The 67,310-nt window shown below is 49.9% G+C and overlaps 3 protein-coding genes across 5 annotated transcripts; 1 reads left to right on the top strand and 2 right to left on the bottom strand.

Moving 5' to 3' along the window:
* Positions 1–4,716: 4,716 nt before the first annotated feature.
* On the bottom strand, positions 4,717–18,192 carry LOC104343621 (protein argonaute-1). 3 transcript variants are annotated; one of them, XM_086479699.1, is made up of 17 exons: positions 18,073–18,192; positions 17,757–17,938; positions 17,308–17,444; positions 17,068–17,202; positions 16,689–16,776; positions 14,775–14,922; positions 14,296–14,444; positions 13,398–13,506; positions 12,786–12,919; positions 11,319–11,503; positions 10,992–11,151; positions 10,618–10,708; positions 8,244–8,438; positions 7,983–8,117; positions 6,993–7,094; positions 5,943–6,142; positions 4,717–4,849 (listed from the first exon to the last, which is right to left on the bottom strand). In XM_086479699.1, exons 1-17 carry the CDS (start codon positions 18,175–18,177, stop codon positions 4,741–4,743), a joined length of 2,364 nt encoding a protein of 787 aa, XP_086335825.1. In that variant the 5' UTR covers positions 18,178–18,192; the 3' UTR covers positions 4,717–4,740. The 3 variants fall into 3 exon arrangements, with proteins under 3 accessions (XP_086335825.1, XP_086335824.1, XP_086335826.1); XM_086479698.1 differs by having other exon boundaries at positions 13,398–13,520; positions 14,325–14,444; XM_086479700.1 differs by lacking the exon at positions 6,993–7,094 and having other exon boundaries at positions 13,398–13,520; positions 14,325–14,444.
* An 11,235-nt stretch (positions 18,193–29,427) lies between these two features.
* Positions 29,428–45,260, bottom strand: LOC104340825 (argonaute RISC component 4). Its single transcript, XM_086479844.1, has 18 exons — positions 45,236–45,260; positions 41,967–42,132; positions 41,101–41,221; positions 39,879–40,060; positions 39,341–39,477; positions 39,117–39,251; positions 38,852–38,939; positions 38,279–38,426; positions 38,079–38,198; positions 37,722–37,850; positions 37,443–37,576; positions 36,466–36,650; positions 36,004–36,163; positions 35,094–35,409; positions 34,713–34,847; positions 33,814–33,915; positions 33,392–33,591; positions 29,428–33,285 (listed from the first exon to the last, which is right to left on the bottom strand). The coding sequence occupies exons 1-18, from the start codon at positions 45,252–45,254 to the stop codon at positions 33,177–33,179; spliced, it is 2,586 nt and encodes an 861-aa protein (XP_086335970.1). The 5' UTR covers positions 45,255–45,260; the 3' UTR covers positions 29,428–33,176.
* A 4,011-nt stretch (positions 45,261–49,271) lies between these two features.
* Positions 49,272–64,721, top strand: CLSPN (claspin). Its single transcript, XM_086480017.1, has 25 exons — positions 49,272–49,565; positions 50,345–50,474; positions 51,021–51,484; positions 52,188–52,355; positions 52,704–52,793; positions 53,032–53,104; positions 53,493–53,601; positions 54,255–54,805; positions 55,823–56,014; positions 56,882–57,069; positions 57,594–57,796; positions 58,102–58,166; positions 58,591–58,796; positions 59,281–59,441; positions 59,540–59,766; positions 60,003–60,117; positions 60,842–60,923; positions 61,239–61,333; positions 61,915–62,079; positions 62,174–62,295; positions 62,547–62,674; positions 63,174–63,276; positions 63,944–64,026; positions 64,214–64,381; positions 64,591–64,721. The coding sequence occupies exons 1-25, from the start codon at positions 49,272–49,274 to the stop codon at positions 64,696–64,698; spliced, it is 4,290 nt and encodes a 1,429-aa protein (XP_086336143.1). The 3' UTR covers positions 64,699–64,721.
* Positions 64,722–67,310: the final 2,589 nt, after the last annotated feature.

Raw genomic sequence — 67,310 nt, 5'->3', positions numbered from 1 at the left:
CGCTGAATAATTCATCGCCTGAAGGTGTGTCAACACACGTTTGCAAGGTAAAGCACAAGCAGATCCAAAGAATCCGGCGGATGGCAAACAGCCCCCAGTCTGGGACCCTAAGACACGACCGTAAGCCGTTGTTGGCACTGGAGAGGACCAGGATGTTTGCAAGGAGTTCCAAAGCTGGGAAATGTAAAACATGACGCAGTACAGAAGCCCAGAGGATCAAGTCTAACCCCAACCCAAAAGGAGTCCGAAACCTGTCCTCAAAGTACCTTGGCACCAAGGGCCCTTTGCAGCCCCCGACGCACACCACGGAGCTGGGGGAGCAGCACGTTTTGATGGACGCTTCTGGTATCCAACAACCCAGGAGCTCAAATTAAGTCAGTTCTTGGCTGACATTTTAATAAAAAGTGGAATTGTTTCCCATATTCCAAGAAGTTTAAAGCACGTATGTGTTCTCTTCAGTGTTTCCCTCACTAAATTGCAATCTGGAAGGCGAGGGGTTTGGATCCTCCACAGCATCTGATGCAATTCAGCTACAGTCAGCACTTTGCCACTCGCCCCAAAGCCTTTCTCGAGTGAACGGCCAGGACTGTGCATGTCCCTCCCCCCCACCCCGCGATCTGACTCAGGAGTGTCACCCCAGCATATTCACATTGCTTTTATTTAGGTCTTCTGCCAACAGTTACAGGGTAACAGACACTTGGGACTGCAAAGTCAAAGTTGCAAGCAAAAATCAGGACCAAGGCAACGAAAAAAAAAAAATCCACAAAGGCAATCAAATCAAATCAAATCAAATATAAATACAATGTTCTGGAGCTCTTTAATCATACCGTTTTCTTTAATAAAGAGGTGGTTATGATCTTACAGTATTTCCTTTTGGCCTAATCCAAGGATTTTGTTAACCTTTACCAGTCTTAATTCCACGCATACAAAAAAAAAAATTGATATTCAACCTTTAAAATATAAGCCATATTTTCTTAATAAAATAAGTTTTGTGCTGCTGCTTGTTTAGTAAGTACTGTACATCAACTGTTCACGTCTATTTAACAAATGGACCATACAGAGTTCAAGCTAAAGCAAAGAAAAAAAAAAACCCACAAGAAAAATAACACCCCAAACAGAGTGTCCTGTGAACACCCTATGTACAGTTCCACACTTGCTCGTATAAAGGAGGTACGAAAGGGGCTAGAAATTGAACACAAAAGCACTGGAGTCCCGTAAATTCTTTCACAACTATTGAAGTGCAAATCACTCAGGCAAGATATGAATTTCACTTGTTTATTGCTGTCCTGCTGTCTGGCTTCCCTTCCTGAAAGAATCACATTCTTTTATTTCACACTAATTTTCCAAGAAGAAAACCTTCCGCGAGGCAACGTTGAATGCTTGGGCTTTCGGACACTAAGCCGTCAGGCCGTACGCTTGCGATCATCAGATCACCCCAACCGCCCCTGGAAGCTCTGGGGCGAGGGCTGCTCCGCCCCCCTCTACGTTCAGATAAGGGAAACAAACAGCATTCAACAACTGACAGGTAAACAAAAGTTACTCCTCTTCCCACAAACGGCATGCACCCGGCGATGTTTCCAGTTGCAGAAGGAACACGTGCGCACGGCGAAGGCAGAGACTCGGGAGCCATTCGGGATGTCGGTGTGGGGGTCGTGGCTAACTACAAATCCTGATCTGTACCTGGGCTAACACCTATCCGCTACGGGGAGCACAACGCACAGCACCGCAACATGCAGTTATTCGCTTGCATCTCGGACAAGGAAAGGGCAGGAATGCCGAACGCTGGAGCCGCGTAGAAGGTACAGTGCATAGTCCATTATACAAAACATGCGGGTAACTCAAACCCCTTCTAAATTTCTTCAAAATGGAAATAGGGTTTAAAGGGCACAGCAGCTACTGAGTTTGGCTTTTTTATTTATTCGAAACCATGAAAACCCAACGCAGAGGGTGAAATAAGGGCAGAACACGATCTGCAAGTCAACAGCTGAGAGTTTCAGAAGCTGTGAAGCTTTTGTGTAGTTAAAATTGCTGTTAAAAGTAGGTGCTACATCAGCAAGTCTTCATTCATAGTTTTCTATGAACAGCCACCTTACAAATGAGTGCAAATCTTAAAGGTCCATTTTACATTTCAAGTCTCAAGGTTAAAAAAAATTGTTACAGAGCAACAAGCTGTTTCTGTAAATGCCCACACTGTCTCTTTTCAAATGGTTAAAAATGGCATGTGCTATGCCACAGCTACTAAAAGACATTTCAGGATTCTAGACCCAACTAAAACACTAAAATAAAAACTAGAAACCAAAATACCTTTGCCCCCCGCTGCAGAACAGCAGCCAGGCGCTTTCTGTTGTAATGCTGGTGAACAAACGGATTTGCAGAGAGAACCTTGACCTTAACCCCAATTTTATTCTTACCGAGGGGCTTTCTAACGCAAGGTGAGCGGGTAGAGCCCCTCTGAGATCATTTTGCTTTCAATGAACACAAGCCAGAGTTCTGAGGATGAGATGGAGAGGTGCTGAATTTGTGTCACTATGCAGGCACTTGTGTACAGGAATGTAGGCTTCTCATGTTGACACTTAGTGTTGATGCATTCCCTACTCGCTAAAAGCCTTCCTAAGAGTTCGCTACCCTACTGACCACGAATAGTTCCTGGTCTCCTCCCCGTCACCTTGCAGATATACAGCAGTGGAGGTTGACACAAGGTGCAAAGGAGAATATGAACCAAACACTGTAGTCTTGAGGAAAAACAGGACTGTGCTAAACGTAGGATCTTCACAACACGTGACATCAGTGGGCTCAGCACTTAGTTTGCATAGCATAGTGATGTCTTCGTTTTTCACAAACATGTTGCCCAAAAAGAAAACGGGTAGAGTGAATTCCCGGCGTCAGGACAGATCAGTGGGCCAACATGACCGGTGTGGTTCTCATGAAGGCAAGGCAAGTTTAAACATCAGAAAGTACAAAACAAAAGGTGTGCTTCTATCCACGCGTACTGGGAAGGGGCAGTGCTGGGGGTGGATCTGCCTTGGAAACGCGTTCACGTTTGGCAGTAAAATGATAACAGAGCTCTTCCCTTTAAGAGACTGGCAGGAGTGCGCGCGTCATCTTTTCTCCTGAAGGAAGCGCTGTGCACACTTTCAGATCAAAAAACCCAGATAATCTGCCCACATGACACTGGTAATGAGTTGCTACCACTGCCCTGCTGTGCACAACGGTCATTCCGCACAGCAAAAGGAGTCTGAAAAGCAGTCGCTATGTTACTGGTGGGAAAGAGGCTTTTTTCCCCGTTACAAACACAAACCAGTAGGAGTTTCCCCCATGAACAACAAGGATTTCATCATTCTGACTAAGGAACAAATCTGATGTGCTTTCAGAATAAAAAACCCTGTGCATGAGATCAGTGATACCATGACACGAAGAGCAGCAAAACCTAGCAGCAGAGAGGGTGACAGTGTGGAGGTGCTGGAGTCGGGGTACGCGGTACTTCGGAAAGCAGCCGACCCGGGCAGACATGTGCCAAACGCACACGGGAGACGGGTGCTGAGGAGTACCCGGCGCTGCACGGGCTGCAGTTGGTAACACTCATCGGACAGGAAACGTAAGAAATCTCTGGCGTGAGCGCACAGCCTCAGGAAGTGCGGTGATGTAAACTCTGAGAACGTTAATGACTTGTGTATTTTGGCAACAGACTCAGTATCGTATAAAAATAATGTTTAGTAAAAAAATCCTGGCGTCCATCATAAAAATTCAGGAAAAAAAAAAAAAAGGAAAAAAATCGATAGCGATTTCTGTCCTCATGGGATGAAGATGCCCCCATTTGTCAGAAACAGTTTTAAATAACAAGTAGTACATTGGAAACAAAAACGGGTCAGCAGCCATTAAACGTGTCCTATATGAAAGTGCACATCTTTCAATGGAGTTTAACCACCATGAGGTCGTGATCTAACACAAACTGCAACTTAGGACCATAGAAATTAACTCCTTCCGATGGAAATATGGACCACCATCAAGACAAGGTTACTATTTTCCTTACAAGATTAAAAACATTGAAATTTTGCAGCATCGTAGTAAGGCACTCACCCATGGAAAAGTCTGTGACTGTTGCTTCAAATGGCAGCAGCTAACTAGCTTTTAACACAAGGAAGACAGTTTTCTGTTCTGAGCTAAGTGCTAGGGTGCCTTACATTATATGGGGGGAATTATTTGGGGGCGGGGAACTGTTAGTGTTAGAATTCTCCTATAAACTAGTTGTTTTTCCCCTTAACCCATTAAAGCATCTCATATTCTAAAATATTAGTTTTATAAATCTAGTCTTCTGTTTTAAGGCTCTAAAAATCCCCTCCCCCCAACCCCCACAAAAAATACCTACCAGCGCCTGGTGGGCAACGGAGGACCAAATCCGCCATTTCACAGTCAGGAGTCTATAGTATTGCATCTTAAAAATGAAAACCTGCTTCCGCCTCCTGGGAGTTTTATCCCTTCCTTGAATGCCTTCATGTGTTTGGTCAGGTCAAAATTTTGCAAAGCCAGAAAAATTAAAAAAATAATCATCAGTCTCTTCCAATCCTACAAAGGTGTTGGATCTTTCTGTCCCGTGGTGCTGGTCTCCTGCCTCGAATCGACGCTGCCTGCCCTGCAGTGATTTCTCATTGGAAAAAAACCAAGGTGTCCCAATGCTTCCTTTTTTGTATGGCTCCTACAAATCTGAAAGCTTTCTTGAGTGAGGTAACAAAAGTTAGGCTTTCAAGCAAAGTACATGGTACGTAAAGTGTCCTGATGAACCTGCACAGCCTTCGCCAAGGCCTGGGGGTCTCTGCCGTTGCTCTGTCCAGATATATGGCTGCCCTCGCCACTGAAAATCAAGGAAATCACTGCATAATTATTTCGTATTTTTCACCCCAGGAACACTGAGAACCCCCCTTCGAGATCAGCGCCCCTGAGCGCCGGCAGCACAGGAAGGCATCTCACTGCAGCGTACGGAGACGCCGCGTGTGCCAGTGACCGTGCCTGGCACCGCAGAGATTCCGGCACCTCGAGGTGGCTGGTAAGGCTCAGACACCCCAGGGATGTCCCTCCAGGCCCGGGATGAGCTCAGGATGGGATTTAACCCCCCTTTACCCCCTCCCTCCCCCTAGGCTGGGGCCCAAGAGGACGCAGCTACATGAGGGTCTCCCCCCAACAAAGGGTTGGCTGCAGCGCCGCTCCGGCACTGGCACTTCCAAACACCAAGGCAGGGTGCTTGTGCCCCCGGGGATGTACAGGAAGGGGGACCTGGGCGTGATGTAAACGGTATAGAGCAAAGGGTGGTCACTGTCCTGGCTTCAGCTTCTCCTCCCGGCAGCTGGTATAGTGCTGGTTTGGATCTAGTACGAGAGTAACGTTGATGACACACTGATGTTTTCAGCTGTTGTTAAGCGGGGTTTATACCAAGTCAAGGATTCTTCAGCTTCTTATGCCCTGCCAGTGAGAAGGTTGGAGGGGCACAAGCAGCTGGGAGGGGACGCAGCCAGGACAGCTGACCCAAACTGGCCAAAGGAATATTCCATATCATATGACGTCATGCCCAGTATATAAACCAGGGGGGAGTTGGCCGGTAGGGGTGGATCACTGCTCAGGGACTGGCTGAGCATCAGTCAGCAGGTGGTGAGCAACTGCATTGTGCGTGGCTTGTCTGTCTTGGGTTTTATTTCACTCTCTTTTTGTTATCTTCCCTTTCATTACAATGATTATTACTATTATTATTGTATATTTATTTCAATTATTAAACTGTTCTTATCTCAACCCATGAGTTTTATACTCCCACTGCAGGGGTGGGGGGGGAGTCAGCAAGTGGCTGCGCGGTGCTTAGTTGCCGGCTGGGCTCAAATCACAACAGTCTGGGGTGCTCCTGCCCCCCGCCCATCCCAGGGCCTGCCCTCCCAGGGCCGCAGGCAGAGCCCCCTCACCTGTCGTGCTCCTTGTCCACGAGATGGTACCGCGCTCTGAACGCCACCAGTCGGGCGTAGTACGCCGGGGCCGGGATGGAGACCGAGCGGGTGCAGCGCACGTAGGTATGGCACAGCTGGTACGTGAGGATCTGCAGCTCATCCGCCGTGAACCGGTTGTCATCCCAGAGCACGTAGTAATGGGATGGCCGGCTCGTACCCTGGGAAGCAGAAGGGGCAACGTGAGAGGTGCTGCCTGCACCCATAGGCAGCTGCTTCGCAGCCTGGTCACCCCCTCCCCAATCAGAAGGACCTGGCAGACAGCCTGGGCAGGAGAGGTGCCCGTGCTTCCCTAACCTGAGAACCCCACACGTGCACAGGCACCGCGAGGCAGAAAGCCCTCAGCACCGAGGCGCAAACCAGCATTAAAGCCGCTGCCCCGTGCCCAGGCACCCCGCTGCCTCTGCGCTGCTGCCCCCGGCTCCTAACGCCACGCAGCCCACGGCATCGGGTACCGCAGGGCTCCCCAGTGAACCGGGCCAGCTCCCCTCTGTCCTTGCAGGGGCATAGGAAGCCAAAAAGCCTCCCTTGTGGAAGCAGCTGTAGATTAAACGAGCGCAATTTTTTCAGTACGGTTTCTGACTAATCTTGGCTGCCTGAAGAAAGGCAGCTGCAAAGCAAACCGCCTGCCCGAGGGACGGCTGGCCCCAGCAATCCTGCCCACAGCCAGACAACAGGTCCCTGCTGACGACCAGGCGCCCCAGAGAGCCCGGCACGCTCAGACACCAGCTGACAAGCTGCTGAATTGGCCGCTCTGAAGAAGAAAAATCTCACAGGAGAGATCCTTGGCTCCAGGAAAGAAATTGAGTACGTGCCACATAATGCAGCAGCAGCGCCGTCCCGGCACCTGCTCGCCAAACCACCGCAACGGCAGCTTGGATCAAACTGCCTGCGTCTCCGGTGCCGGAGGGAGGCTATGACAGAGCCAGGCCAGATGCACGAGAGCACAATCTGCAACAACAGCCGAAGAACAACAGCGGCAGCACAACAGCCAGCTCTGCAGCGCGGTACCTGAATGCCTGCATGACTGCACAGGTAGAAGTCGAACTCAAAGGGGTGGGTGATATTTGTATCCACTGTTGTTCCTGCTGGGATGTTCCCGCTCTTCCCAATCTACAGGGAATAGAAAGAGAAATCCAAGCGCTGCAGAGTTTGGTTATTTCCAGCTGTCCAGAGCACTGTCTGTAACACACCTGCCCTGCACCAGGGCCACGGTGCAGGGTCCTCATCTCAGTTTGAGGGCACCGTGCAGAGCTGCTCCCCCAGGGCCCGTTAAGGCGAGACAGAAGCAGCTTATCCTGCTCTGCCCCCTGCCTGAACAGGCTTACTGGCATTTTCCGCAAGCATTGACGCCAGGCATGACATGGAGCCAGAGCAAACAGCATGAGAAGGAAAGCAGGCAGGGTGAGGGCCGGGCACTGGCCCATCCTACTGTAGAAATGAGGATTAAGTGAGCAAAACTCCAGGGATCTCTGCAGTGTGTACGCTGGAGTCTCTGCCACGAGATACTGGGGCTTTTGCACCCTGATCAAAAACTGGCCTCAGCTCCCAACATTAAATCTTCATGCTCAGGTAGAGTCAGGGTCTGGGTAGACTAGACCGAACCGCTCCATTTAGATCCAGTCCAAGCTACAGCAATCAATGTTACTGCACAGCACACACGAACAAGCTGTGAGCAAGCAAGGGGATATTCATCCTGTCACGTCAGCGGCTGCAGCTATCACCAAAACAACAGATGTTTTCAAGCTGACAGAGGCTATTTCAAGAGAGTCACCAGGATCATCAGCACCCAGTAACTCATAATAACAGCAAACAGCTGTCTGGGTTTCTAGAAGCAGCCTAATCCGCACGGATGCGGGACTCAACTGAGCAGCACGTTTCATTCAAGAGCGAGCTCTCTGCCTGCCAGCGCTGAGCTTTCCCCTCAAAGTCAGGGCTGGCTCCTTCTTAAGGCCAGGGATGAATCAGCCGCCTCTGGCCCCGGCCCCCCATGGAGCTCACCCTCTCGTTCTTGTCTGCGCAGAAGAGACGGGTGTGGTGCCTTTTCTGGACGACGATGTAGGTGATGCCAGGCTGGTAATCCTTTTCCAGTTTGATGCAGGCGTCTCTGATTGCTAGGAGCTCATAGTGAAGGATCTGGAGAGACAAGGGCATGCAGAGCGAGGGGCCACACCGGCACCCAGCCATCCCCGTGCTCCCTTAGGGAACCCAGCGGGAGCAGGTGCAGCCCTGACGGCTGACAGGGATCCAAGGGGTCCTCACCTGCGGCAGCTGCCCCTCGGGTACGCCGTCGCGGTAGAAAATGATCCTGGTGGGTTTGAAGCGGGTGGATTTGTAGAACTGGATGAGCAGCTCCCTCACCATGTAGGACAAGTCCTCGATGATTTCCTGGCGAGGACGCTGCACGCGCACCGTGGCACAGTACCGGCTGGGGTGGGCGTCCATGCTGCCCACAACCTGCAGAGACGGAGACAGGCCAGGCCCACGCGTTACAACAGGAAGGACAGAGGGGACACACGCCATTGCAGGCCTCTGCCTGCTTCTGACCCCCACACCTGGCAGTGGGCAGAGCACCCAAGCTCACAGATCAGGGGATGGGACAATAAATGCTCTGCAGGCAACTCTAGCACCCAAACGAGACATCCCTGGTCGTGGCCACATCCTGGTTTCGCACTCTGCCATGCCCTTTGCAGTGCTTATGGGAATTTCCAGCGAGACAACTCGGCTGGTGCCACTGAGCAACGTGGCTGTGGTGGCTGTTGCTGCTCTGCTTCACTCCTCCTGCCCAACAGCTGAGGGGGGAGTGGGGCTGCGCTTTCCACCTGCCTAAGCCCTTCTCCCTCCCTCCCTCGAGAGGTTTCTGGCTTCCACAAAGGACTGTGTGACCCCAAATCCTGCTCTGCTGTTTTCGGCAGGGCAATGACACCCCCAGGGTATAAAACCCCCACCTGCAGTTGCAATGCCGCTGCTGTTACAGCTGCTGCCGAGCTGTCCATCACAGCAACCCCAGGGAGCTCTGTTATCCCAGTCCTTACCCCTCCGACGGCGGCACAACTGCCCTGCCCGCCCCGGGCTGCCCAGAGACCCTCTGCCCAAAAGGCAACTGAACCAGGTCAACGTTCGCGCAGAGCATCTGCCGGCACCACGTCCCTGCGCCTGCCCTCGCTCAGCCGCAGGCAGCGGAGCTGCCCCAGACGGCTGCGGGCTGCCCCGCCGGCGCTGCCACCTCCCGAGGACATGGGGAGGCCGAGTCACCGCGCGGCAGCCATCGAGCAGGGAGTTTCCATGGCAGCTGGGCGCTCTGGGGGAGAGACCTCAAAGACGTCAGGGCAAAGAGGCCCGAAAGCAGCCAGGCTCCGCAGTGATGCAGGGCTGGGGGTGCAGTGTGAGTCATGGGTGTCAGGGCAGGTGCTGGCCCACACCGGGAGACAAATGCCCAGCTGCTTCGCTGCACCGCGGCCAGTGGGGACATTGCTGTGCGGTGCACGTCCCCCCGAGCGGAGGGAAAGCACCACAGACCCCACATCTTCAGTGGCATCGAGGTGCTGCCCCCGTCCTCTGTGCCGGTTCCACTTTTGCTTTGCAAACAGAGCTCTGGGGTCTGGGCTGCACCACTGGGGCTGATGTACGTGACGGAAATGTTTCCTTTGGCTTCAGCCTTCTATTGTCTAATTAACAACGAACCAAGGACAAGATCAAGGCCATCTGAAGGCTCTACCCTTCTCCTCCCCTGCAGCTTCAAAAAAGCTTTCATAAAAATTCAGAAAAAACCCCACAGTGGTCCTGCACAAAAAACCACAGAAGATGTTTTCAGAGGGGAAGTGTTGCCGCCAGGAAACAGACTGTTCTGTCCCACCCACACCTACAGCAAACAGCCAAAAGCATTTCCCAACCCCTTCTAATTAAGAAAAAAACACTCCTCCAAAAACGCATTTGCATGCCAAGGAAAACCTGAGCTATGAGTCCTGGAAAGTTAAGAACTTAATAGGAAAATGCTGACAGGCTTAATTAAAACAGACGCTATGAGAACCTGACACTCTCCTTCACTGCAATGAGCACAAGGCAATGTCTTACAGCCTGACGAAGGGCACGAGCTGCCACCCAGCCTCACTGGCACGCGAGCAGCGCTTTGCTCAATGGATGCCCCTTATTCATTTGAGGTGAAGGCAAATCCTCCTCCCCAAAAGGCTCAGAAGAAGCCCAGTCACACCAGTTTTCCACCCACCTCCAAAAGCCCAGTTCTCCCGCCTGTGGAAGATCGCTCCCAGGGCTGCACTGAAGGTCCAAAATGCCCAGGGATGACTCTGGCCAGCACAGCGGCCGCACCGAGCCCCCCACCTGCCCCGTCCCACCGCGCTCTGGGGTCTGGCACACCACGAGCCCCATCTGCTGGCAGCTGCCAGCTCTCCCCGCGGCTCCCCAAAACCGCAGCTCCTCTGCAGAGAGGCAGGAGGGAATCGGGGACCCACCGTCCTGCGAGGGGGAATCAAAACAGGGGCATGGAGCCTCCCTGAGAAGTGTCACAGAGGGGACAGCAGTGGCAGAGCCCCTTTATGGACACACTGAGTCCCGATCCAGCTCCTGCGTCCCTGCAGGGCTCTTGGGCACCAAGCCTGGCCCCGGACAGGGAACTCACAGCCGTTATGGAGGGTTTCTTCCCATCTCCTGCCGGTGGGTGAGTGACATCGGCCCCGAGGAAGATCACTGGCTGCTGAAAGACGGCAGAGCTGGTGGGAGAGAAGAGAAAGCAGCAGTCAGCCTTTCGGGGCCATCTCAGGGTGATGCACAGCTCAACACAGATGACCAGATCACACAGAGGACTTCTCCGGGCTCTGGCCTGGGCACATCAACAGCTCATTACAAGGCAAGACAGGCTGCAAACCCCATTTCAAAGAGCCACTTTATGCAGCCACCCACAGGCACCCCTTCCCCAGGTAAAGCCAGACAGGCAGCACTGCCAGGACGTGGGAAACAGGTCCCAAAAACGTGAGGGGCAGCGGCTGTACGAACCGCTGGTGAGGCACAAGGATGTTGTTGATCCCGCCAAGCTTGACGTTGATCTTGAGGCAGAGGTTGGAAAGGGTCTGCGGGGAGGTTTTCACCACATTCTTGACCTGGACGCACTGCGTGGCCATTCCCAGGAGGGTGTCCCCAACGCGCTTCACCTCGGCTGCGGACAGAGAACGCAGGTGAACAGACCGGCAGTCAGCACCGCACTACTTCCAGCGGCATCCCCGGGAACGGGGAGAGGATTCACCGTGAGAGGAGAGGAGCCAGCTCTGCCGAGCCAGAGCAAATCCCCTCTCCTCTCCCCACTCGCCCTTGCCCCAGACGCACCGTACACCGGCGTTTTCCCTGGCAGGATGACAATGATGAGCTGAAGCCCTGAATAGGTGTTCTTGAGGTGTCGAAACATGGGCTCCACGCTGTCTGCACCCTGGGCGTATTTGCAGAAACAGGGCTGGCCCTGGATCGGCATCCCTGCGTCCTTGGAGATCTTGCGCAGCTGGTCAGTGAAGTTCCTGTGCCCGGGAGGAGAAGCAGTCAGCCCCGAGCCCTTCCGCACGGCAGCTCTGCCGCACACCCCGGCCACTGAGCGTGAAGAGACCCGCGGCTGGAGCGCTGCGGCACAGGACGGAGACAGGGACATCACCACGCCTGCGGCTTTACAGCCGCATCCAGCAAGCACAAGGCACGGGAAACACAAGACCAACACGTGTTAGAGCTGAACCGTCCCCTCTTGCTGCCCTCTTACCCAAGTACTGACTCTTCTGAGGCGATGGAGCTGCGAGCTGTTCTCCGTTAGAAAGCTGGAGAAGGGGGGAGCAGACCCACTGCCTGGGACAGCTGATTTCCAGGTGATTTGCAAAGCGGACGCAAGCCTTCACTTACCAAACCGGACAAAGTGCTCAGCCACACACTCTGGATTTTTGGATTGCCAAGGACAAATTGGACGCAGTGAAAGCCAGAGGGAGCGTGGGGCTTCTAGCTCTGCCCCAAAGGGGTCACAGCTGCAGCACGGTGTCGTTCCCACCTCCACCCAGCTACTGCAGACAGACACTCTGAGCCGCTCCAAACCATCCCGAACATCAACCATGCCAAACACCCAGAAGAGGCACACAAAACGCTCGCCTCAGTGCACCCACTCTTGGTCGGGAGAGACCTGAGTCCCCTGCAGAATCCAAAACCAAGGTGACCATTTCCCTAAATCAAATAAACTGTCCCCGCTCTGTGTCACTTTGCTACTGAAGCAGAGAATCTCTACGCCCCAAAGCTTTTCAGAAAGCCTAAGACTTCTCTGTAATAAAAACCCACGGTGAGTTAGGATGCTTCCTACATTAATTATATTCTTTCAGAAAGGGTATTGGGGAAATTTTTAATTAGATATCCCTCACAACCCCATCTCTAAGGACACTCAGCTGAGAGGAGTTCAATACAGCTTTAGGGCTGGCAGCATCAGACCACGACACTGCAGCTACCTGATGCCAAGAGCAGATCGAGGAGAGCCTGACTGTCAGCTCACGTGTGCTGGAGTGCCGATGTGCTTACTCCAACCCGGCAGGCTTTGCGATGGCTCAGGGACTGTTTGCAGCCAGGATAAACAGTCAGGTACTCTGGATAAACTAACAGAAACAAGACTGAACACCCAGTCTGAACCCGGATCAAATCTGTACCATGAGCAATGGAGATCCAGCGCTAACGATGAAGGACGTGCAGCCCCAGGCTGGGAGCAGCAGGGCGGCCGCGCCACGAGCCACGGCTCCCCCACGTCATCCCACCCGCGCGGGCTGCCCCTTTCCTTACTTCAGCACCTCCTCTCGACACTGCTTCTGCGGGGCAAAGCAAGCAATCGCCCAGACTTTGATCTCAATGCCGTTGTAGAACTGCTTCCCTCGCATGTCCCACACGCCTTGGTTGGGAGTTGCAATGGCCCGGTTCTGCAAGGCAAACAGACGGTCAGAGCGCTGCCGCGTCCTGCCCGGCCCCACGCCGGCAGCCCCTGAGGAGCACCCGCACGTGCCGTGGGTGTGCTCCCCCGCCACACAGCTGCACGCCCTCGCCGGAGCCAGCTCCCTGCGCTGCCAGGGTCTGCCGTGGTGCTCAGCGAGGGGCGATTCACAATCTCAGCTCCTCAACAGGGATGGAAAATTCACCCGAGCTGCCTTACCCTGAGCATCCCTCTCCCCTTCAGCACTCCTTTTTGTCACCAAATGACTCTCAGCTACAACTTTCAGAACACTTATATTGCAAAAAACAAAACAAAACCCAAAACCCCAAACCCAAGGCACTCTGATAAAAAATTCCAGCTCTAACCTATAAACATGAACAAGTTTTGTTCAAAACCAGCGTTTTCTGGTGTGAAAGCATCTCTCTGCACAACGCAGCTCAACACCCAGGCAGTGCAGCCCTGCTTACCCTGCCTCCGTACTGCAGGATGGGTGCTGGCAGGACCCTCCCCGTCACCTCCGTCATGTCGTCTTTCACCTTGATCCCAAACTCCTGAATGTACGGATCCAGGTTGTAGCTGGCGTTCTTCATCTGCAGAGGGAAGGAAGGGCCATGGGAGGGAGGGAGGGAGACCAACTGCTGCATCCCACGCAGGTTCAGCCAGCCAGAAAACATGGGCCCCTCAAGCCCTGTTCTCTATGAGCGGCAGTCCTCTCTGCAAGGGCAGGGCAAGTGGTTTAACACAAAGGGCCAAGCCCTGTCCTCCAAACTGACCCTTGGGGGACCTGATTTTTGAATGCACTGACCAATGCAACTGAGAGCAGAGCCTGCTCCTGAGATTTAAGGCTTCAGTGGGAAGGTTCAGACTGGCAAGTGACCGTCATCCAGAGTCCCAGAAGGAATATCAAATGCCCCAGGCTTTGAAATCCCAGAGACATCGGTTTGGGGAACAACAGCATCACTAACCAGCTCCTGCCAGGCCGCCGGCAGAGATGGGTTCCCCTGGCTCACCCCAGGCACCAGTTCCTGCACCACAGCCCCACCACGCACAGTCCCCACGTACACCCAGCGCTGGGGTCATTTCTCTAATTTGTTTTCCTATTTTTAGTCTCAGCTCCCTCCGGGTCAGGTTCCATCACTGTCAGGACCTGAATTTGCTGCCTATGAGTTTCCACGGTCACTTTGAGCCGGGCTCCTCTACGCAAGTGTCCGTTACGCACACCCAGGCATTGCTGACCGGGGATTCAGTGAGAAGAGGCGGACAAAGCCAAGCCACTAATCCCACCAGCATCTTCCGAGCAGGTCACAGCTCTCCAGTGCAGAGCAGCTGAGGAGCAGGACCACACCAGAGCCGCAGCCCCAACACTGTCCCTCCCAGGGACTCGTGCCACGTACCAGGCGACTAATTTCCTCCTGCCTGTCTGGGGCAGACCTGGCCGTTGCTTTTATCATGGTTGACGTCTGATTGTCTGTGAGCTTCTTGATGCACCGCTGGCCTGCCACGATGTTGCACACCTGCACGGCAGGGGAGAGACAGCAGCCAGGCATTAGGGACAGGCGAGACACAGTGGACCACAGCTGAGCTGCCCTGTGGGCACAGCACTCAGGCCCTGCAGCCAGCCCCAAACCAGAGGTGCTGAGCCTGCAGCTGCAGGAAAATGGCGTTTTACAGCACCGTCTCCTCTCTCACTGACTAGAAGCAGCTCTTGCCAGGTCAACGCTGACGCAACTGCATGACACATGAGCTGCAGAATATCGTCATAATCTGCCAGCAAAGGCCACTTGCCTTTGCTTTGCTTGGTGCCCAAAAGCTGAGGCACCCAATGGTGCAGAGCCAACACTCACCTCCAAGGGCAGGTATGTGTGCTTCTGCTCCTGGCCAACCTGGAGACAGGGTAGGTGCGGGTATTTCAGCTGCAGGTTGTATTTCTGCTTAAAGTACTGAGCCACTGTGCACTCCACTGTCTGACCACTCTCCAGCTGCAGGGGAAACCTGGCAGAGGCAGGACACGAAGGATGCACCTACTCAAAACAGACACTTCCAGACCTCAAGCACTACTTACTCTGGCTGGGAAGAGAGGGAACTGGCAGGCTCCCACTCTGAGCTACCATAAAAGAAAATAAAAAGCACAACGGTGGTATTTTCATAAATCGAGTCAGGAATACTCTGATCCCAGTGTGGGACTGAGGTCCCTAAATAAAGCTCTCCCTCACTAATCCAGCTAATCAGGGCAAATGTTTATTGCAGGACATGCCACACATGCCACTGCCAGGTACAGAAATACAGCACACTGGCACTCAGGAGGACTTCTGTGCTTGGTGCCCTTCCTGTGAGCCGAGCTGAGCTCCACAGAAAGGTTAACCGGCCTCTCCCAGTATGGGGCAGCGGCTCCAGGCTGGGCAGAGCATGGAGGGGCAGGAGGGGTACATCTCCCTTCAAAACCACAGGAAAAAAATAATCAAACTTCCCGGTGGCAGGGCTGAGGGGTGCCGTGCCGTCCACAGCCGGAGCGCGTGACACCCAGCCTCACCCCCATCAGCTGTTCCCGGCTCCACAAAGAGCTCCGTGAAAACGAAGAATCGATCTGATATTCTTTATGGAGCCAAAATTAGACAGGAGAGCCAGCCCGACCACCCTGGCAAGGCGTCACATTCCTCCTGTGCTCACCAAGCCCCAGGGCTGGGACCCAAGGATGCCAGAGCCCAAGGGAAGGGGGTGCACGTGGTGACAGGAGCATGAACCCCAGTGAGACGCCCGGAGATGGGGCTGTGTGACAAGGAAATGTGGCTGCAGTGAGGGAGGTGTCCCCGCTTCGGCAGGGGCTCTGCAGCCTGACAGCGCCGGCCCGAGCGGGCAGTACTGGTTTGGTATCATGCAAGAACTGGGAGGAGAGGTTTTCTGCCAGCACTTGGGTTTGTACAGCATGAGCCAAAATTTCTTGTTTTGGGTTTTTTTTAACCATTGGCAAAGTTTCTGGAAACGTTGTTGGAATTTGGGGTGCGGACTGCCTGAAAAACACCCCCCCTCCTCCCCTCCAGCTCCACTCAGCGAGCACCCAGCAGACAGCACCCACCCAGCCCTGCTGCCCAGTGCTGTGCCCACCGCTGCCCACATGGCGGGCTCTGGAGGGTCCACCCGCTCTTCCCCTCCGCCTCAAACTCCGTTTTGCTTCCAAGCCTCCCCAGGGACAATTCCCAGGGCAAACCCCAGTGACGAGCCCTGGAAACACTGGTGGGCTGTGGCACCTGGCAGTTGGGTGCTGAGGGTAGCTCCGCAGTGCTGCAGCCCCTGTCTGCAGGAGGCTGCAGGGAGCAGGGCAGCCCCCCGACACAGAGGATTGCTCCCAAACAGGAGTTTGCTCCCAGGCACATGCAAATAATTTCAAGGCAGGGAATCGCTTTATCCCCTGACAAAGCTTCTGCTTTGGCAGTGTCTATTTTAAGAAAGAAGAAAACCAAACTCAGAGGTAAAAACTAGGACAATTCCTGGCACGTTAGCTCCCGCCCACCGCAGCATGCTGCCTGCCAGACGAAGCACCCCCTGCCCTCCCACCCTTCCCTGCATCCTGCTTGCCTGCACCGCACACGACACGGAGCTGCGCGAGCTGCTGCGCCCGAAACGGCTGCAGAGCCCCAACCACAGCTCCTTTTGCCATCGCAGGCTGGAGCTTCCCGTCCAGCTCTCCCTAACAACACCAGCAGCTGCTAACAAGGAGAACAGCTCAGATTTTTCCAAGGGCATCTTCCCACCCGCCTTACGTCTGGTGGCTGGCCGGCCGCCTGGTAACGTTACACACGCGGTATTTCCTCTTCATCTGCCCGCAGTGGGTGACCTCGACTTTCAGACCTGATGCAAGAAAGGGAGACACAGCAGAGTCACTGGTAAAGGCGGGAGCGATTCCCCTTTGCCCAGGCTCCCGGGGGCACCACCAGCACCCGCCTTAAATAATTAACCGTTTGCAGAGCAGGTATGCTGGCAGATGCGCTGTGCAGCGCACCAGGGAGGCAATGGAGCCCCAGGAGACATTTTAAATGTGCAACCCCCTCGCTGCAGGGGCTGAGCAGCAGACAAGCCACAGCTGGTGCCTGGGGCAGCCCCCAGCTGGGGACGGGTTCCCAGCGTCCCCGGAGGCTCTACCTTTGATCTCCTTGGTGAAACGCACTCTCTGCGAGTCCGTCAAGGGCTTCGGTTGCTCGTCGATGTTCCGGATGTCCAGCACCTCACACATGAACTCGATGACGGGCTGGGCTTTGTAGAAGGCAGTGGCTGACACTGTGGGACAGACACTACGGTGAGTCTCAGACCTGGCCCAGATCCAGCCTCCACACACATGCCCAGCCCCACCACTGCAGTTCCCCAGCATGAAAAATACGTCACCATCAATGTTGAGCATCATCTTCCACATGGCAGGCCTGACCGACTGGTGGAAACCGAACCAGACCTCCCTGCCGCCTCCCAAGGGGTGGTAGTAGCCTTCAGGTGGAGAGAAGAAGGAGCGGCCAACAGGAGTGTACCTGTGAACCAGGGCAAACCGTGTCAAACACCACATGCCAGCCCCACGGGCAGCGACCATGAAGCACCCACGGCCCCTTCAAGCCGCCGCTCACCCCACCAGCTGCATCACCCTGTTCACTCCTTTGGCAGGAGCATCCAGAGCAATTACACCCAGCGGTGCAGCAGGCACGGCCACCTCCTCCCAAAGACCGTCAAGGCCAGTTCCAGCCACAACAGCCTGCCAAGGGCAGCCAGTCCCCTCCTCGGCACACTCGGTGCTCACGGCACGGCCCCTGCCACCCCCCTGCCGGGCGGTCCCTTGGCGCAGGTACCTCATGGAAGCCAGGTGCCTCATGGCAACATCCAGCGCCTGGACGGACTCCAGGGGGACGGGGATCTGCCCGCTGACCAGGGCCTCGTGCAGCATGCGCCAGCTCACGATGGCCATCCATTTGATGGAGACCTTAAATATCCTGTCCTTGCCTTCCCCCGGGATCGTCACCTCAAAGTCAACCTGGGTGCAGAAGGGAAGGGGAAGCGATCACGGTGTCCCCACAGGCGCAAGGGGAGCAGGTCGTTTTGAGCCGGTCCTTCCCAGGCAGGAGACACATTGTGCTCGCCTGCACGGGGCTTGCTGCCCCCTCTTACCCGCTCGTTTCCAATGGGCAAGGCCGTGACCGTGTAGATGTTCTTCTTCCCATCGTAGACTGGCTTTCGGTCACCGAAGATTTGCGGTTTGAAGTGCTGCACCATGTACTCCACGACTTCCCTACGCAGGCGAGCGGGGCAAGAAAGAGGGGCAGGAGGAGAGAAGGGCGAGGTTTGTTTTGCTCGTTTCTTTACAGCCTGGCACCTTCTGCAACCTGCCCAGTCTCTACCCAGGGCACTTCAGAGCCACAGGGCACTGAGGAGCAGAGTGGGGTCCCCCCGACACAGCAGGGCCCCCGGACAAGCAGCCACGTGCCTTGCTCCGCAGCTCGGTGCATCGGCTTTGGCAGAACAAGTTTACACGGCATGCAGGAACGCGCACCCGCTGTGTGTGTCGAGAGGGAGCGACTCGCTGCCCGCGGCCACCGAAAGCACGTGCAGCATCTGCTCGCTGGCCTTCGGGGCGCAGAGCTACCCAGGCTGCCAGGGCAGGAGGGGACGGGCAGCAAACAGGACATCAAAAAGAAAAACAAAGAAAAGTACGCGATGGCCCGAGGTCTGGGGCTCGCTATTTTTAAATACGGGATTGTTGCCAAAATAGCGCAGCTGCTGTGAAGAAGCCGGGGACTGTTCTGAGGTTCAGGACCTCCAAGGCTGTCAGGGACAGGAACCAGCGCTGCTGCAGAAGCACGGCTGGTGGGTCCAGTCACCCGCGGGCGCTGGGCAGCGCTGCGACCCCCGCCACCATGTCACCCTGACGGCTTCCACCGGTGAAGACAGAGGCAGGCACTTCTGGAGCCTCCACAAGCAAACTGGAAGCGGGGAACGAGTGCCAAAACCTCTAATACTTGCCTTACCTGTTGACTCTGCGTGGGCATTTGTCGGGTTTGATATCCACTTCATAATGATACACATCAATCTTGGGAATGTCCACTTCAAAGTAGTTGGCCAAGAGCTTGATGGGCTTCCCAACGGTTCCTATCCCAGGCCGACGTGGCGCTTGAAACACCTGCTGCAATGGTGGCAGGTATGCGCCTGCAGCTGCGGGGAGCAAAAATGGGTCAGGAGGGCTGGGAGAAACGCTGTGCCCAGACGGACGAACAGACAACGCAGAGTCACAGCGCTCTCTATCACCGCACCCCGAACCAGGAGGTCTCCCACTACCCACGCTCCTGGCAGGAGGTGGCGGTGGCAGAATTCAGACCAGCACAGCTGGAAGCAACTTTCCTGGCAAGCGCCGGCGCCAGCCAAGCTGTCAAAGGGCAGTGCCAAGCCCCCCGCTCCGCTGTGCCGCCACCAGCTGTGCAGATGTCAAACCATCCACCAGCACATAAATAATCTCTGCTTTGCCTTACGGAAGGTAACTCATGAGGGGCCACGCGTGGCAGCAGTACAGACTGTGGACGGCCAAGGGACTCCCATAGCCTGTCCCAAGCACAGGTGCGCCCACGCCCTGGCATACTCCACGATACCCATAACTCAAATCCCTGACCAGATGCAAGGACAGAAGACCACGTTCACTTTTCCTGACACCAAAGGACAGGTTGCACCTCATGTCCACGTTAAAAGAGCTTTGCAAGTGCCCGGTACGCCACCGCAAAGCTCCATGTCAACTTCTGTTTCACACAAGAAATGTCGCAACATGCAAACAACCAGAACAGCGGCAAGAAACTCTCCAGCCCTGGTTTTAAAAAGCAAGTGGAGCCTCGTGTCTGCGCTGAGAGCTTGCCATGGGTCTGCAGCAGCAACCTTCGCCTGAAGCATTTGGGAGACATCGGCACATGGAATTAGTGAAGATACTCTCAGACCAAGGCCAGCCCTCCCAGAGCTGCGATGTGTTTTCATTGCCCATCCCTTCCCCGGCTCTCGCAGGAGAAAACCCTCCAGCAGGGTCTCTCTGGGCACCCCCAGCATCCCATCCTGCAGGATGGCGTTTGCCAGCCAACAAGTGCCGAGAAGGCTGAGCATCGCCTGCCCTGCTGCACAGCAGCGACATCAAACCCAACCCACGCTGGGCTCCAGCACGCAGAGCACTTTGTTGTAAGGGCAGCTCCAAAAATAGCCCAGGTCTGACAGCTCTCCTGCGCTGAGCAGGAGGCGGCACTGGACTTGCTGGGTTGTGGGGTGAGGAGAAATGGGATGCTGTTGTGAACCCCAAAGCAGAAAGCACCCATCTAATGCTGCCAAGGGGCTTTGCCACGGACAGAGCAGTCTCGCCCAGTTCCATCTGCCAGCTGCGGCTGGTGGATATGCTCTACCCCCCCCTCCAGGCATTTTCCTCCAAATAGATCCATTGCTCTTCAGCTCATGGAACGCCCGGGGTTGGTTTTAGCAGGGAAGGGGTTTGCAGGCACCCTCTGCCCCTGCGCCAGGGCTGGGGTGGTCCTGCCGTGGGGAGCTCAGCCAGGACTCCCCGGCAGCCTTTGTCCCGCGGCCAGGCCAGCCCCTGCCTCGCTGATTTACAAGCCAGCGCTGACACAATGGGGAGGTTCTGCCCAGCGGGAAGAGGCGAGGGACCACGTCTGCTCTGAGGAGAGAAATACGGCCCCTCCGAGACACCCAGGACTTCTGCCGGAGGCAAAGCAAAGGGCCGAGGAGCCAGCAGCAGCCCCACTGCCTCCCTCCCCGCCGGCTGGCGTGGCGCAGGCTACGGCATCTGCTGCCTCCGACGGGAGAGCAGCAACGGCGCCACCGGCACAGAGCTGCAGGTCTGCCCCTCTCCAAGGGGATGCAACTCCCTGGACGCTCCATCAGCAGGGACCTGCAGACGTGTGCGTTTTCCCCTCCACCCTGCAGCGAATTCCGACTCGCTGCCAGAGGGAGGATGCCACAAGAAAGAGGAAACAGGTTATTGCATCTGCACTACGTGATTATTTAACTGTTAGATTTTGCAGGATAACAGCTCACTTTCATTTTATATGGGTTATTAATGATGGCGCTTCGAACTCCAGGTCACCGATAGCTCAAGTCCCAGTACCCGAACTTTCCTTTTATCCCTAACCCCTCCCCAACGTAATTCTCTTCAGCAAAAAAACCTCAGGTTGATGAGGAAGGCTAACTCCAGGGAAGCTGCTGATAAAAAAACAGAGAAAATTAAAAAGCAATTTGATGAAAACCTCCTATGGATTATGGGAGGCAGTGAAAAATAAAAAAAATCAATCCCAAGCCCCCACTTCAAGCAGCGTGGGCCCTAAACCCGTAAAAAGGGAAGTACCAGTTTTTCCACAAAGCATCGTACAGATGTACCAGTGAAGTTCTGGAGATGCAGGACAGGTACCAGTGCACAGCCACGGGACTGAACTGTGTTTCTAAACTGCACTCAAAGGTGTCTTAAAATACTGCCAAAGAAGCCTTCAACACCACCACTCTCCAAGGCGAGATCTGCCCTTCCTGCCCCCTTCCCACTTTGCCCGTCTCCACCTATCCCAGTTTGCATCTTCTGCTTCTCCAACCCTGCGAGGTCTCGGCCAGCTGGGCTGGGTGCGGGGACCGTAGCGTACAGGATATTTGGAGCGCTCCATCTGGGTGCCCAACTGTCCAAGTCAGCCCCCAAACAGCGTCCCGGCTCCAATTTCGGCTCCTGAACACATGGCGCTCTTAGCACCCCTTGCTCCCATCCACTTTCTTTTTAAATCCACATTTTAATTCCAGGCTAAAAATATCAGAAGCAGGAAAATGATAGAGCGGCAGACTAAGCTCCAAATTTGCTTTTTACTTTCACACCCCATCTCTGCAAGACTTTTCCTGCCAATGGAAGGCCACTGCGCCACAGGACACCAAAGGGACGGGACGAGCATCCAGGGCCTTAACTGTGGCACTAACTTCTGCAAAGCCAGCCTCTGCTCTTGGTTCTGCCCTGTGGCAGGAGCCCAGGAGCTCCAAAATCTACTGGGAGCCCCAAGCCTGGGGCTAACCCAGCCCCAGCATCTCCTCGGACAAGGCAGTGTGGGACTCAGAGCAGCCTGATGAGTGAGACTGGGATCTCCGAGGCTGACACAGGGCTTGGACCCCCACAGGCACTTGCAGCTGCTCCGGGACAGGGTGGCCACCAGCACCCCCGAGACAAACGGCTGCGCCACGCTCCAGGGACAGCTCATTTTAAGAAGCTGATTTTCAGATGAGCTACTCGTGGTGTAATAATTCATGTCTCCACATGATGAACATTTCTTGGCAATCACCAGCTCCCTGGCTGCAAGCTGATGCATTTTTAAATCATGGTTCGCAATCAAAGAGGTATTTGCCAGCACTGCTGGAGCCTCCGGTCCCTGGTCTGCCTTTCGAGCGAGAAACCGCGCAGCCCACTTGCAAGACCTGCTGGAGGACAGCAGCTCTCCGCTGCCTTCCCTGCAACCACATCACACCAACACCCGCAGTTTCTCCTCTTCTGGATTTTCCCAGCCCCGAGATGATCCCAGCAGCCACGCGTGAGCACAGGGCAGCACCTCCACATGCCCATGATGTCCCCATGGACACAGGGCAGCAGCCACAGCTCGGCAGCCGCCCATCAGCAATTTGGTGCTGGAGAGGAGCTGAAGCAGGTTTGGGGACGGAAGGAGCCGTGCTGCAGAGGGACAAACAGTCCCACACCCATCCCGCAACCCCGGCGCTGCACCGGTCAGCCCCAAAATAATGCTTTTCCGTACAAACCCTCTTGCCGGAGGATCATCAGATGCTTTACGAATGTAAAGCCTCACAATCAGGATCACGAATCACAGATGAAGGAGTCAGCCTCCAGCAATGCACAAGTTGGCTCAGGAGTTTTATGCAAGCCACAAGATATGGCAAACGCAAAACAGTGTCACTGGGCAGCCCGGCTAGAGGGAGCAGCACCGCAATAGCAGGGAGATGCTCTGCAAAGACCAGGGCAGGACACAAGACCACTGTTGAGGATGGGAAAGTTCAAAAGTTCACCTCTAGGCTGACTCAGAGGTTTTCGTTTTGGTTTTATATTGGTGACAGTTCATTTTTCCCCAAGTCGAGTCTGTTTTGCCCATGATGGTACTTGGTGAGCGATCTCCCTGTCCTTATCTCGACCCACAAGCCTGTTTGTATTTTCTCCCTGCTGTCCAGCTGAGGAGGGCAATGATGAAGCAGCTTCGGTTGGCACCTGGCATCCAGCCAGGATCAACCCACCACAGGGTCCCCCCACTATTTGCCCCGGTGCAAATCCTCCCGAAAGCCGCCCTCCGCCCGGCTCGGAGGACACTGTGCCAGAGAACCCCGGGCAGCGTGACTTGACATCTGCGGGCACCTCATGCCTCCAGCCCCGGCTGCAGCGCCCAGCAGCAGCAAAGGGGCCAGCAGCAAAACATGCCGGTTCCCCTTCAGTAGAAGGAACCTCGTTAAAAAGCAAAGCACCCCAAACCGGCCGACCGGGGCTTCTGCATACCTCGACTCTCCATGGCGAAGCTGCACAGGCTCCCACTTTGTCATGTAAATGCGGGCGCCCGGGGCCGGGGGCTGGAGGGCGAGTGTTGTTCCTGCAGCACAATGCGGCCAGTGAGCGGGATGAAATCCGCCTGCCATTATAAATTCAGCGGCCCGGGAGGAATCACAGACTTTCGCACACAAAAGCCGCGCCCCGGGGACGCGCCGGCGGCGGGAGCGTTGCCGCCACCACCGTCCCTTCGCCGGGTGCGTGCGAAGCACCAGCGGGCAGAGACAGCAGCGAGGGCAGCACGGCCAAGGTGAGAGTCCGTTTGGGGTAATTAGCGCTGGAATACGCTTTGTTTCTATTATTTATTGTAACAGCTGGGGAACACGACCCGCTGCCCAACAGCTGCCTGTGCCCGGGCAAAGCCGCCGGTGGGACGGCATGAAATTACCATGTCATTTAAATCCTCTCCAGCGCCGCATTCAGCCGAGGGGCCGCGGGAACGGGCCGAAACAAAAGGGAGTTTTATTGCGGCGACTGCGGGTCCGTAACGGCCCCCTCCCCGCACACCCAGCCCCGCCAAAATACAGCCCGGAATCGGAGAGGAGCAAGTGGGGCCACGGCATGCCAAACACCACTGGACACACAGCGTGGTCCATCCTCGCCCTGAGACGTTTCCCACCCTAAACCAGCCCCCCCGGGGGTGAAACTCCCCCGCTGGGAGGCAGAGCAAGTGGCAGCACCAGCAGCAAAGGCAACTGCTGGCGGGACAAGCAATCAGCTTTCCCAATCTCCAGGCTCAACGTCTTCAAAACCATCAGCTCTAAGCAGTGACCGACGCCGTCCCACAAAGCCCAGACTTCAAAAAGCACCATCTCATCTCTGCCGACCCAGACGTCGCACCCACTGCCTGCTCCTTCCCGAGTCGCCGTGAGCACAGCCAGGTTCACGTGGCCACAGACGCTTTCAGTTCGACACTAAACTGAGTTTAAGCAGATCACACCCACGCAGGGCAGAGGGCTCCGGCTGCAGCCGTCAACACGCAGCATTAAACCCATCCTGTGCCCCAGAGCCCATCTTCCAAAGGGAAGCCTGAGCTGCCCAAGCACTGCTCCTGCCCCACGCTGTGGTGGCTGCATCCAAGAAATGCACCAAGACGGGCTCTCATCTGTTTTACTACGGTATTTACTTCTGAAAGCAGTTTAGTTCTTCGCATCCTCGACGCCGAGTGCTGCGAAAGGCATTGCTGTGCCATGTCAAACCTCAGGATTTCCACTTGGAAATCACAGGCAACGACTGCCAAAGCGTCAAGTTAAAAACCTGCTGTGACGCTGCGGCAGCCAAGGCCGGTGCCCCTGCTGGGGGGCTGGGCCAGAGGGCGAACCTGCAGATGCTGCAACGGAGCATAACAGCAGAAAGCGCATCGCCACCTCCATGGCACCCGTTCGCGGGGACTGCATACCCGCCGCTTTGGCTCCAGGGAGAGTGGCGCGGTGACGCCAGCGGCACGGACACAGCTGGACCCACGGTGGCACGAACCAACCCGTGAGGGTCTCGCTGAGCCAGCCCTGGCTGCCCAGCAGCTCCACGTCCCCCTTTTTGGTCCCTCTGATGGGGTGTGACAAGCACCCGGCATGCCACCACCTCTGCCAAACGCACCGGGCGGCTCGTCCGGACTGTGCGACCCCGCACCACCAGCTTGGGGTCTCCACTAACGGCACCGGGAGCGGGCAAAGGCTGAGACCCTCTGGTCTCACGCTGCTCCCGCAGACCTCCCAGGCAGCAGCCAGGGATGCGCAGAGCCAGGAGCAGCAGACAAAGGCAGCCCCCGGCGCCGGAGGGGACAGGACAAAGGCGACGCCAGCTCCTCTCTGTGTCCCTCCACATCCCCGCGCCGGGTGTGCCACGCCACAGGCAGCCCTGCAGAGCTGTCGGCTCCCAGTGAGGAGGTTAAAACCTGCACGCAGCTCGGCCACAGATCACCCTGCCGAGACAGCAGCGCTTTTCTGCCTGATTTGGCTTCCTTTTAACGTCTGCCATCTTAATAACTTGTCCCTGTTTTGTTCTTCCCAGGGTTTAGAGAGAGACCGCAGAAAGTGTTTAGAGATAAATCATACGTGCTGTGTCTCCAGGCAAGGTGCTTCTCCCGGCTTTGTTTCTTGGTATAATCCTGTCCCAGAAACAGGCACATGTGATTTCATGTTTCCTGAAGATAAAGAGATCCAACAGACGGAACAGCTTTGGGGGTTTTGCAGGGTTCAGCACAGGAAGGCAACGGTTAAGACTAACAGTGTTTAGGAAGTTTGCGAGGAATAAAGAAAACTAAAAGTTGGGGGGAAACTGACTTCAGTTTTTAAAACTAGCAGACACGTGCCTCGCCGAGCCATGCCTGCGGGACAGAAGATGTTCCGGGTTCCCCCGCTGCCGTTCCAGGTATCTTCACGTCGGGCACATCCAGGGTTTCTGCTTTATTACCCTGACAGGCCACAGCCCGGCATCGCCAGAGCTCGTACGCGAGGCTCAGCCCCGTCCTGCGTCACGGGGTAAACATCTCCCCTGAATGCAAGGCGACCCGGGCGGGAGCTGACATCCCCCAACCAGATTTAGGGAGGAAAGGGGACACTCCCAGGAGTGCAGCACCACAGCCCCACTCCCAGCACAGCCCCCACTGCCCTGGGGATGCCTGTGCCCTCAGCGGGACCAAAACCCAAAGCCATGGCCCCATCCCATCCGAGAGGTTGTTTTAAAGCACCTTAACAGAGTTAGCCAAGGCTGGCGGTCGGAGAGTGCGAGTGTGCCGGCAGCGTTATCTGCGTCGCCCCAAGGTGCTGGCAAAGCCCCCGACGCCCCAGCACAGCCGCCAAATCACAGCATCCAGAGGCCAATAAATCAGCCCCAAATACAAAGCGCCCGCAGCCAGAAGGTAAGGCTGACATGAAGCGATCTCCATGGCATGCTTAAAATTAAATACTGCAAGGAAGGACCAAAGTCCGACTGTAAACGTGCAGCAGTTTTGTGTCAAAATCTCACCAAGCCACTGTGTTGCCGTGGGCAGCAAACTTGCCAGCACAAGAGCCACAAAACAGCAGTGGTCCCCAGTCCCCATCACTCCCTCCCCTCCTCCTGCCTTATTTTAGGCACCAAAATCCTTCTGTGACTTAGAGCAGCACGAGCTCACGACGCTCACACCGGGCACGGGAGTGAGCGGCTGCCGACGCGACAGCCGGGCGAGTTTTGGGGAGCGGCTCTCCAAACCTCCGCGGAGCAGCCCAGCCCCAAAAGCACCGTCAGCTGCTCCCATCTCCAACTGGGTGTGCAGGGGTAGGGGTGGGGGGAACACGGGGTGACTGCGGAGCTGAGCCCCTGCAGCCCCTCGCCAGCAGCCGGGCTGTGGCTCCGCGCACGTCTCGGCGTGGGGAGAGGAGCCGCTTCGTGCTGTCAGGGCGCGCAGCACCGCCGGCCCCCTGCCAGCTCCCGGCCTGCGCCCCGTTCCCCGAAACACCGCACCGGGGGGACAGGAGGGGACGGGGAGCCGGGGGGATGCTGCTGCTGCTGCTGGTGATGCTCCTCTGTGCAAAACAGGCCCCTGGCACAGGGCTTGCACCGCGCTTTGGGGCGACCCCACGCTCTCAGCCCTGCACCCCAACCCTGCGAGTGCTCTGCCCCCCACGGGCCCCTCCATCGCCCCCTCTCCTCGCATCGCTGCTGCTCCCCAGGGCACCCCGGGGGGGGAGGGGGGCGAGGGGGGGAACAAGTCTGCCGTCTCGTCCCTGCGCCCACCGCCAAGCCGGGCAGCCCTGCAGCCCCCCGAGACGCCCCCAGCCCCTCCCCCCCCCCCCCCCCCGGCGGCTGCAGGCCCAGACAGGAGGGTTCCCCGCACCGCCCCATCGCACAGACACCCCCCGCACGGTCTGCCCCTCACCCACCACTGCCCAGCCCCCTCTCCGCACACCCCGGTACCCAACCGCACAGCCCCCCCGTTGCACATCCCTCACCGTGAGCTCCCCCATGGCACACACACCCTCCCCCCACTGCAGTCCCCGTGCCCCCGCCGCACATCCCTCCATTGCACGGCCCCCACCGCACCCGCCCACGGCGGAGCCCCCTTTTCCAGCCCCCCCATGGCCCCCACAGCGGGGCTCCCCGACCCCCATTGTGCAGCCCTCCCCCCCCCCCCTCAACCTCCCTCATCGCACAGCCCCCGCCGCACGCCCCCTCGTTGCACACTCTCTGCCCCCCCCCTCCCCCGCCGCACACCCCTCACCCCCCGTTGCACGCTCCTCGCCCCCCGGTGCGCAGCGCTCCGGCTCTCCCCCACCCCGGCCCGGCCCCGCGGGCCTCCGCCGCTACCTGCTCCCGAGGGTCCCGCTTCCATCCCATCCACGCGGGCGCCGCACCGAGCCGGGGGCCGCGGGCAGGGGCCGGGGCCGGGCAGGGCCGGGCAGGGCCGGGGCCGGTGCTACGCCGCCGCCCGCCGCAGCCGCCTCTCGCCGCGCCCCAGCGCGCACGCGCCGCCGCCGCCGCCCGGCCCCGCGCCCAACAAAGGCGGCGCCCGACGCACCCGCCGCCATCTTGGGCCCGAGCGACGCGGCGCGGCGGCCACGGGGCTGATCCCGGCGGGGAGCGGGGGAGACACACGGACAGACGCCGGGGGGAAACGAACCGGGACTGGGGGGGGGGGTGTGGACATTCACACACGAGGGTGGGGGGAACCGGGCGGTGCCGCGGGGGAGCCTGAATCGGTGCCTTGCCGCGGGCGCAGCATCGACTGCCCATGCTCGGGCCTGCCCACCAGGGATGGTTTTTTGGTGTGTTGTTTTTTTTTTTTTTCTTTTGTGTTTTTTTTTTTTGACTTATTTTGTGCTGCCGGGCCGAGAGGGATCCACTTCTTGTAGTGGTGGCTCTTTTGTTACTCCTAAAGTGCTCCGGACCAAGCGGGGCAGGAATGCCCCGTGGCCCCACTCTGCTTAAGCCCAGCAAAAGTGGGCCAAAACGCCCCATTTTTCACCAGATTTCTTAGACTTGGCCTGCCCAGCGGGTGCAAACACCGACCCTGTGGCATGGCTTTGGTAACAGAGTCAGAAACCCCAGGAGCATTGCGCCAAGGCGATGCTAAATGAGATGGAGTTTGTAATCCTAGTCTGGATTGTGTGAGGTAGTGGAAGAAAACCACCAAAATTCAAAGCATTAAAGCAGTTTCATCTCTTAATGACACCATCCAGCAAGAGGAGCTCCTCTCGGAGCCGGTGGGCAGCTGGGGTTTGAGGCACATCTGGGGCTGGAAGGTGCCAGGGCGACCCGTGGCTGAGAGCAGGACCCGGGTGTCGAGGCACATCAGTGAAAGGTGTTGTGCAGCTCCAGCCTGCCCGGGCCTGGGGAATCAATCCGAGTCACCTTTACATCATTTTTGGAAGACACCAGGGTAAAGTCACCCTTTGCTTCGAGCTCCTCAGGCTTGCCTGAGGCTGAACCATCTCTATTCCCAAATCCACAGGATCTCCACCGCAAAAAGGATTAAAACCTGGAAGCAGGGAGTTGCTGAAGGTGCAGGTTATTTTAAGCCATTGTGTGTCCCGGTTGGCACGGTTTGGCCTCGTCCAAGAGCTTTTTCTGTCCTTACCGTAGTATTTTTAGTGAAGGACAGTTGTCTGAGGAAACAACAAACCCTCACCTGAAAGAGATTAGATGAATAAGCAAATGGCGCTTTCACGTATTCATTTGTGACTCTCATACAGAGCCACTTCTCCAGGCAGATACCGAGTCTATTGCCACCGTATTTTCTCCAGACATTGCTATATAATTCCCGAGAATGTTAAAACCCACGCCCGTTCTGAGCATCCCCCCGTGGCTGGCCCAGGCTCTGAGAACAGGTAATTTAAGCCCTCCCAGTATCACCCGAGAGGTTTTCCGTATATATTTCTATAGCTTTCTAAGTCCTAGCGCCTGAGAAAGGAGTATGTTGTGGCAATGAGTTCCACAGGTTATACATTGTGTACAAGTTTTAATTAAATAATTTAAGACATTTGTTTACAGGCAACAGTAGCAGTTGCTCACTCTGTACATTGCATTTATTAGACATCAACAAGGAAAAACAGAACATTTGGCACAAGAATGCCAATTTTTTTATTATCATTATTATTATTTTTGGACACATGAACACAAAATATCCCTGCAGGCTAAAAAAAAAAAAAAGAAATACATTGCAAGTTGTACACGACCAGCATCTTACCGCAACATGGGGCTGCTAACCCATCCAGAACAGTTTAGAAAGAGTACCTCGTATTGCTATAGACATACATCCAGTCCAAATTTAATAAAATACAGTTTTAAACAGTACAAGTCTAACAATAGAGAAACGAAAAATTACATCATAAGTTCAAATGAACAAATGCAAACATTTTACATTGAAGTTTCAGCCTCTAGACATAGAAATATGAAAATGTCAATAGCAAGGTATAAGAAAATCTGTAAGTGATATTACAAGATCTTTCCTCCAGTGCACAAGGAAGAAACCTTGTAGTTGAAACAGTATTGATACAATGCCCTCCAAACCCTGCTTTCCTAAAATGAAAGCAGAGCTACTCCCTTGCTATTGAGCAAGAAAAATCCTACAGCACATCCACAAAGGTAGTTTGGGGGTAGGTTTTGTCACACGCTGGATCTGAACAAAGGCGCCCTTCCCCTCCTGAAGGGCAAAGCTGCTGACGGCGGTTCGGTGACTGGCGCTCGCGTCCGGGACAAGAGGCGTGCGGGGCGTTCGCCTGCACATCACCGCCTCCGAGGCCCTGGGGATGCAGCTACAGGCACGACACGAGGCTGTGGTACTTACAGCAATAAGCAAGCCAGGCTGTTCAAATGGGTGAGACGGGCTCACTAGCGATTGCCAGAGCTTGTTCAGAATTCAGCTGTTCACAAAGCAAGCAGAACTGGTTTGAACATGGGATTTCTGCCCCCCCCTTTTTTTTTTGTTTTTGTAATTTTTTTGTTATTTTTTTGTGTGTGATTTTTTTTTTTATGTCAACCACCCCCTTCCCCAACTCTTTAAACTTTGCTACATTTAAAATCTTTCACACCACATAGCTAAACAGTGGCCAACAGGCTTATTTATAAAAAAAAACCCCAAAAAACCAAAACAAAACACCCTAAGAACTACATCTACAGAATGCACATCTTCCCATTGATTGACACATGCATAACGATTCAGTCGGGCCCAAGGGGTTAATCCGGATCGTCAAGCCCAACCTCCAGACTGGGGCTCGGACCCTGCAGGACAGCACGGCCGAAGCTGCGATCTCACCGTCCCGAGCTCCGGGGCTCTTCCCCCGAAGCGGCAGCGTGGCGCCCTTCGCGGTGTTCCAACCCGGCCCGAGCCGAGGTTCTCACCCTGGGGCGAGCCGAGGTCCCACAGTCCGCGCAGTCTGAGGCGGAATATTCAGTCCAGTCACAGGCAAACAAAGGAGAGGCTCTCGCTTCACTCAAGCTCAACTAGGAGTGCTTGGCACTGGACAACCAACTGGTGATAAAATCAAGTATTTCTTACGCACCCTTGATTCGACCAGTCGCGATCCTGCCTAGTGCATGAACTCAAAATAGCGATCTTGGATCCTCTAACCTAAAAAGAGTGCTCAGTTTCTTTTCAAGGTGCCAAAGTTCTCCACGTGTGTTGGGTCAGTCAGAGTTCATTCTAAAATGGGTTTTTTTGTATTCTCCCTGAACGAGTACTGAGAAAAGCAGCCATCTAGCTGAAGCAGCGGTCGGTCTCCCACCCACATGTCCTGATTTTATTACACAAGTGAGGTATTCTTTAAAAAAAATTCAAAAAACTAAAAAGAGTATTTTCTTTTTTTTTTTTTTGTTTTTGTTTTTTCAATCTAAACCTGTCCACAGTACATGCCAGGAGCAGAGTTCGCTTCAGTCCCATTTGCAACAGAAATGAAAAAAGTTTAAACTTAATGAGACATACTACTTGAAAGAAGGTTATAAAACTGTTTGAAGACCAAGTTCAGTGTACTCTGGTACAACTGAAAAAAACAGCATTTAGAAATGTAAACTTTAATTTATTTACAAGCTTAAAAGACTGAAGGAAACAGCATTTCATATTGCTGAAATTTTGAGGGGGCTGGTTCCTAAGCTTTGGAACAGCAGACAACTTAGCAGCAAACCCCACACGAGTATCAGAGACCACAGTGCAATCGTTGGACTTCTCAAACTTTCGTTATCAAAGCAGGGGTGTCGGCTCTACTCAGTGTAGGAATAAGCTTTTAATCTGCTCTAACGCAGGTTAACACCAAGAGGAGCCCAGTCTTAATGTACTCCGTTTGCAGATTCCAAGAGTACTCGGTGAAACCAAGCCCCTGTTTCTTTATTACACGTTGCAGCCAAAAAAGCCAAGCAGATTAAAAAACTCTAATTTCTAGGCTGGGACAGAATCAGAATATGAGACTCACATTGGTTAAACATGCTGCTGAACGCGGTTGTGTGTGCAACCTAGATTCCCAGGGAAAAAAAAAGGTTTAAAATGCTGGTACAAGTCCTCAGGTTGCCTGTCACACAATACACTTAGACTGTACAGATTGGCAAGCCTTTCCTACATGTAACACCCAGTTTCCAAGCTTATAAAAAATGCTGTAGACAGGACACCAACAGCGAATATAAAACAGTTAAAAATAATTCTTAAAAAAAGCATGGAAGTGCGTCTTTCCTAATTAATTTCAGAAACTGCCAAATTGTGTTCAGAAAACGACACGAGAATGTTGGTTAAACTCATGCACAACCCTCAGCTAGAAAATTACACTGTTAGGGGGGGGCTTAAAAAACAAATATTTATTGCCAAAGTTAAACCCTCTATGAGAAAAAAGTTTTAAAATCACTTAAGATTTATCAAACCACACAGCAGCATAAAGTGGGCACTTTTGTAAAAGTCTGCAAAATACCTAAAAGCTAATTTTTTTTTTTGTCGTTTTTATCATTTTTAGAGGGGGAAATGATGGTTCAGTACTTGTTACGATACCATGGCAGTATTACTTGTAACCATTACAATTAAAATCTACTGACAGGCATCACTATCTGCTTATATTACACATTCACAGAACAAGAACCACCTATTTGAACTCGCAGTATAGTGCAATTGCTTTGCAGCCCGAGTCTGCAGAGATTAAAAAGATAATTAGTAAAACTGACAAAAAACTGCAATACCTGTGAAAGTTATGTTTGTTAAAAGGCATTTACAGTAGTGAAGTCTAAAATCTCCATTAAAAAACCTATGGCCCCACACAATAGAACAATTACATTTAACTGGAGTAAAACGTTTTGCCGTAATCCGCATACTCACTAAGCAGCGCATGAAGACAGGGAGTCGGTCGCCATGATGAACTAACGGGATGAGACGGTAACTTAAAAACGACAGCTAGCAAAATGCTCGATAGAAACCTTCGTGCCAAGTCCTTTAAAAACTTCGGGATGATCGACCTTTTGCGCTTTGAGGTAAAAATTCGGTCCAATGCGTCAGAAAAGACAGTCTATGAGTTGCTATTACATAAACCAATGAAACGAATGGCTCAACTGCGTTGGTGCATCAGGCGTTGCTGTGACGTACGGATTCAGTGCGACGGGTCAGAGCTGCTGGTAGTGGGCAGCCTGAAATGAACTGGGCCCTAGCTAGAGCAGTAGGCATTCAAAGCATTTCAGGACTGCACGGGTTGTTGGTTTTGTCTCATCTTCCCAGATGCTCTCAAGCAAAATACATCGTATGCTGAGTATCGTGGTGGATCTGCACTGCCTTTGCCAGAGCCTGAGGATCGCGGCCGTTGCTCTGTCCCGACACGTGGCTGCCTTCGGCACTGCAAAAACACAGACACATACGGAGAACCGTGAACAACGGGGCCAAGCAGGACGTGACACAGGTCCACGGCCCGGCTACCAAGACGCCGAGGCACAGTTCCTTACCTGTCATGATCCTTGTCCACGAGATGGTACCTGGCCCTAAATGCTACCAGCCTGGCATAGTACGCAGGAGCTGGAATAGAGACCGACCGCGTACACCGGACATACGTGTGACAGAGCTGGTACGTCAACAGCTGCAGTTCGTCTGCGGTGAAACAGTTGTCGTCCCACAAGACCTGGTAGTGGGAGGGCCGGCTGGTTCCCTGCGGAGAACAGACGAGCAGTCAGCCGGAGAGCACTGACAAAACCGAGGTCGTGCCTGAAGGCCGCGCCTTCTGCCAGTGCACGAGAGAGCAAGAGCCAAACGGGCACCGAAGTGATGCGAGTGCAAGTCTGGCAGGCTATGAATAGAAGCAACATTACTCATCGGGAGAACTATAAGGATTTAGTCCCACAGCCTGAGCACAGCAGAGCTGAATCATTACCTGAATTCCTGCATGGCTACAGAGGTAAAAGTCAAATTCAGAAGGATGTGTGATCGTGCTGTCCACAGTAGTGCCTGCTGGTACGTTGCCGCTCTTACCCACCTATTGAGGAAAGTTTATTATTAGCCCGTGGGTTTTTTTTTTTGGAAGTGACCCAAAAATACCTCCTAAGGTAGGTTCTCCTGAAAGCTGTTTGAGAATTTACTGCTCAGAGGTAGAAAAATATTAAGGTCATTTACATAGGAGGAATGAAAATGTTCTCTGTGAGTTCATTTTTAGAAACTTCACCAAATCCAACTGGTGTGTCATCAGAGAAAAATAAAATGCTTGCCAGTACCGCTAAAATTGCAGAGTGGGATAAAGCCTACACAAGTAATTCAGAATCTGAAAATGCAGGTTTTCTGAAATAAACGTATTTCATACCCTTGTTTGCACTCACACCCCAGAGATCTGTGTTTTTTAAGCAAGCCTTAGATCAAGAACTTTCCTAAAGAAGGTTCCATAGTTGGCTTGTGGATTTGTTCCACAGACAAATCTTACAGATGCATCGAGAGACAGACCAGGCAACAAGTTGGACAACTAGTTCAGTTTCTAGTCAGGAATCCCAGACTATAAAAACCCAGGCTACAGCTCCAGGTACACAGACACGGGGATATAGAGCACGTCTACTCCAAAAGGGGCCGGGAACAACCTGTTCCACCTGACCGCTTGATCTAGAGCAATAAAAAATGGGAGGAACTGGTTATTTTGGTAGAGAAAGTCTGTGACTGCACGGAACTGCTACTGCTTGTACCCATTAATTCAGTTTTAGTGGGCAAGACGGACACCACCCCACTTAACCAAACAATCTTACTTTCCTGTTGCCATCACCTCCTTCTTATGTAGTCAACATTACTTGCCCTTTCAGTTTTGTCAGCACAGAATAGTCTGGTGTGATGCCTTTTCTGCACAACAATGTAGGTTATTCCTGGTCTATAATCTTCTTCCAAACTAATACAGGCCTTCCGGATTGCTATCAGTTCTGGCCAAGCTACCTAGAAGCAGAAGATTTAACTATTAGGTGCTGAATTCAGTACATACAGTGTTATTTTCATCTCTTCTGTGTACAAATGCCACTTCGTTAAGGAACACCATCAGATAGGGTAACTCTACATTGTGCTTGCTCAGGAGAACTCAACGAAGCTGTTAATTGTCCCCGTAGCAAACACAATTCACATAAATATCTATCTTTTCAAGGGCGAATCCCCTTTCACAAGCAACAAGGAATCGTTAGACAATACCTGCTTCATCTGTCCTTCTGATACTCCCCCTCTGTAGTAAATGATCCTTGTGGGCTTGAAACGAGTGGATTTGTAAAACTGGATCAATAGTTCTCGCACCATGTTGGTCAGGTCCTGTATCACCTCCTGACTGTACAGCAGCTCCTGGGAGGTCTCCTGGCGGGAGGTCTGCACGCGCACCGTGGCGCAGTAACGGCTAGGGTGGCCATCCATGCTGCCCACCACGGCGGCTATGGACGGCTTCTTCCCATCCCCAGCAGGAGGGTGAGTGACATCTGCTCCCAAAAAGATCACTGGCTGCTGGAACACCGACGGCCTGTTTAATATGATTAAGGTTTATTAAATAGTAACAATAATAATCCAAAGAAGGGGGGTGAAGAAGGAAAAAAAATTACAACGGAGGAAGGTATATTCAAACCCTCCAACAGAACTAAAACCCTGTCAGAATCTCTTAAGGATGAAGGTCTCTGCCTCAAGCTCTTACAGTCCAGAGAGAAGAGAAAGTGAAAAGGACCAAAGGCAGACAAAGTTACAAGCATTTATCACAAGTGATGACTCCTCACTCCTTTTCTTTCAGTCTGGGAGAAGATACAATATGCTTCAGGAGGAGGCAAGACAAGGGTAGACTGAGTGAACCCAAAGGCAGGAAAGAGAGACACGGGGAAGAAAAGCCTTTGTGAGCTTGTTTTCACACACACTGCTGGATGGCCCTAACGCAAGAGATGATCCTCGGCACAGGGCTCACTAGGCAGACTCTGGATGCAGAAGCATCCCTCTTTGACCACTTCGGACTGTGGGGGTTTCTAAAGCAGGTAACATTTCGACAGGTATCATTTTAGCGAACAAAACGAAATGACACCGTTTTGCTCGACAAGCCAGACTTCAAGGAGAGCTTCAGATTTGATCTCACCTTTGATGAGGTACAAGCACATTGTTGATTCCTCCAAGCTTTGCATTTATCTTCAGACACAGGTTGGACAGCGTTTGTGGTGAGGTTTTTACCACATTCTTTACCTGAACGCACTGAGTGGCCATTCCTAGGAGAGTGTCACCAACCCGCTTCACTTCAGCTGTGACAGAAAAACAAGTTAGTGGTTCCAGTCACCTGAACAGTCAGCAGTGCCACCTGCCTTCTCTTAACTTTTTTTTTCAAATGTTACCGTAATTCAGATCCTTAAAAGTTCACTGACAACAGTTCAGTTCAACTTTGGTAATATACAAGTACTCCCATCAGGGCTGACTAATCCATCTCCAAAAACCCCTTTTAAACGGAACACGCTGCCTGCTCCGTCTCCTTCCTACCGCGGAAGTGCACAGCGAGATGCCCACTTGCTGTACAACTAATTAACACTTTGCAGCCTCTTCCCCATACCGTACACGGGCGTCTTTCCGGGCAGAATCACCACGATCAGCTGCAGACCAACGTAAGTCAGTTTTAAGTGTTTAAACATGGGCTCCACGCTGTCTGCGCCCTGGGCGTATTTGCAGAAACAGGGCTGGCCCTGGATCGGCATCCCTGCATCCTTGGAGATCTTGCGCAGCTGGTCAGTAAAACTCCTGTGAACGAAACAGAGATGGGTTTGTCCTGGTCTTTTCACTGTGTTTCGCTTTGCCGTTAATTTTATCAACAAGATCTAAGCTCTTTCAGCTATTTCACAGCACTTCTAACTGGACACTACAGTAATTATTTTTTAGCAATTCTAGCACGATAAGGCACTCACTAATACGATTCTAATCCTGCTTGAGGATGTTTCATAAGCCTCTGTTTCTGTAGTTTTAGAAGTCTTGCAGAAACCAACATACATTTGAGTTGAACATTCTGAGGCAGATTCTCAAACTAATACTGATACTCTGGTAGATTTTTACTCATCCACCAAACTTCTCTGAGCATTACTGCAACTATGGTTTTTGCCAAACATTTCAGTGGTTCACACAACCTCTATTTTTAGGATTCTGTAGAATAATCTGAAGGACAGGGGGGAAAAAAATGTGGTGTACGTTGCCTGGGAGGCAGTAAAGGTCAAGAAAAAAAAAAAAATCAGGTTTTAGAATGAAAGACCATCATCAGTTACTTGTAAAAACGACAGAACACAAGTGGAATGCAGCCTCCAAAGGGAGAAACAGCCTCAGCGGTAAGGGAATGAATGCTTTTCCTAGCTGGTCAATTAGGTTATGAACTTTGTCATAGTTTCCTCCCAGGCTGTAAACATTTAAGACACTGCAGAACTGTCGTTTCCTCTTTTTACCATCAGATGCCCTAAAATCAACTTATACTGCATATCACCTTTCAGAAATATGAGGAAAATAAACCTTGAAATAGGCATCCTGAATAAATAGGAAAATACTTACTTTAGTAGGTCTTCCCTGCATTGTTTTTGAGGAGCAAAACAGGCAACAGCCCAAACTTTAATCTCAATGCCGGCATAGAACTGTTTCCCTCTCATGTCCCACACACCTTGGTTTGGTGTGGCCACAGTCTTGTTCTAGGCAAAAACCAAAGGCAAATTAAAAATGAAATGCTGCTTTGTTCTGCCTACAGCCCATTACAAAGGGAGCCTTATGAGAAGATGCACGAATGCATTTAAATAACCTTAGGACAAGGTATTCTGCAAGGCATGGGCAACTCACCCTGCCCCCGTACTGCAGCATCGGGGCTGGCAAAACTCTGCCTGTCAACTCCGTCATTTCGTTGTGGACGACAATACCGAACTCCTTCAGGTACGGATCGGGTCCGCCGACCATGCTGTTACTCTTCACCTGGTGACAAGAAAAATATTTATGTCACTACACCTAACGCTTCAGGTGGCTCTGTCCTCCTTGCCAGGGGCAGGCTTTCTGTTTAAAAGGGCTTGTTTTCAAGAAGTCAGATTTTTTTAACTTCTGCAGTTCTTGGTCATTCTGCTTATCGTCACATACACCACAACGCTTCTGGAAGAGCCCCGAGAAGGGACAAACGCAGACTGTTTAGCTGGACAACGCACTTACTAGTCTGCTGATCTCTTCCTGTCGGTCCGGTGCAGATCTTGCAGTTGCTTTTATCATAGTCGACGTCTGATTGTCCGTTAGCTTCTTGATACACCTCTGGCCTGCCACTATGTTACACACCTACGCAGGAACAGCGAGAGGTGGCGTGACACCGTTTAACGGAGGATATACCGCAAGGCAAGAGAAAGTTAGATTCTTACCTCAAGCGGTAAGTATGTGTGTTTCTGTTCCTGTCCTACTTGGAGACAGGGAAGGTGAGGATATTTCAGCTGCAGGCTGTACTTCTGCTTAAAATACTGAGCTACTGTACACTCCATAGCCTGCCCATTTTCCAGCTGCAGAGGAAACCTACAAAAGACATTTGTTCTGGTTAAGACTTCTGAAGATTTTTTTTTCAGAAGGAAAAAATGGTATGGAAAAATCTATTCCAGACTAGAAATGCTGGAAACATTTATTTTCCTTCGCTACTGGATCTCTTCTTTATGAAAACCTTTTATAGACTATACACTGAATTTTTCATAGCTATTTTTAAAATTATAGCCTTTGATAACCACTTTTAAAAGCCAGGATACAGTTTCGATTTTCCTGTGTTGGAGAAAATAAAGCAGTGGTCTAAACCCCCACGTTCCTCTACTCCACTAAGACTAAACATTCTTGCAAAGCCACACAGCTGCTTCACCTCCAGAATCAACTGTTCTTGCACAAACAATAAGCCCAGTGTATGTAATAGGTTCAAGACTTCAACAATTGTCAGAAAGTGCTTGTATACGTACGTCTGGTGACTGGCTGGTCGTCGAGTAACATTGCAAACTCGGTATTTTCTCTTCATCTGGCCACAATGGGTAACCTCTACTTTTAGACCTGAAAACCCAACAGAAAAGCCACCTAAACAAATTCAGGCATAGGAGTCACCTTGGAGAAAGATGAAGGCAAAGAGGAATAAGCCAGCTTCCCAAGCACCCCGCAAATTGTCGTTACAACGCAATACGAGCAGGTTTCCAGTATTTTTGTTGCAGCAGCTTTAGAACATGCCTTTACCTCTGATTTCTTTGGTAAACTTGACACGCTGGGAGTCTGTAAGAGGCTTGGTTTGTTCGTTGATGTTCTGAATGTCCAAGACCTCGCACATGAACTCAATGATAGGCTGCGCACGATAGAAAGCTGTTGCTGACACTAAGATAAAAAAAAAAAAAAAGAGAGGACATTAAATTTAGAAGCAGAAAGAACTCTGTTACATTAGCGAGACAGAATTTCCTGCGTACCATCAATGTTGAGCATCATGTTCCACATGGCAGGCCTGACCGACTGGTGGAAACCAAACCAGACCTCCCTGCCACCACCAAGAGGGTGGTAGTAACCTTCAGGGGGGGAAAAAAAGGAGCGACCCACAGGAGTGTACCTGGGAAGAAAAAAAAAGAAAATGAATACTTTGATCATTCCTTTCTGAAACATGTTTTTACACTCATGCCTATAACGTTTAAAACACATTTCTACAGCACATTAGGACTGTCAGAGCTGACTTATGGCGAGCGACCAAAGCCTCCACCAACAGTAGCTGGAAAGGCTCTAGCAAATTCCTGTTAGAAACATGACCGGCAGATACAGCCCTGAGTTCAGATCAGATTTCCCTATTCTAGTGCAAATTTGTAAGGCAGGCGTTGAATTACACAACCACATCCCTCACCCCTTCTACCGTAGGAAAGTGTAACAGCCGTAGAGTAGCAGCGAGTAACAAAACCAATACAAGCGTCGAGACAGATACAAGATGAAGGCAGTCAGAAAGGCACCGAAGGCACCCACCTCATGGAGGGAAGGTGCCGCGTGATGACGTCAAGCGCCTGTACAGAATCTTCAGGAACTTCGTTCAAGTGCCCTGCCAGAGCTTCCAGCAGCAACTGAAGGCTGACGACTGACACCCACTGGATGGAGACTTTAAACGTCTGGTCCTTCCCCTCTCCTGGAAGTGTCACCTCCATATCCACCTGACACAGAAACACAATTAAGCACAAGCTTTTGTTAGGGATTGCAGACTACCACAACACTAAGCCACAGGATGTTTTTCTCCTAGGTATCCTTTGAATCTATATTTGTGATGATTAGTTTGTGTAATTCTCTTAAAATACTACAATTGGTTTCCTTAGGATTTTGAAAGGTTGTAATTTATTAATCTGAGAAACTGCACTGAGTTATCTTTAAGTGTAAATTTTAAGCAGTAATTAGTATGGTGACATCAAAGCTCTGGAGAACTGTGAGTCATCTTTTTTAAGTCAGCCAATTAATGGCAAGATGTCTCGTGAACCAAATAGGAAGGTAAGAAAACCTTTTGGTCAAAAAGACAGCTCACTGGGCGGCATGAATCTCAGAGTTCTAGTACAATACTTGAGATTATTCTCACACGCTGTCAGCCCAACGGGTAAATGTGAACCCATCCTACGTATTCCTCACGGCACTGTACCAGCCATAACCAGATATCTGGGGAGAAGAGCAGATGGGGGTTAAGTTTTGTACCAGGACTGGTTAATACGGATTGCAACCGTTAGAGCCAGGGTGCTGGTGAGCACGGCCCAGAACACAAAGGGCCAGTGCAGCTGATAAGAGTTGTTCTTATCGAGCAGGAGGAGACATCTCAACAGTGCAGCCGATCCAAACCAGCGTATTTGCCATGTACAACTACTGTTATCATTTAGCAACGATCAGAGAAAAGGGAAGTTTCTATCAAGGTGGGGAAAAAAAAAAAAAAAAAAATCTACTTGCAGCCACAAGAGCACAACATACTGTTTGCACTATCACCGAGAAATTTTCCAGCTGAAGAGCTGGGAATTAGAAACCCCAAGATGACAAACTTCAGCAAAACATCAGTAAGTTCCCAGAGATCCCCAACTGGCACTGTCTGTCATATCCCAGACTATACTAACACGTGTCACAGCGTTTTGGGTTTATGTCAATAAAAGAATACTACTTTTCAAATGACATTGTAACAGTTTTCCTACAGAAACTTAAAACTGCTAATAGTAACACTCACTCTATCCCGGCCAATAGGTAAGGGGTGTGCAGTATACATGTTCCGCTTCCCGTCGTATCCGGGCTGCCGATCACCAAATATCTGCATCTTGAAGTGTCTCACCATGGTGTCCACCACCTCTCTACAGAGGGATTTACCAAGTTAGATTGAAGAACAGAAACCCCAGCAACGGTCTTATACAGTTTAAAATTCCTTTTTCACATTTTCTTAAATGAGCAAGGTATGAGAAGCAACGATGCCCCAGAGTGTAACACCCAAGGCAACACCAGGAGTCTGAAGTCACCTCCCCAGGTTAAGACACCCAAGTTTCAACACAGAAGTGTCTATATGCAAGGCAGGTGTCCCTACTGTCAGCAGGGACACAAAGCCGGCAGAGGAAGCCAGAGAGCTGTTCAGACACAGGAGCAAATACAAGCAGCCACCTCGGGGTGAGTGGGGGTGCTCTGTGGATCAGTTCTACTGACAAAGCATCCACGTGTGGACCCTAAAATGCTGGCATCAATCTGCAGGCTGAACTCCCTCCCCTCAGCTGCTAACACACGTTTGTGTAACAGGCTGTGGAACAATTACCAGGGACATTCACTTGCAGACTGTTAAATAAAACCAGCTGTAGTTCAACGCTTAGTACATCTCCTAGAGCCTTCCAGATCACAGGCCAATTGCAAAACAACTTAATAAAAATAAGGAGGGTATTATATTATATTATATTATATTATATTATATTATATTATAGTTCCACTGAAAAGCAGCTGCTAACCACAGTACAAACAGACTGGCCTTTAGCAGGTGAAGAGTTGCTAGGATGTACAGTTTTGTTAAATGGAGGCACATACACTTTTTCATTATTTTAATTGAACAACTCATACCTGTTCACTCTTCGGGGGCGTTTTTCTGGTTTGATATCTACATCATAGTGATAAACATCAATCTTAGGGATCTGAACCTGAAAATGATTGGCTAGGAGGCGGATGGGTTTCCCAACAGTTCCCAGGCCTGGGCGGCGGGGTGGCTGGAAAAGGCTTGCCGGGGGCCCTAGGGAAGTCAAATGAAGATGTATGAGATGTAATCGATCACTTGGCGCAGCATCCTTTCAGGTGTACTTCAGCTGACTTTCTGATAGGGCAGAAAGAAATCTTAAGTAGCTTTCTGAGATTGCAAACGGAGGGATCCCAAGTGGCTCAGACTTCCAGCTGCTCACAACTTCCAGGTAAAAAACCGCGTTCCCTAAGGCATACATAGGTTAGTGCCATCATTCAGACTCAAAATTTTAGTGAGTTATGCACGACCGTGATTATGAACTACAGAGTCGCAAGGTGGAACACACCATTTACATGTTATGTACTTCGATGTAAAGACAAATATATTCCCACCACTGTTTCTAGAACCAGCCAACAGCCACACAAGCCACATTTTTTCACTGTTTTCACTACACAAAGTTCAGATGCTAATGATTGTTGTTCTTGGCATACTTAGAACACACATCCCCAAATTTTATATGAAAATTGGTATTATCTGGCAATGGGTATGGGATGTTTTTATTCTAAACTAAATTTAAAACATATTTCCGTACTGGATCTAAGCTAAAACAGTTTCATCATTTCCTTTACATCATGAACACATCACTTTTGTTAATAGTGAAATACTTTTTCCCTAGAGCACCATTTCAGCCAATTTAAAACTCCAACATGAAGAAAGGAATGAGGTAAGCTTCAGGTTTTCTTCTAAAAAGAAAAGTAAGGGAGAAAGCATAAAGACAGGTATAGACTCCTAACAGATGTGAGGGGGTTATTTATTTGGACAAAAATAAGAGCTTCAGGAACAATTCTAAGGAGGAAACTATCAGAGGCTTGAAAACGATCTCACACTCAAACTAGTCACTAGTTAAGTCTTTAGTTAACTTCCTCAGAGTGTTAAGATCTGAGATACCATGTTAACAAGATTAAAGACTTTTAAAAAAAAAAAAAAATCTATCACAGCCTCAGTTGACACTGCACGCAAAGCAGATTGAATTAGTGTATTTTCATGGGTTTTGTCTGTATCTGCCAGTGCTCTGTGTAATCAGAGTTTCTTCCCTCTGTTGCAGTGTGGCAAAGGAGAGGGGAAGAAAGTGCTAAAAGAATGCAATAATAAACCAATCACAAAACTTAGGGCAAATTTAGTACCCTAAGATTGTGTCAACCTGCCAGAGGCAAAGGCTCACTGGTTATATCAGGAGGGAAGAGAAGTAGACACGCTGTGCGAGGATGAAATTCACATTTGGGTACACTTTGGGGTGCAGCAATAAACTTTAACACAGGACCAAAGCCAAGGAGCCTTCTACAGCGGGTTCATCTGCCATCCAACAGCTACTACATTGCCCATTAAAATCACTGATCTGAGGACACTGACCCCAGAATATTTTTAAGCAGAAGTAACTCTTGGAGCACGTAAGCAGCTGTAGCCCACTGGACACGTCAGCTCCCCGAAGCTGCAGAAGCAGGGTGGCTGCCGGGGCCACACACACCCCACACGACACACCAGGGGCTCTGCACCCGCCTGACTAATTGCGATCTGTCCAGGAGGAGGTCGCAACGCTGCAGTTAAACCGGCTGTGGGTGCAGTTAGCACTTTAAAAAACTACAGCTGCCTTGAGAAACATGAATCATCAAGGGCAATCAAAGTTTGCTGTGCTTATTTGGATACTAGAGAGATGATCCATTAATCCCATGCTAATTAGTCTGAAGTAAGTGCAGGCACTGATCTCCTGCAAGAGATTAAATGACAACTATATTTACCCATTTTCCTCCCTTGGTATTGACAAGTTCTGTAAACAGGCATGGTAACGCTGACCTCGGTTGGTTTTGATCAAAGGAGATAAAACTTACATCTTCTCCTTTCTAAAACTGTTTCTCAGAGGATGCCAGCTAAAAACTGTTCTCCCAGTCGAAGCCAGTCTGCCCCGCACGCCACATGTATTTTATCAGGATTTTTACCTGATCAGCTTGGCTAGGGTTATACATGCTGTTAAGTCTTTAAATTTCTTCTGCTCTGTGTCAATTATGTACTAAGCAGCCACAGCCAAGTTACTTCAGGCAGGAAGCAGTTTTACCAAACCAAAAGAGGATCCACTTCTACAGTGGGAAGCCAGAGCGGACGGACACGCTACATTGTACATACGTACAGCAGACTCCCCAAGTCAGCCCTCCGCTATCTTAAAATCTGGACTCTTCAGGTATTGCACCTTTGTGTCAATAAACATTTCCGATCACACCAAAATCAATGCTGCCTCAATTATACCAATAGTTTGAACAGGAACCCGATGGCTAAGATGCACAGACCACTCAGGTCAATACATCTTGACAGAAGAATAATCATAGAGGAAGGCACGAGCAGGAAAATACCACCAATATTTAACCAAAGTTTGGGAAAAAAAAGAAAAAAAATAACGCCTGCATTGTCAGAATCACCTTAAACTCTTAATAATGGCTCAACGTCAACAATCAAACTCACGACCGTGCACCCAAGAGGATCGCGCACGGGGAGCACGTTACCGAGCGCACCCACAGACCCGCGTGTGCCTCCCTGTCCCCTCGCCACCGCTATGGCACCCCCAAACCAGAGCCCGGCCGTGCCGCGTCCTGCCGACTCTCGGGAGGGGAAGTCACCGATCGCCCGGGCGCAAAACTTCCACCGCAGCTCGCAGCCTGCTCAGCAGGAGCTCCGAGGGCACATGTAAATCTCCTCGGAAAGTTTAGCGACCTGCTGCAGTTCCTCTTCAGAGGAAAGCGCCCGGCGGCCGCCCAGACGCCTCCGAGCCCGCTCGCCTGTCAGCCGGCCGCCGGAGGCCTGCTGCGGGGTCACCGGCCGCCCCGGGGCCCGCCGGGCCCGGCCTGCGGCACAGACCGGACCGGACCGCCCGCCCCAGGCCGCGGCGGCTGCCGGCCCGGCCCACCAGTGAACAGCCGAGGATGGCGGGGGCAGCCCCCGCCGGGGCCGGCCGGGCCCACGGCCTCCTTCCCCCCCCCCCCGCTGACACGGCCCGCTGGGCCCACGCCTGACAGGGCCGGCGCTGACCGCCACCCGCCAGGCCGCGGCCGGCCGGGCTCCCGTGCCGCCCCCTCCGCACCGCCCCCCTCCGCGCCCCCGCGGCTCTCACCGGGTCCCAGCGCTTCCATGGCGGCGGCGGCGGCCTCGCTGCGGTCCCCCCCGGCCCCGACGACCGCCCCGGGCCCCGCCGCCGGCCCCGCCGCCGCCGCGTAGCGCTTGATCTCGGGAATATTGGCTCCGGGGTGGGGGCTCGGCGGAGGAACGGGGGCGGCGGCGGCGGGGCGAGGGGAGGAGGAGGAGGGAGAGGAGGAAGAGGAGATGGAGGGGGGGGCGCGGCGGGGAGCGGTCCCCGCGCTCCGCTTCCCCGAGCGGCGGCGCAAACAATCCCCCCGCTGCGCCGCCGCCGCCGCCGCCGAGCCCGCGCGCGCCCCCGCCGCCGCCAGCACGCGCCGCCTCCCCTCTGCGCGCGCCCCCCGCCGCCCGGGCGAGGAGGAGGAAGAGGAGGAAGAGGCCTCTCTCTCCACGCTGCCCGGTGCCGCCGGCTCGCGCACGCGCGCCGCCCCCTGCCGGCGGGGGCGCGCACGCCACCCCGCACCCCTTCAACGCCGGCGCGGCCCCGCGGCGGCAACAGGTGACGACGGCGGCGGCGGAGGCTTCCCGCGCGCGGCCCCGCCCCTCGCCTCAGGCAGCCGCTTCGGGGGGCGGCGGGAGGCGCTGCCCCGGTGCCGGGCGCTCCCCTCCTCCTTACATCCCCCGGTCCCCGAACCCGCCACCTGCTCGCGGGTTTCATAATTAACCGAACAGGGACCGAGAACGCGGGCACGGTCCGTGACAGCAGCTCCGCGGGCGCCTTCCACCCCGCTCCGGCTCCCACAGCTCCTCGGCTGCGCCCCGAAACGGGGAGCTGGCCCAGCTTCATTAACTACACCCCGAGTAACTCCCCGTACCAGCCGAACGGTTTTAGACACCTGAAAACCCCCAGGATTTATAGCAGCCAGGCGAACCACTGAGCCCCGCCGGGCCGTAACCAGGACCAGTGTGTCCCCCGGGACCTTCTGTGGGCACAAGATGGCCCGGCCGGCGCAGGGGACTGGCTTGCGAGGGCAGATGATCGATGGCCGCCCAGCAGAGCTGGCGCGGAGATCAATAGCCATCATGGGACATCACCCAGGAGCTGCCCTGAAAGCACCGGCAGCAGGGAACCGGCTGGTGCCCCACCAGTTGGGGCATTCGGGCCCACTTCATGGCCCCTGCTCCGGGCACTCCCCCTCATCCCCCTCTTGTCAGAGAGGGTCCCCTGGGCTGGTTTCAATCAGCACTGGCAAGGCAGTGGGCTCACAGACAATAAATCTGTCTTTTTTTTTAAAAAAAAAAAGCCAACATTTCAGGCCAAGTGCCCTTAAATAAGAGGGGTTTCGCCTTTCTAAGCAGCTTATGGTATTTTAGTGAGCTGCTCCCTCACACACCCCTCGGGTTCTGTTTAGCCAACAATCCTCAGCTGACTCACAAGAAGGTCAGAAGTCAAAGCATTTTTTAAATAATAAATGCCACGTCCATTTTATTTGCCTTTTTTAACCTGCAGGGTTGATATTTTCCAGGCTGAAACACCAAAAACCTATTTTAAAATGAAATCTGAGATCCCCATATAATTGCCTGACAGCAGTTGATGAATACTTAAGGGAAACACCAGCTTTACAAGACCAGTAACAAAACCCCACGACGTCTGGCAACATTTCCATGCTATTAATCAGCATATCTATGTATAAAAACATACATGTAGGACTACGCAAATAGTGCTTTAAAATAAACAAAGATACAATCTCTGCCTCAAGAAATCTGCGATACAAAGGCACGGTCCTGTAAGATGCTCAGTATGGCAACTCAAGCCTATACTTAATGCATTACAAATTCAAAAAAGTCAGCAAAGCAATTCTCTTGATAAATATTACGTACACATTGAGGTGCCCTGACTGCCAAAGCGGTCAGAACCTTGTTTCTGTACGTTAACCCACCCTTATATCGAAAACAGCTCCGTGCTCTCAGTGGTTAAGACCTACTTCGGTTACAACATAGTTCTGAAGATTTGCTTCTCACCTGCTAGAAGCTGTGGAAGAAGTATGTTATCTAGTAAAATATAGATCCATAAACTAGCTTTTTTTTAAAAAAAAATAATGTTTTAATACGATACTTTATCCAGCACTAAAAAAAAAAGTTTGGATTTAGTTTAGAATCGCCTTAATGGCCAACGCTTACCAAGGGTCACCTGTTCCGTGACACTGCCCTCATGTGCCAGCTGCGAGTGACAGAACTTGGGATCAGAAATAACCCAATACGGCAGGTAACTCATTTTTTTGCCACCTTGTTTTCTTGCCAGCTGACTCTCAAAACTATTCCTACCATAGCAATGAGCTTATAGTCTTGAGTGAGTACAATAAACTTCTTGCTTGAATTGGTTTTTTTTACTGGCAGACTACCTAGAAAGATGCCCAAATTCCAGGAATTTCTAGTGTAACGCCACCACCCTTTTTGCATTGTCAGTTACCAGAGAACAGCACCAGGAAGCAAAGGTCTGCGCAGTTGTTGCTTCTTCAGCAAAGAACACGGCGTTCTGCAGAAAGAGGACAGACAGCCTGAAACACTAGCTGACTGTGCTTTGTTGACACTTGCACAACAGGCTAAAAACACCAAGGTTTTACTTATTCACAAAAAATGAATACCTTTTTTTATAAGCAGGCAATTTCATTTGTGACTAAAATTGAGGATTGTTTTTTCTCTGACTCCATCTAGCAGGTTAGAGACAGTATCTTAATTATACGGACTAAAGGTGTTTTTGTAGAGCCAGCATCTGTCCACCCTATTAATAAATAGTAATTATTAAATTAGTGCTGCTCCTGTAGCAGCTACAGGAAACCAGAGTTGCATTGTGATGTTTGCAGTGGGTTTCATGGCCATTTGCTTTTCTCACTTCCCCCATTCTCAGACTATGGGAACCATGACAGTAGATGAGTCCATGTGCTCCTGATCCCCCACAAAGCCATGGCTAGTACCAGACACTCCAGAATACGTACTTTTTGTCTGGGCTCTGCTGATGTTTGACTTGGAAGAAAGAACATTACTGCAGCAGTATGTTCTACAAAGCAAACATAATGACGAAAATGTGCCAAACATCCATAACCCCAGCTGCGAACAAGGTCCCTGACACTCATCCCAGCTCGCTGTTCTCCCTCCAGCTGTCAGCGGTAGGAAGTGGGTTGCAAACACCCTTAGAGGTTCTAAGTTCTGGGCAGGGAAAGGTGACAGACGTCTTACAGCCCAGATCAAATTTCTGGTTTTACACAACTTCCTGCGCTTCTGGAGAAGCCTACTGAGCATCAGCTTGAGCTCTGACCTGCCACCCTTTCCCCTCCTTGGCAGCATTGGGGCCCTACGTACCTCAGGCTTCACAGTGTTGTGGTGGCAGCACTTTACATGGAGCAGATGTAGAGAAACAAGTCGAGGTCTGTGACCCCTCTCTGCTCAGACTCACCTGTACTCACTGGCTCTGATCGCAAGGGGAAGGCTATTGCACTCCCACTCACAAACACCCCAGGAGCGGGTCTTCGGCCTCTGCAGGTGAGGCAGCACCAGGCAGCCCTGTTGGCTCACACTGGCTCTGGAGGCAGGGCCAGGCTGCCCTCACAGCTGAGGGCCCATCTGGGGCACGGCCCAGCATACTCAGGGAACCGGGTCGGGCCCATGGATCCCTGAGGCACCCACACAGCGGCTAGGGCAGCGCCGGGAGGGCCGCGCACACCCACCGCAGACAGGCCAAGCGCCCCAGGCCGCCCTCAACCGGCCCCGCAAGGCCGCCAGGCGCTACCCGCCGCGGCGGAGAAGCCGCCTCACCCTGACCGCGGAGGGCGCCTTATAAGGAGCGCGGGTGGCTTCGAAGCGCGAGCAGCGATTGGGCCAGGCGGAGGGAGCGGGGCTATGTGGAAAAAAAAATCTCCCAATAAAGAGGAAAGGGGCGGGGCTTCCGGGGCAGCCTTGGGCAGCCGTTGGCTATCTGCGGGGTTGGGCGGGACTAGGGCAGCGCGCGAAGTCTTGAAGCAGTTTCCCTGCGCGGTTGTGCGGCGGGAGCGCTGGAGCGGTGTCGGGTCCAGGCCATGGCGGAGGCTCCCGCTGAGGTGAGTCCTGCCGCTCCGCACAACCGGCTGGCCGGCGGCGGTGGCAGCTCACAGCCTGCCTCCGGGCTCCCCTGGCTGTGGTGCGGTGGAGGGCCGGGAGGGGTAGCGAGGGCGGAAAGGGAGGTGCTGGCTGTTGTAGCGGCACCTCCTCGGCCGCCCTTGAGCCCGGGCGGCACCGCGCCGTCACGGGGCTCGCTCCTCTCTTCGCGGACTACGCTTCCCAGCACAACCAGCGGCTCACCCTTCCGCCTTGCCGCCCGCGGGGCCTGCTGGGTAAGCCGTGCTCGGCTTATCCCCGCGGGCGCGGTGTATGCTGGGGGGTGTGGGGAACGGGCTGGGGGTGCGGTGCATGCCGGGACGGCGGGGACCGGCCGGGGCGGGCGCGGTGGATGCTGGGAGAGGGGCTCTGGCCGCCGCCGTGCACCGGGGCCGCCCGGCGTGTGTGTGTGTTTGTGTCTCCGTGCCCGTCTTCCCCCCCCCCGGCCCGGGTCTCCGTGTCCCGCTCCCCCCGGCCCATCGCCCGTCCGCCGCGGGCCGCTTCTGCAGCGCCAGGCAGGGCTGTGAGCGCCGCCGCGCTGGGGGGTGTCAGCCGGGGGCGGGGGGGCGGGAGGTGCTCTCCTGCTGCAGGGTGTCCGCACACCGGGCGTGGGCCCCTTCCTGTGGAGGAGCCCGGCTAAAGAATGCTCAGGGCTGTCTCCTGGTCCCTATTTAATTGATTGAGCTGAAACGTGGAACGGGGAGAATGGAGTTTTGCGTTTCTCGTTATCCTTTTCGTTGCGATGGTTTTGAATAACAATCAGCGGAGATCAGCCAGCATGTTGAGTCTCTTTTTTTTTTTTTTTTTTTTTTCCCTGTGCACAATCTCACCTGTAAATAGTTGACATAGCGTAATCTCCCTTCACGTAAACACCGATTAATTCTCAAAATACAACAATAATGTGTGTGTATATAATTGTGTGTGAGGGGTTAGCCAAGGTTTTGGAATGAAGTTAGACACCAAGAGTCATCACTGCATAACAATTACAGTAAGGAAAATTTTATCTTCTTTGTAGTTTCCGTTAGAAGATTTGAATTCAGACTTGCAGAAAAGCCTTGACAGTGACTCTGACAGCGGACAGGGCAGCTGTGAAATGGGCTCTCCAGGTCACTGCGGCAAGGGGATAGCGTCTCTTGATGACAGAGGTCTGTACTGTTCCCATGAATTTGGCCTGGTGGTTGTTGCCTTCAAGGGTGCATTTTTTGTTTTATTAACACCTTTTTAGGTAGTTGTCATTGCTTAACCTGTAGGAATCCAAACTGCCTTTTTTGTTGCTCAGGACGTGGGCAGACATCTGTAAATCTCTGAAAAGCGTTTTTTGAGGTACAGAAAAGGAAATAGTAAATGGCATGCGACTGTCTTAATTGCTTATTTCCTTTCTTTATATGACTTGCTTAATTTATGTACTTCGTTACTTGCCTACTGTGGGTTTTATTACTAATAAAAGTCACTAATCTATCAGTGAAGGATTTTCAGCTTTGCCTTTTTTTTTTCAAAGATTAAAAACCTATAGCATCAATTTGGTTCAGTTATGTGCTGCGCTACAGGGAGAAGTGGATTTTGCAAACTTGAGTGTTGACATCTGTGAAATTTAACAGATACGTAACTTTGTCTAACTGATTGCTTGTTAATTAACTGATGGGATTTTCCTCTCTGGAGCATGCATCATTTCTTTTAATATATTTTGTCAGATTCGGAGGAGGAGATTTTTGTACGTAAAAAAGCAAAAAGCAAGAAGGTGCTTCAGGACAGTGAGAGTGAAGATGGAGAGGATGGTGGCTCCTTTGTGCAGAATGATACTGCGGGCGGAGACAAGGGAAATGGAGAGGAAAAAGGGAACATTACTGCCCAGAGGAACAAGAAATCTTGCCGGATTCGCCAAGGTCTGCTAGTTAGCGATGACAGTGACGCTGGTGACCAATTGCAGATTGAAAACCTTGAAGCAAGCAGAAAGTCTGGTTTGCCTGAGAATGAGTTGGAAGAGGAGAGACCCCTAAAATCTGGGAAAAAGTACAGAAAACATAAACAACATCAATGTGATTTTGAAGAAGAGACAGCAAAAAAACCTGTAGGAAAGCCAAGAAAAAGAAAGGAGAAGGAGGGAAGAATTGAGTCCTTTAAACAGCTGAAAAAAGAAAAGAAGCCTAGAGCAGAGGTATGTATTTTAGCAGGCAATCTCATGTTTTCTCAGCTAAGTTAAATTTATTGCTGCACTCAGTTATTGCGGGTCAGTGCTTCAGCATTGCTGGCGTCCACGTTCCTACCGCAGTGTGTATCCCCAGGAGCCACGGAACCCCAGCTAAGCCTGCTGGTTCCACCTGCAAAGAAAGTGCAAACCCTAACGCCTGATGATGGGACGTCGGTGCGTGTTAAGCCGGGCAGAAATTCTCTGGGTTCGTTGGGGGTTTGTTACGTGCACCGGCGGCTTTGATTGGTGTTTCAGCTCTTCTCTGCATTGCTGTGCTAATTTCTGGAGGAAGCTTTGGGCTGCTTTCAAATTGGAATTCTGGTCTAAATAAATGGCTGCCTGGGAGGTTGCGTATTGTTGCTGTTTATAAAATGCATATTTCAAGTGTTAATTGATTCTCTCTGAGCCATTTTGCTTGTCAGTAGTTACTGAAATTCCCCACTTGCGTAGCCGTACGGAATGCTGCTCTGGGAATGACTGTATCCACGTCGCAGTGCTGTAAAGTGCTTAGGACTGGCTTACAGGACACACAAGCTGCTGCATTAAAGCTGACATGTGCTTTTCTAACTTCCTTCATCAAGGCCTTTTGACAGCAATCTTAAGTTAACGTGAAAGAACTGAAGGGGACCTTCTGAAATTAATTAAACGAATGCTTTGTTCTTATGGCAAGCAGGTGGATGGTGGTGAGAGGTATTCTTTTAACGACAGTGGGTGTCTTCTTGATGACAAAGAACTCTTTGATAATGGCTTAGAAGAGGAAAATGATTGCATCCCAGAGGATGAAGAGTCAATAGAATCAATACGAGCAGCAGTGAAAAACAAAGTAAAAAAATACCAGGTAACATTTGATAGCGAGATGAGATTGTTGGTTATTATTGGAAGTATTGTACCCAAGCGTGTATCAAGCTCTTTTTGACAATGGTGCACTTTTGCTGCTGTCACAGAGGAGAGAACAGCCCTCTGCTTTTTGTTCTTAAAGATGGAGGGATTGTCCTGAGTAATGCTATAGGAGCTTTGGAAATCTACCCTAAGTGTTATGCGGGATTTGGGTTGGTTTGTGAGCACACTGGCTGGGTTTGCTGACTGGTGATGATTCTGTACAATGATTTTTTACTTTTGATCTGTTTGCCCCTGGTAGTGCCTGTGTATCTGGGCAAATAAATGAATCTCTTTTTATGCACTATAGAACAAAGAACGGTTTTCTGAGGGTGAAGGCTACAAACATGTAATGGACGATGAGAACGAGGAACCTGTATTAAAAGAACCAAAAAGGAAGGTGAAGTATTCTTCTTTTTAAAGCTCTCCATTGTTTGTGGTAGTGACTCAAATGGGTTTTGTATGCACACTGCCCAATGTTTTTGTTGACTTGCTATTTTTAATCTTTTTTTTTTAAAGCTGTCTGCTTTATTCTGACTCCTTTGTGTTTGAAAGGGAAAAACAAGCTATTTAGAAGTATAGATGGAGGCCCATATTTTGTTTTCTGATGTCAGAAGCCTTTCTTTTCTTTCCTTAAGGAGCGAAAAGCAGCAAGGTTAAGTAAGGAAGCCATTAAACAGCTACACAGTGAGACTCAACGACTTATTAGAGGTAAAACTTAAATTATTTTATGTAGAGGGGTATAAACTATTAAAATTCAGGGAAGACTTTGAAAGAATTTACCCAAAATGTTAGAGCCTTCTTTCCCCTAGTGTAAGTTATTTAGGGTTGAAGGGTGGAGGACCATTTTTATTCAATGTTAACATCGGGGTTCATTTCGTAATGAATCCGTGGACATGTTGCAAATCAAGACTGTTGCTGTTGGAACTCTTCCCTAGACAGCAGTGTTTGCTGTATACAAGTTTAAACTGTGCTGTTTGTGCCTGGTCAGATGTCTTTGCTGCAAAATACTTGTGTTGAGCTTCTTTGAATTTCAGAGATATCAAATAAATGCCCCGGATGACACTTTAAATTTTCTTTCACCTCCTTTCTCTGGTAGAATCGTCTGTATCTCTCCCATATCATGTGCCTGAGACCAAAAGCATTCATGACTTCTTCAAGCGTAGACCTCGACCAATATGTCAAGGAAATGCCATGGCATTGCTGAAGTAAGGGCTTAAACCTCCCTCATATTTTTTTTCCGTAGATTTTGAGGCTATCCCAGCTTTACTTTTGAGGAAACCAAACTTTTGCATGCTAGAGGCGTTGTATGATTTACACTTGCTCTGCATACAGTCACAGTTTTTTTCTGGTGTAATTCTATCTATTGCATTGCCTGGAAAGCTTTATTAAGAAATCTTTGGCTCCTGTAGCTCCGTGAACACCTGGAAATCGGGAGAATGTCGCTGTTAACATAAGGTGATGCTGCACTCTTGACACAGTCGTACTGTTGAAGTAATTTGGGTCTATTAGTAACTCCAGGTGAAGTCATGTGCTTGTGCAAAGTTACTTTAATGTGATTCAGACTGGACCCCAGTTACTTGGAGTATTTCTTCTTTTGACTAATGTTTAGTAAAATACTTAAGCTACTGTAGTCACAAAAGCTCTCTGGAATTTTACACTGTGATAATGTAACTAACTAGTACAAACTCTTGATGCTGCTCTAGACTTACTCATCTCCTCAAAATGGAATTTTCCAGACTTTTGTCCCTCACCTCTTCCTACACATTAGTGAGTTACTCTGTCCGAGTTTGTTCTCAGCCTCTTCTCTCTCCCCTTCCACAGTAGCCATGGGCGACACATTTCTTTCTGCCTTTGTTAGGTCCACTAAGTACCAGCTATCCCTCAATGAAGAATCCGCAGACACTAAGGACGTAAGCAGGGATTGCAAAGATGGGCGAATAGGTGATCAATCAGCAGCTAACGAACCAGAAACGAGCCTTGGCAGAGATGATGATACTACCGTGAACAAGCCTCTTGCTGATGTAGTGAATAACTTGACAGAAGACTGTGCTGAAAAGCCCAGGCAGGACAGTGAAGATCCTCACCCAGTTAGAGCTGCGACAACTGATAATAATACGGAGGAACAGCAGCACTCTAACTTCCTAAGCACTGATCGTAGTGAAGAAAAGGAGAATGAAATCCCTCTAGCAGCTGGAGATGTCCTTGAGCAAAGAGGTGAAACAGCAACAGACCTACAGTCTGAAAAAAATGATCAACAAGTGGGGCCTGGGCTGGTGGCACAACCTGAAAAAGTGAGGAAGTCCAAGTTGGATAAACTTCGTGAGTTGGGAATAGACCTGTCCATCAAGCCAAGGATCTGCTCTGGCAATGAATCCTTTATAAACCTCGATGATTCTGATCCAAATAAAGGTATCACTTTTATTGCTGTCATCCTGTTAAATCTGTCCAGGTAAACAGAGTTAATCTGCCTTTAACTGGAAAATCTCTGAGAAACATTCAGGTGGTGGAGCGGTCAGGCACGTTCGCTTACTAGTACGGGGTCTTTGCTTAATGTTGGTGTCTCTTTCAGCTGGTTGTTAAAAGGGAAGTTCTGAGTCCTTCGTCTTTGAAGGCTGGAAGGAGTGCTCAGTGATAACAATTTAAAGATGAATGATTTATTTCCATTTTACTATAGTGATGATGTTGGCCCATAAAGCACATGGGAGCACATTTTCAAATGAATTCAAAACGAGGCATGCAGTCATTATCTGGAAATGAAACTGGCCTGTGTTCCAGAGTGTTTACCACTGGTTTTGTTAAAAGGCAAGGCTGGAGAGCAAGCAAAAACTTAATTTTGTAGCAAGAATGTTTTGAATGTCTTTTAGGTGCTGGAATTTGAACATCTATTCATCAGTATTATTAAATAGTTGACTTTGTTTCAGGGGAAGACTGCAAATGCTTAGGTAATTGTAGAATTCCATTAAATCTGTTATGTATGAGAAGATAGTAAGCGGATGTCTGGATTGGATGCTCTTTCCACATGTGGAGGAAACTGTCCTCTGCCAAGAAACAGTGTTTTTGTCAGCCATCACCGTGGCTTTAGACGTGTTAACAGGCCTTTGGAATTGCCTAGTGGTGAAAGGCTAGACTGGAAGTGAATTGAGGTCTTGTGGATAAATCATGGTCAATGGTAAGGTGACTTAATGTTGGCTAATATCAGTTAAGTACAAGTTTCAGCAGAAGTAGTCTGTAATGGTTTATTGTTTTACTAGTCAAGTAAAACAGTTTTGCAAGTATTTTAATATTAAAGAGTTAGAGTTTTCAACTAACTTCCTTTGAAAAAAATTTCTCAAGACCTGCTCGATACAACTTTAACACTCAATGCTTTTAAATGCTGTCAAATTAATTTAATTTGCATTTTGAAATTTAATTAATATGTATTTAAAGAATTAGAAGCCTTGAAAGCCCGTTTCTTGAAGCACACTCTTCGAACGTCAGACTCCAAAGTTGAACGGGTCATAAACCTGAACATTATTCGTAAGGAGACTACATCTGAAGGAAAAGAGGAACTGAAAGCGGACGTGGTACCAGCAGTGTTAGCTGCAGAGAGCCTGGATGAAACAGTCCGCACAAAGCCAGGTTGGTCTGGGAGAGGAAGTGATGATGACTGAATTGGGAAACTTTGTCTTTTTTTTTTTTCTCTCTCATTCCCTCTTTCCCAGTGCTGCCCTGTGAAATACAGATGAAGGGATCTTCAGCTCTGAAATTACTGTGTATATTCTCTCTAATGGACAGCCCTCTTTTAGAAAAGAGTCTTGACAGACCTCTTAAATACCACTGGCCAGTGTAGAACAGCCCGAGTCATATCTTTGCGACCGGTTCTCTGGATTTCTCCCCATCCGTACCAAAACTTTACATAAACGTACGTCTGCACTGTTGTTTTCCATCAGCCCTCTGTGACTCTTGGACTTCTTGTGAACTCTTGCCATTTATTAGATCTCTCATGCTTCCTTATTTCTGTACTGCAGTTTCTAACAGAATTGTATGTATTTGCAAACAGAAGAATGTGGAAGATGACTCTCCCCTAGTATCCATTAAAAGAAATAGATTATCTGGCTGGTTCTGTGGGCACGCGTTATTTTTAGCCGCTCTTAAGTATTTCATGTGCTGTAGCACATCTGCCCATGGCAGTTGGATGCTCTTGTTCCCAAAAGACACAGTGGAGTGACAGACCCTGTTCTCCTTCAGAGTGCTGCAACAGTGGCGTTTATGGATAATGAATCTTGATAATTCATGAGATTGTGTGATCTCTCTAAATGGAGCTCATTGAAACTAACTGCTCTGGCTCTTAGAACTGACAGATCAATTCATAAAAACATTTAAAACCAAGTGATTTTGTAATTCCCTTTTTCTGTGTGTAGTTACATTAGGTTGGATGCTTGAAGGCAGCGAAGTTGAGGATTCACTGTAGCACGCTAAGGTATTCCTTTGTTCACTTCTGTCCAGGTGAAAAGCTGCAAGTGCTGAAGGCTAAACTCCAGGAGGCCATGAAACTCCGCAGGACTGAGGAACGCCAGAAGAGGCAAGCGTTGTTTAAACTGGATAATGAGGACATGGAGGAGGAGGAGGAGGAAGAAGAGGAGGAGGAAGAGATGACAGATGAGTCTGAGGAAGAGGAAGAAGACAATCTTGAGGTCTGTATGCAACATTTTTAATAACCTAGTCAGCTTCGGAGTTCCTCTGTCTCTCCCCGGTGAAATGAGACGTTTACACTGTTAATATTAGGGAAATTGCCAAGAAGTCTTCTTAGAAGCTGAAAAATTGCTATAGTTGGCGTGTTCAGGGTTTGGATTGTCTAAATCTGGATTTATTTGTCTGAACGGTATTAAAACCAAATATAAGTGTATAAAAGATTCTGGTGCCACTTTCTCTTTTTATATATCCTTGGCTCGTTGCTAGCAGGGACAGACTGAAGTCACCTGCCCAATCTGGGGTAGTTTGCCGTGGCCTTTCCCTTTTAAAAAGGATGGGAATAGCTTGGCCGTTTCAAGCACCTCTCTGTCGGTTGTCTGAGTGCAGTGGGTGCATGCAAGAAAGGTGAACGTTGCTCGGCTTCGTCTGCCGTATGTTAGAATGTTTTCTTGAAAAGTATGTGAGGAAGTTGACAGATCGAATAAATGATCACTGTCTCTCTGCTGTGTTTGGGGGTGGTCTTTAGAATGCTGAATTTCTGCTTTGCGAAGCAGAGGAAGATAATGAAGATATAGAAGAAAAACATGTTGAAGATGGTGATAAAGAAACTGACAAAGAATCAATTGATGGAGAAAAGCTGGAGAAATCTGTGCACTGTGATTCTGTTTCCAAACCACCTTCAACAGAGTCTACACTGATGCTTTTCAAGGATAGCTCCTCAAAAATGGGGTAAATAAACCAAGCTTATAAAATGGTGCCTGAGCAATTTTAAATTTGATCAATACATGTAGATGTTTTGAGTTAAAGTACATTTATAAGTATTTTTTTCTATCTTGTTCCAGGAGTTATATGTGCATTCATGTATATTTTCTTTAAAAAGCTTAATAGTTGTTTAGTGGGATAATCTGTTTCTTAATCAAAATGTACTAGATGTATTTTTGTGTGTTACCTTGTTTTTTTGCAGTCAGGTTTGACAGACAATAGCAAATCATCCTGTATATTTTGGCTTGTACATTTTATTTAATGAATTGCAGATATTCTCTTCCCGATGAGAAACTTGAAATGGAAGAAGCTGCAGACAAAGGACCCACCAAGTTAGGTAAAGTAGAACTATTATCGTAGCTAGCGGTTTTGTTTTTTTTTTCACCTGGCACACGTAGAAGTTTGTATTTGAGATTGGTACTCAATATTTTTTTTAGTTTCATCACCTGTAGAGTTGTACGGTATGATTATAAGAGTTTAGAGTCCTGAAAAAGCAGGAGGGCTTGAAAAAATGAGAGGAGAATAGAGTTTGAAATGATACTGGAAAAAAGTATAGAAACAGTCAGAAATCAGTAAGATGGAATTCCATTAAGAACTGTGATACGCATCCTCTGTGCAAAAGGAAATCCAACATAAGCACAAAATAATGAATTTTTAGCAAGGTGTCAGTGTTGCAAAATAGCATCTCGAGGTTTTACTGAATCATGAAAAAAGCAGTAAAGCACCGTATTTAATTTTTCTTTTTTTTTTTTTTTTTCCAGAAGATGATGATTCGTTTTCTCTGCCAACCCTCGCAAAGGAGAATAGCCACAACAGCAGCTTTGAGTTGATTGGCTCCATGATCCCATCGTATCAGCCCTGTAACAAACAGCTGTCACGTGGAGGAAACTTCCTATCTGCAGCAGGAGGTTTCAGGTCACCTTCCCCAGGTTTTTTCAAAACAAGCTTTATCAGCTCTGCCTCTAAGGTGAGGGTCTCTGTCCTATTCCTATCCTGTATTAACACTGAGGGTAGTGAATAAATGTGTTTTATCCTGACTGTCAGGTCTATCAAAAAAAAGTAATACAAGGAGGAGGCATCTGACTAAATGCTTTTATGTGAGTAAGATTTCAGAAAAGCAAACTGTCCCTGGCGTTTAAAATGTGTCCACATTGGAGTGGATAAAAATGACGTTATAAAAGCTTATATTCTAAAACATCAAGAAAAGATGCTGTGATCTTTTTTCATAGATATCTAAAATATGTACATGGTAAGTATTTTTTTTTTTAAGCATACTTACATGGGCTACACATCTGCGAACTCTTACGATTTATCAGAGCAGTGTGGACATACTTGACTCCTGCATGGTGTTAATCCTTTAAAACAGCTCAAATGTTTTATCCCGTTCTTGCTTTTGAGTTCTAGGTCTTGCAAGACTACTAACTTGTATATTTTTATATTCCTTTGACTAGAGCTCAGGAAAGACATCTGAGCCCTCTCTTCCCATAGAAGATTCCCAGGACCTGTATAATGCCTCTCCTGAGCCCAAGAATTTATTTCCAGGGGCTGGGGAGTCACAGTTTCAATTTTCTCTGGAAGATGACACTCAGAGCCAGCTGCTTGATGCGGATGGGTAAGTAGCAGGTGTAAAGGATGGCATTTTGTGCCCTTGAACAGAAATAGGACACACGGACTAGCAGGATTTTTTTCTAACTACAGACTTTCTTTCAGGTTCTTGAATGTTGGACAACACAGGAATAAATACCAGTCCTCAAAGCATCAGCTGACTCTGGCTAGCATGGATGAGAATGCAATGGATGCCAATATGGATGAATTACTGGACTTGTGTTCTGGACAGTTTAGCGGTCAAGCTGAACACGTGCCAAATACCAGCAGCAGCAAAAAGCAGAACATGGAAGAACTGCTCAATCTTTGTTCAGGAAAATTCGTGTCTCAGAGTATGTCCTGAATTCTCTTTTCAGCTTTGCTGGTTACTTGATTTATAAGCTTTATGCTGAGGTACCCTTTCATTCTGGGCGCTAATGCAGAATGTGGAACTTAAGAGATTTCTGAGCGCTCTAACAATTGTCGCCTTTGGGGGTGTGTGCTAACTGTCATTTCTGGGATTCTCTCTGACATTTTAAGAGTAGAAATACATCTGTCTAATAAATTGCCGTCTTACAATTTTTTGTAGCAGGTTCTCCAACGTGGGCATCTTTGGTATCTTCCAAGGCAGAAAAAGACAGTGACATAGAAGACCCAATGGCAGAGGCTCTAGCGCTTTGTTCAGGCTCCTTTCCCACAGACAGGTTAGCATTGTTCTTCCTAAAATTTACAAAAGTTTATAGTGGTGGTTGTCTCATTTCACTCTTAATGTGTCTTCTTGTTCGACATCAGTTCAAAATGCTGTAAGCAACAGTGTGGTCTGTTTTGGAGGTAAAGGGGAGGAAGATTGCAAATTGCTCAGCAATTGCTCTCCAAATCGGCAGCGTATACTGTTTCCCACAGCTACTGTGAAGGGAAATTCTTCTTTGTCTTTCACCGATAGTGAAAGAAGTGTTGAAGAACTTTCATCAAACTGAGAAAAGACTGTTAGAATGTAGGACTTTGGGGTTCTGTTCTGGGCGGTTGCCAGACTACAGGAACCATAACTGAATGGGAGTTGGATACCTGCATTTTCTCCATTGGTTGAACTGGAAGGTGTATGGCTGCCTGACAAAAGGATAATGAGGCTTAACACATGGGAATCTTAGGGGGATCCAAGAGGAACTTTGGAGGGAAGCAAACTCAGAAGTTAGTACTTGTCCCATGGTTTCTGCAAGTGAAGACGTGAGGTCTTGGAACGTCAGTGCTAATGGGTGCTTGGGGCATTTCAAGCTGAATGCTGTTGGGAGACTGTAGCTCTTTGAGCACTCACAGGTAACTAACTACCTGAGACCAGCTGATGTGGTGCTTGAAATTTTGGCTTGAGTTATTGTGAAACCATCACTGAAGCTGAAATGAAAACATGTATTTCATTTACTTTTCCCCTAGGGAAGAGGAAGATGAGGAGGAGCAAGAAGAACTTGGTGATTTTCAGCTTTTGACAGATGACAATGCCTTTGATAGTGAAGAGGTATGAACAGGTGGAGCAAGGCAACTGCTTACAGCGTTCTGACCAAGAGAATTAGTTTTTTAATACAACCATCAATTCAAAGTAGCATGACTTCCATAGTAAGCTACTGAAACGTTTTTAAGGGCAAAGTTTGGATCATTTAAAATGTCTCCTTAGTATTATGATACACTGGATAGAGCATTTTAGCATGGCAAATCTTCTGAAAAGTCTCTGGTGTTTTAGTCTGTGTTTAATGACTGAAGAACAGGAGAAGCTGTCGTTACAAAGCAATCCACTTTCAGAAATTCCTTAATTTCTGAAAACTCTCTTTGTCAGGATGAAAAAAGCGGAGATAGTGATGCTGATGATGCAGAAACAAGTGATGAAGAAGAACAACTGCTGAGACATAGACAGGGCTTGAAGAAAAAACTGTAAGTACATCTTTTTGTGTATCTTAATTGCCAGAGAGAATGGAATATTAGTAGCACTAGAAGTTTAGTCTATAATTAATCCCTCCCCAGCATTAGTGGCTAATGTTTATACGTTGTTGTCTCTGGCTGGCTTTTTGCTTTGGTGCTTTCACGTTGCACGAGTTTAACTGTGGTGCTGGTGGGTTATAGAGGATTTCCGTTACCATTTTCAGTATAGATGGAAATGAAAAGGCCACAACGAAAGCAGTGCAGCGAGTGCAGGAGTGTTGCTGCCACTCCTCATGTCTTAAGGTCTTTATTTGCTCTAGTGAGTAGAACATGTAGTTGGCAGTTATCGTTGCCATTGCATTTGGCAGGCAACTGGCAAGGAGTCTGGTGGATAATAATTTGGGATGTTGTATGTTGGCAGGCTGTGTGTGGAAACGTGCAAGAACTCCAGTCTTCAAAAAACATAAAGATGAATCATAATTTCTCATTTAGGATATGTGTTAATTTTGTGTCAAGAGATAAATCTTGCTTCAGAAGATTTACGTGGTGATTATTGGTCTACCAAACTGAACACTTTTAACATTCTTTTACAGAAAACTGCAGGATTTCATGGAAGATGAGGCAGAGCTGTCAGGGAGTGATGTGGGAAGTGAGGATGAATATGATGGTGAAGACCTGAACGAATATGAAGAGGAGGTTATTGATGAGGAACTCCCCAATGAACTGGAATTAGAAAGTCAAATACAGAAATTGCACATGTCAGTGACAGTACTTGTATATGGTTTTGTGTGTGAAATCATGGCTCTTGGCTATAACCTGGCCTAACCTCCTCCCTTTCTCCTGTGGTGACAGGAAGGCAATGCTTGACGATGACAAGCGTCAGTTACGCTTGTACCAGGAGAGGTACCTCATTGATGGTGACCTGCACAGCGATGGCCCTGGCAGGATGAGGAGATTCAGATGGAAAAACATAGGTGCCTTTCTGATCCTGGTTAATAGGTGGGGGTGAAAGATTGGAAAGAGAGTGTGTGTGTGTGAAATACCACTCAGTAGTCCTTCAGAATTAAATAAAGTCTTTCAGAAATAAATTGGGTTGGAGGGGTTCTGGTTTGGGGTTTTTTTTGGTTTGGTTTGGGGTTGGTTTTTTTGGGGTTTTTTTTTTTTTGCTAGTCTACGTATTTTGTACCTCTTAAAATTGATAGCTAATTTTTTTTTCTTTGTCTAGATTATGCTTCACAGATCGACTTGTTTCAGAGAGATTCAGATAACGATGATGAAAATGAACAGTTTGATGAGACGGAGGCGAAATGGAGGAAAGAGCGATTTGAACGAGAGCAGTGGCTTCGTGAGCAGGTATTAGTTAGCTTCAGGAAAAGCATCTTGCTCAATCTTTCTCTATACATTGCTAGATGTGAAATTGTTAGTTCCTCAAGTTAAACTCTGGAAAAAAATACCGTTCGTAAATGTATCTTTGTTTTCCATCACAAATTCTGCTCTTTCTCTTCTGCAAGTATGGTACAGAGAGAGAAGCTAGTTCAGAAAGGAGAGGCAAAACAACCGTGTTCTGAAACAAGTCAGCTTCGAAGTTGGAATAAGACTCTTATGCTGGGAGCATAACTTCAAGTTTTTGAAGTTTCAGTATTAGGCCAGATTTATCAGCTGAATGTGATGCTACAGATTTGCTGTTCATTGATAGGATGAGAATGATAAAGTATTTAAGAAATTGCAGTAAACTTTTACAGTAGAAAGTAAGTAAAAATGAATATATTAATTTACATGATGAAGAGACTTGGTCTACTTAATGCTGAATGAAATGTTCGTTCTTGATATGAACTTTTTCTCTCTGTTGCAGAAGGAAAAAAATAAAGAGCAGGAGGAGGAGGAAGAAATTGGTGAAGACAGCCAATTCATGAAACTAGCAAAAAAAGTAACTGCTAAGTCCCTACAGAAGAAAGGTAAGGTTACTCTTTGTTGAAGTGACAATCAAATAAGAGAAAGTTTAACTTCCAGTTGCCACTCACGGTCTCCAGTGAAGCAGGCCGTTGATCAGAAAACTCCCGTGTCTACTTTTTGTACACGAGTCCAACCTCATGTCTTCCAGAACTTGGAAAGCTAAAGGTGTAAAAGTGTTGAAAACATGCAGCTGCAAGGTCGATGATAATTGTTTGGGTTTACTTAATACAGTAGTACCTTACTTAAAAAATGTTGTAGAGTGGAAATAAGTTCCTCTACGTCTTTGTTCGGTTCTTCTTCTTCCTTTGCTTGCCTTTAAGTCACAGGGAAGTGGACCGTAAGGGACATTCAGCCTAGCAGTTTCTCCAAGTATCTGTGACTTAAGGAAGAACTATGCAATGCAGTGAGAATAAATTTGTTGTCCTTGGTTGTGGCAAAAACATGACTCCAAGTGCGCAAAGCTGTCTCAAAACCAAATTTTCCCTTCTGACTGATAGAACTAATTGCCGGAGTTGTCTGTCACTTGTATGGCTCATAGTATAATTTGATGCAGCTTTTTTTCCCCCTACAATATTTACTGTCTAAGTTCTAAGTTGTTTGGTTTGCTATAAAATTACATTCTTTCAAGTGAAGTTCAGAAACTGCCATTTTCCTCTTTGTCTCTGCTAGCAAGCCCAGCAGTAGTGGTCCAGGACACAACGCTGTTGCCCAGGAACCCGTTCGAAACGTTCCGACCTGCCGGTGACGTCCAGGTTGGTAACAGTTCTGAAAAATGGTGTGTCCAAACTGCGTGAGTGGAACCCAGCAGGCGGCCGACCCAGGGTTCTGGCCGTGTCTGGTTTGTACGGCAGTGAGGGGCGTTGGGCAGAGAGCGTAACCTGCTGAAAGAGCCGTCTTGTTCGTCTGGGTGGCTTAACGCAGCATTTCTTTGTCCTTCAGATAAAAAATGGGTCTCTCTTGAACAGACCCAAAGCTGTCCTTCAGAAGCTAGCAGCAATGTCAGATCTTAATCCAAACGCACCTCGAAATTCAAGGAATTTTGTCTTTCATACACTTTCCCCAGACAAGAGTGAAGAGGCAAAGGAGAAATCAAAACTTCAGGTAAAGGTTTGTGTGGAGTGTGCTGCCGATTGCATAGACTATTTAAGCGTACGGGCACTGCGCGCTGCCAGGTCGTTAGGAGCGTGGCTGTTTGAAACTTTCTCTGTGATTTCCTGGTGTGTGCTCTCACACCAAATAATTCTCTGGTAATTCAGAACTTAAACTTTTTGGAGATTTTGTATATTCTAATGTATCCTACTCCCCTGCAGGTGGAGAAAAGAAGGGCTGCTGCAGTAATAACGTCTCTGGCCAAACGGCCCAGGGTGGAGAGCACAGAGGAAACGAGTCAGAGCCGAAGCATATTCCAGTACTTGGAGAGCTGAACGTTTCTGTTTAGGGCCAGAGGTTCTATCTCATCTTTGCCAGCTGCGATTTGTTTTGCAAATCTGCCAGCAATCGTCAGGAAGGTAAACAGATTGTTGTGCGTTCTCGTGCTGCCACTTAATTCACAAGTTCCAGTAATTTCCAGGCAATGGTCTTGTTTATTCCCCTTTTGTTTTTTCTCAGTGCTCCGTGGCAAACGAGAGCACAAAACCCATGCTTGGTTGGGAATGAAATGCTAGCGTGGTCTTTCCCAAGCGTTAAGGAAACTTACACTACTCTATACTGTTCTCACAGAATCTCACATGTTTCGGTGGTATCAGCTCCATCCGAAAATGCTGTTCGTGTGAGAGGTATGATGCAGAAATGCTGCAGTTAGCTTAAAGCGCAGATGAAGGAGGTATTTCTGCAGTTTTGGGTAAGATGAAAGCGTTGTTAACGATGGCAGGACGTGCGTTGTTTACACTTGCAGTATGGAGGGAGCTGTGGCTTCCTCCAATGTCTTGTTTAATCTAACGTTAAGCATTTATTAGCTTCACATTTTAAGAAGCTCTAATTTATACCTGAAATGTAAACTTTTAAAAAAAGTCCCAGTCTTTTATCAGGCAGTATGCTAGGGATTTCTTTCCAAGTTTTTATTACTGTTTGTATTCTTGCACATGCATCTGAGGGGGGGGGGGGTGGGGGGTGTGTGTGGAGAGGGAAGAGGGAAGAATGAGTATCAGATGTGGGAGAGGAAAAGGAGGTGTCGGGGTGTTTTATTTGCTTTTTTGCGAGGGGAGGTTTTTGGTTGGTTTTGCCCCAGTGAAGACTCTCTTAAATCATCCGTTCCGTTGTTTTCATGCAAGCTGCACTTATCCAAGAGAAACTGTCCATTTCGGAACAGCTGGTAATGAAAGGCCTTCTCTGGAATGAGGAAACGAGATAATGAGCAACCCTCATCCGCAACTATTCTAAATAGGGCGAAAGAAACAGAAAATACAGCATTCCTGACCTTTCTGATTACATCTTGAATGTGTGACAGTAGAGACCAGATAGTGGTAAGACAGTGGCCTGCTCTGTAAAACTGAACATATTTCTAGGACTTGATGTCACATGCTGAGGTTGCTGAACTGTACATTTTGTAACATCACAAGCAGACACCACGTGTGCTACCTGTAAAATACTTTACTGTATATTATGTTTATAAAGAATTATGGTACTAATTGGAGTGCAATTTTACAATAAAACATGTTTTTAATTTTGGAGGCAGTTGGAATTAATTTACAGGATTTGTCTGTTGTGTGTATATGGGTTGTTTGGTTTTTTTCCAGAATGTTTGTCTATCTCTTGTTGGTTTTATTTTTTTTTCATTGCTTTTCTTTTGTGGCCACAACTCAGCCCTTCACTGGGAACAGCGGCAATAATATTGGAATACAACAAAATAACACCCCCCCAATGTTTATTGGAATGTAAATTCTCAAGTCTTCCACTTGGGTTTGCATAAAATTCTTGGCCCTAAGAATATGTTTCTTCTTACTGATTCAATAGGCTTGGTTTTGTTGGTTTCTGGACAAAACTTGCTTTATCAGGGGCTTGAAGCATGCCTGTTTCAGTTAGTTCTAGCAATTGTAGTATTTATATCAGTATCTATAATACCTGGATTTGGGATGGGAGAGTTAGGGAAGAGCATGAAGGAGGAAAGGTCATTTATCAGGTGCTTCTTGAAGAACAATGTAACTGAAAGAAGGTACCTGAACATCCAGTTAATCCTCTATCCTGGTGTTTGTACTGGTGTGTGAGTTGTACTGACTCAGCACAGAATTACTAGACAAAAACATTCAAAGCTGCAAAATTCGGCACCTCCTCTTAACTTTGCCAATACTTCCTGCCACTAGAGAGCAGCAAGAGAATGCCCTTCCTCTAGCAAACGGGGACGGAAGAATGGTTAAAGCTTAAACTGGGCTCTTACTCGAGGGGCAATTCTTACAGTTTTCAATGTCTATAGGCCTGTAAGGGCTACAGTTTTGCAGGAGAAGGCAGTAGCTTGAAGAGCACCTATAGAGGGTTCGCTTTGTCCTAGTGCTCTCAACTGACCTTCCCTCAGCATGTGCTAGCCACAACCCTGGCATTTGTTTTGCTTTTACTTTAGACTTTTCCCTTCCAAATACGTTTTCCTTGTGCCAGAGCCAAGAGTAGAAAAATATTGTTGGGCCTGAAGAGCTTATAAATTGAAATACATCGACTGGGACGACTTCTGGCTACTGCTGTTCAGAGCAGAGGTTTCCCCCGCAACAACCTTTCGGGAGGTCGGGGTTTGTGACCTGCTGCTCTAGGTCGTGCCCCAGAAATTCCCTGCAGGGGGTATGTCCCATGGCAGTGGTAGGTGGCCAGGGGCAAGTTCTGGAGGAGCTGACAGCGGTAGCAGGAGGGGTCGAACCACGTGCTGGGGTGCTGCTGCTGCTCGTTGTGCCAGACTCCCATCTTCCCACCAGACTGAGAGACGGGGGTTTGGGCCTGACCCTCGCCCCTTGCTGACCCGCTCCCATCCACCTCAGCCCCCTGGCCAGCTCTTCAAGGGCTGCCCCCCACCCCCACCCACTGTCTGGCACATTAACTCAGCTTTGGCTTCTCA

Source organism: Leptosomus discolor, chromosome Z (genome assembly GCF_034619465.1).
Source record: "Leptosomus discolor isolate bLepDis1 chromosome Z, bLepDis1.hap2, whole genome shotgun sequence".
Classification (NCBI taxonomy): domain Eukaryota; kingdom Metazoa; phylum Chordata; class Aves; order Leptosomiformes; family Leptosomidae; genus Leptosomus; species Leptosomus discolor.
The sequence above is the reverse complement of the archived record's forward strand: the minus strand, read 5'-3'. Positions and strand labels throughout refer to the sequence as shown.

What these genes read in the sequence shown, in the direction of transcription:
- LOC104343621 (XM_086479699.1), bottom strand. Translation starts at nt 18,177, where the DNA reads ATGGTGCAGCACTTCAAACCGCAAATCTTCGGTGACCGAAAGCCAGTC. An exon ending in CGGCCGGCCAGCCACCAGAC is followed by an intron (nt 14,923 to 16,688) that starts GTAAGGCGGGTG and finishes TGCCTCTGCCAG; the next exon opens with GTTTCCCCTGCAGCTGGAGA. An exon ending in ACGAGTCCCTGGGAGGGACA is followed by an intron (nt 13,507 to 14,295) that starts GTGTTGGGGCTG and finishes GAAGAACGCCAG; the next exon opens with CTACAACCTGGATCCGTACA.
- LOC104340825 (XM_086479844.1), bottom strand. An exon ending in CGCCCCCGAAGAGTGAACAG is followed by an intron (nt 41,222 to 41,966) that starts GTATGAGTTGTT and finishes ATCCCTCTGTAG; the next exon opens with AGAGGTGGTGGACACCATGG. An exon ending in CATGATGCTCAACATTGATG is followed by an intron (nt 39,252 to 39,340) that starts GTACGCAGGAAA and finishes TTTTTATCTTAG; the next exon opens with TGTCAGCAACAGCTTTCTAT.
- CLSPN (XM_086480017.1), top strand. Translation starts at nt 49,272, where the DNA reads ATGGCGGAGGCTCCCGCTGAGGTGAGTCCTGCCGCTCCGCACAACCGG. An exon ending in ACAAAGTAAAAAAATACCAG is followed by an intron (nt 52,356 to 52,703) that starts GTAACATTTGAT and finishes TATGCACTATAG; the next exon opens with AACAAAGAACGGTTTTCTGA. An exon ending in GACTCAACGACTTATTAGAG is followed by an intron (nt 53,105 to 53,492) that starts GTAAAACTTAAA and finishes TTTCTCTGGTAG; the next exon opens with AATCGTCTGTATCTCTCCCA.